The 72,089-nt window shown below is 41.5% G+C and overlaps 2 protein-coding genes across 5 annotated transcripts in view; both read right to left on the bottom strand.

Annotated features, from left to right (window-relative positions):
* MAL2 (mal, T cell differentiation protein 2) overlaps positions 1 to 1,758 on the bottom strand; it is an 11,436-nt gene extending 9,678 nt beyond the window's left edge. The window contains exon 1 of the mRNA XM_072329087.1: positions 1,483 to 1,758. Within this exon, the coding sequence (XP_072185188.1) occupies positions 1,483 to 1,617 (135 nt within the window). The 5' untranslated portion in view covers positions 1,618 to 1,758. The remainder of the gene's footprint in view (positions 1 to 1,482) is intronic.
* A 15,859-nt stretch (positions 1,759 to 17,617) lies between these two features.
* Positions 17,618 to 38,139, bottom strand: COLEC10 (collectin subfamily member 10). Of its 4 annotated transcripts, none has more exons than XM_072328628.1 (7): positions 37,455 to 38,082; positions 26,786 to 26,857; positions 25,766 to 25,796; positions 24,837 to 24,908; positions 22,811 to 22,864; positions 20,910 to 21,005; positions 17,618 to 19,508 (listed from the first exon to the last, which is right to left on the bottom strand). In XM_072328628.1, the coding sequence occupies exons 1-7, from the start codon at positions 37,515 to 37,517 to the stop codon at positions 19,117 to 19,119; spliced, it is 780 nt and encodes a 259-aa protein (XP_072184729.1). In that variant the 5' UTR covers positions 37,518 to 38,082; the 3' UTR covers positions 17,618 to 19,116. The 4 variants fall into 4 exon arrangements, with proteins under 4 accessions (XP_072184729.1, XP_072184727.1, XP_072184728.1 ...); XM_072328626.1 differs by having other exon boundaries at positions 24,837 to 24,980; XM_072328627.1 differs by lacking the exon at positions 25,766 to 25,796 and having other exon boundaries at positions 37,455 to 38,139.
* Positions 38,140 to 72,089: the final 33,950 nt, after the last annotated feature.

A 72,089-nucleotide genomic window follows, 5' to 3' on the forward strand; every position in this document is an offset into this window, starting at 1 on the left:
AGCTGTGGGTGCTCCATCCCCGGAGGTGCTCAAGGCCAGGTTGGATGGGGCCCTGGGCAGCCTGATCCAGTCGGTGGCAGCCCTGCCCACAGCACAGGGTAAAAACAAGATGATCTATAAGGTACCTTCCAACACAAGCCATTCTACGGCTCTGTGATCTTCAAAGAGCCCAACTGCTGTTCTCACTAACTGTAGGCATTAGGCAGTGGCTTGACAAAGCCTCTCTTAAAGTGGTCTTGAAAATGGGATTGATAATCTCAAGTAATTTCCACGCTGTTGCTGAAAATTTTACCATATATATGCACACACTGAAGTTAGCATGACAGAGATACGCATCATGTTTGGATTCAATCTCATACAGTTTAGTTTTGTAGTTGTTATCAGATGAGACAAAGGAGATGAAACGGCATCATCTCTTTTAATGTATTGGCAATAAAATACTGAAAGAGAATACATTAAGTAATAAAGTGTAGGAGAAAACTAGGCTGCAGAGCAAGATGACTTATAAATAACAGTATGTTGACTAGAAAAATACTCAGCTTTCCAGAATTATTGTAACTAGGGGAAATTTCAGCAGCACCAGTTTTCTTTTCAGCATATAAATCTTAGAGAATGAGTAGTGAGGATATCGTGCTATGATGGTCTGAATTTATACTCAAAGGTTTGCCTGACTGGCCTAGCGAAAGGTACCATCTCTCCTTCAAATCCTGCCTCTTTATGATACCTGAATGAAAAAGTAATTAGCATCTTACGTATATTAATTTATTATGGAAAGGTTGAACATCATAACCCAACCTGTTGCTGGATAGCTACGACTGATGTCAAAGCAAGCTACTTCATTTTTGCTCATGTCCTACAGATTTAAAACTACCAAGTCAGAGGCTGAGCTGCCAGATTCAGAGAACTTTCACCGAATGAAGGTTGGAAGGGAGACATCTTCCAAAAGATGTCTGCAATAACATTAGTTGTAATCAGCGACAAAATTAGTTGGGTCCTCTCTAGCGTTACGTTGCAGCTGCATGAATGTAAAACGCATGGCTAGCCTCAGCTCGGAACTCCCAGCAGTTTCAGGCCTTCAGGTGGCTCGTGGGGTTCCATTTTCAGCCGCTGTGTGGAACCAACCTTCCTCCAGTTGCACAAGGCTGCAGGTGCAGCTGTGTTAACACACTAAATGCACTTGGAGGAGTTCGCACAGAACCCGTAACACCAACTTTTCAGGGTAGGCCTTTGGGTGCGAGGCTTTCCGTGAAGCCGGCGGGACGGGGTGAGCCCCGCGCACACACAGCCGCTCCGGGCACGGCTCCGGGCACGGCTCCATCTTTCCCCACACGGCCGCTCACAAAATGGCAGGTGAGGCGCAGCGCGGCTCTACGCGCGGTGGAGCCGCAGCCAGGGGGGCGAGAGTGCGGCAGGTGGAGGGCGGCGGAGCGCAGGGAAACGCGAGACAAGGGGAGCCCGGGGCAGCCCGGCCCGTGCACTCACGATCTCCAGGAAGATGAAGGCTCCAGAATAGGTGCGCAGGATCTCCAAGCCGGAGGGCAGCGTGACCCGGGGTGGCGGGAAGTAGGCAGCGGGGTTGGGAGGCGGCGGCATGGACGAGGATCCTCTGGGCATCATGTCGCTGCTGCTGCCGAGCGCGGCGGGAACGCGGAGCCGCGGGCAGGTGGGCGAGGAGGAGGAGGAGGAGGAGGGCGGCGGGAGGAGGGAACAGGTGCGGGCGGGCCTCCGCGCACCGCCCCGGCAGCCTCCCTCTCCTGCCCTCCCTGCGCCGGGTGCGCCCCGCCCCGAGGCTGGAGGGGCTGCCCCGCTGCGGGCTGTGCTGGGGAGCGGCGCTGCTGGGGGCGTTGGGAGGCACGCGGCGTGTCCTGAGGGACGGCTTAGGATGGAATCACAGCAACACAGCTCGTCTTCTCCGGAGCGAAAAGACCTGATTGCTCAGTGTCTCCTCACAGAGCGGGTTCTCCGGCCCTTTGGTCATCTTTGTCCTTTGGACCTTCTCCAGTCCATTCTCATCTTTTTTGATTAGTGGAACCAGAAGTGGACACAGGACTCCGTGTGCCAACTGACAAGCACTGGGTAGAGTGAGCTGATCACATCTCTATCTCTGCTAGTTATTCCCCCACAGATGGAGCTTAGTAGCTGATTTGTCTTCATTGCTGCAACAGCAGCACTGCTCATTCATGTTCAGCTTGTTGTCTGCTAGTGCTCCAAGGTCCTTTAGAGCAAAGCTGCTCTTCAGCAGATCTGAGCCTGTACTGAACTCTGCTTATGCCATTCCAGGTGCAACAGCTTGTTAAGCGTCCTACAGTTCTTGTTACCCACTCTCCCAGTCTGTCCAGGTCTCTTTGTAATGGGGCTCTCTCTTCTGATGTGTCCATCTCACTACTTAGCATCATCAGCAGACATGGTGAGGGTGCTGTCAATCCCAGCATCCAGATCATTTATGAAGATGTTGAAAGGTGTGGGGCCCAGTACTGATTCCTGGCAGATCCCACTTGTGACGGGCTGCCAGAGTAAGTAAAAACACTCCTCTGAGTGCAGCCTGTTAACCAGTTTCACACCACACCTTGCAGACCACACATCCAATCTGTACCTTGCTAGTCTGTCTAGGAGAGGGGCTGTTGAAAATGAAGTACCTTGCTGATGTCCAGGGAAACAATATCCACTGCTCACCCCCTGTGCTTAGAAGATGTCATTTTGTTCCAGAAGGTGATAAGGTTAGTCAGGTACAATTTGCTTTTCTTAAGTCCATGCTGGGTTTTCCTGGTTGCCTGCTTCTTTTGGTTTGTAGTTGTTTCTAGGAGGACTTGTTCCATTGCTTTTCCAGAGACTGAAGACTTAAGGTGTCCCCTATGATGTACTATTTCAGCCAATGTTACTACATGCAGTATTTCTGGATGTTCATCTTCAGTGTCTTCATCTGTGATATAAAAGACTATGTTTTAAGGTTACTTGCAAGTGTAGCTGCTCTGGAGGTTGAACCAGCAAGGGTGTTGCATTCCTTTATTGTTAGATGCATGCTGTTTCTCAGAGTTCTGCTTTGTGCAGAACACCTTAACTTGAGATGCCTGTCCTCCCACCTCAATCCAAAATCTAGGTAGGGAAGCAGTCAACTCCTGTAAACACAACTCATCTGTGCTTACTGCACATCTAGGTAGGACGCTTCTAAGAAGCAGTAATACTAGCTCAGCTTTGAGGAGGAAGAAGCATCAATTTCTATTTTATCATGTGCTCTCTCCTCATTGCTGCACTCCTTGTAGCTGGATGCCTCACTCCTAAATGTACAAGATGTAGATCCCCATTCAGAGCCAGAGATGTTTGGCCTTCTCTTTTCTGAGCAATCTAATCCATCGGTTACGAGATGAGAGAATTGATACTTCTTGTACCTTCTCTAGATAGATTTGAGAAATGAACATTGTGTTCCATTCATTTATCTTCAAGGAAGGATTCTAGGCTCTGGAGGTGCATGCCTACATAGGTCTTGACTTGGTTGTGTTTTGAAAGGCAATAGGATTCAACCAGAGCCTAATTAACGAGGTGTAGGTGGTTCTTTCTTGGGTTTGCATTCTGGAGAACATATGTCCAGTTAACTTCACAGTCTGCCTGTAAATCTGCTGAGATTGCCCTGCACAGGATGAAATGCGAGTGGGTAGAAATCTAGGTTGATGAGTTTATGATTTGGAACAAGAAATGTGATTATACTTATCATATAAAGAGCAAGTACAAATAACACTGGGTCATAAACATTTCTATCCTTGTTATCCAGCCATACAATCAGCACGGACTCCAGCAGCAAGGACTTTTTTGATGATTACATACCATGTACAGTACTTTTTTTTTTCTACCTTGTGAATACTGCTTGTTTTAATCTGCACTTTCCTTCTAACACTAACACTCTTCACTTTTAGTAGACTACCGTAGGAATGTCTAAATATCACTGTTAGATCCCTGGAGATGTTAAAGGCCAGGTTGGATGAGGCAACATAGTCAAGTATGAGCTATGGAAGTTGGTGTCCCCTGCCTGCTGCAGGGTGGTTGGAACTTGATGATCCTTGAGGTTCCTTCCATCCCAAGCTATTCTATGATTCTATGATTCTATGACAGCAGATTTATAGCAATTCTTTTGCAGAAATACAAATCTTTTAAATGAAATGACTGCTGCTATAAGTCCATCAGAGTCAACAAGCAGATGGAAGTATATTAATTCACTCTACATAAGAATGTCTGTTTATACCACAAAAGGGGCTAAAAACCTCTCTTAGAATACTACATGAATATAGGCTGAGCTTTCCCCTTGGTGTTCTTGAACTGCATACTGTAGCCTAATGTAAAGTTGGGATAGTCATAGATCCGCAGATCACTTTCTGCCATTTTAAGATGAGAGGAGATATGGTGAAATAAATTACAATTCCAGCATTTAAAAAAAAAACAACAAGTATGTGTAGGTCACTGCACATGGCAAGTCAGTAATTACTGCAGTGAAAACACCAGGAATGGGACTTCTCTACAAGTTCGTAGGTTGTTGATAGCAAGTCATTTTTCAAAATGAAGAGAGAGCCTTGGTATTAATTTAGCTGAACTTCCTGCAAAGTATATGGCTGAGGAAGTTAAACAAATAATCTACAAGATGCAGCAAGTACCAAAGAGTGAATTAATCACCTGAGGATTTAAATTCCAAATATATTAGCATAATATGTGCATACACTTAATATATATTGAAATAGAAATATGTGGATACAAATGTCCTAATTGTCTTCCTCTGTGAAGCGACAACCATTAGACACAATGCACAATAATCTGAAACTCTGTAATAAGCTACTATCTACCACATGATATCGGTAGGGATTAGAAGAGAGAAAAACATAGACATACATCATAGTGGATATGAAAATTAATTATGTTGCAGTTCTGTGTATGAAGGTTCAAGCTGTCTTTTGTGATACCCTATTTTCTGACACATAGAGCTGACTGAACAGATCTCCTAAGACAGAGCAGAGCTGAGCAAGGTTTTGCCAACAGTATCAGGATGTGACCCTTCCAGTTACTTTATTGATCCAGAGGAAGTTGCCTACTGAAGCCTTTTGTGTTTCTTTTAGATTCACAAAGTTACTATTTTTTAATCCCATAGTTAGGTACGTTTCAGAAAACAAGAAGCTGATTATATAAAATGCAGACTGTTTTGTTTATGGATTAATTCATTTAACATGCTCCTGGAAATTGCATGTGGGATTCTGATCTCACAGTGGTGGAAACTTGGAATTGTTACCCTTTAGCCAGTGTAATTTTACTGACATAAAGCTGGCATGCATTAGATGAATGATAGGGAAACCTTTTAATGTCTTTTGCGTAATGTATTTGCCCAGTGGTAACAGAACTTTAGGGTCATGTTCAGACCAGTGCATATTAAGAACTGTTGTACAAATACCACATTGTTGAGGTTTCTTGAAAGGCAGCCTAGCAGTTTTGTTTCTGTTTATGTTTTTTAACATGCTTGGTCAGGGTTTTGATTATGTGCTGGCACCTTTTGTATCATCTAGATAAAGGAAAAATAACTATTGAGATAACTTGCCTGATCCACTGAAACTGTGCTTAAGATGCCTGCTGCAAAGAGGAGATCACCTGGATGTAGGGATAGAGTCCACCTTCAGCAACTTTGCTTATGATACAAAGCTGGAAGGATTGGCTGACACACGTGAAGGTTGTGTTACTGTGCAACAAGACCTGGACAGGCTGGAGAGCTGGTCAGAGAAAAACCTGAAGAGATTTAACAAGAGCACATGTAGAGCCTTGTACCTGGGGAGGAATAACTGTATGCATATGTACAGGTCAGGGGAGGAGGAGAGAATCTCTGTGGAGAAGGACCTGGAGGTCCTGGTGGACAACAGGTTGGCCATGAGCCAGCAGTGTATCCTGGTGGCCAAGAAGACTAATGGTATCCTGGGGTACATTGAAAAGAGCACGGCCAGTGGGTCAAGGGAGGTGATTCTCCCCCTCTACTCTGTACTGGTGAGGCCACATATAGAATACTGTGTCCAGTTCTGGGCTCTCCAGTTCAAAAAAGACAGGGATCTTGGAGTCCAGTGGAGGGCCATAAAGATGACAAAGGGCCTAGAGCATCTCCTGTATGAGGAAAGGCTGAGTAACCTGGGTCTGTTCAGCCTGAGGAAAAGAAGACTGAGAGGGGATCAAAACAGTGTTGATAAATATCTAAAGGAAGGTGGGAGGCAAATGGATGAGGCCAGGCTCTTCTCAGTGGTGTGTAGTGATGGGACAAGGAGCAATGGCCTAAACTGGAACACAGAAAGTTTATTACAATAAGGGTGATGGAGCAGGATACTGCTGGAACAGGTTACCCATATAACTGGGTAACCTGGAATACTGGAAGATAACTGGAACAGATTACCCATAGAAACTGTGGGAGTTTCCTTCTATGGAGATACTGAAGACCTGTCTGAACACCTACCCGTGTAACCTATTGTAAGGAACCTGCTTTAGCAGGGAGATTGGACTCAATGATCTCTTGAGGTCCCTTCTTCCCTGTGATTCTGTGAGATGTGTATGTGTCACCTGTTTGGTCCATCAGTCCCAGGGATGGCTGGTTACTAGAGCAGACTGAAGTGGTCTCAGGACTGCTCTCAGCAGTGATTCTGGTTCATAAGCTTGCAGTAGTACTCTGGTTATGACACTTCCCACAGAAGTGTCTTCTGTGCCCAGAGCTGAGAGGGGGAAGGCGCTGATCTGCCTACTTTAGCTGTCCATGGTCTCAGGATTTTTAAAGGAAGGAATCCTTGGCTGGCAGTTAAAGCAGTCTGAGGGTCCTTTCACACAGCTTAGAGGCTGATATGGAGAGGGAGACCCTCTCTGGCAGAATATGTCATATTACTTGGAAAGGAATTGGGTCTCTTACCTGCTTCTGTAACGTCATTTCTGTTTTTCCAATGATTCCAGCACTCCATCTGTTTGAATCTGTGGCACTGCAGTTCTCTAGTAGCACATGCAGTCAAATGGCCAATTCTTCTTTCATTTACACTGAGGAATTCCTCTTAGAAGTGTGTGAAGGTGCAGCCGAAGTAAAAACAAGAAGTGCCATCACCGGTAGAAGGGAGGATTGTGAACACACATGGTGCAGGAGGCTGGGTGGGTGGAGACTGAAATAGCACAGTGGAGCAATTCCCACTAAGTGGCAAAACACGTCAGAAGTCAGCCTGCTGCTCTTGGCATAGATTAGCAAGCAGGGAAAATAAATTGGGTGGATGTCCCCAGTCAGGACATGAAAGTCTCAGAGGTGCTAATCAGCACATGTCGTGCTTGTAGATGAGGGATGAGTAAATGACACTAATTGTTTAAAACAGTATTGTCCAGGAAAACCAGTAGAGGAACTACACACCATCAACACTTCCTGTTCTCTCGGTCACCTTCCAGCTCCATGGTGAAGAGCAGTCCATCTAGTTGCAAAAGAACCCAGGCCTGGCAGCAAAGGTGGGAAGACATCATCAAAGTGTTGCCAACGCAGGATGCCACATGGCATTGTGCCGATAGGGCTGCTGATTGCGTGTGGCTGCTCACTTGTCATCAGTCAGAGTGTGACTTATGACCGCCCTGTAATCATAATGCAATGACTTCTGCTTTTATCTCTCTGGTCAGAAGTATGTATCTGGTGTTTTGATGAACTGTCCGTTCATCACATGGACAGACCCACAGTCCTTTTACTGACGGTGCTTCATCTCAAAACTGTTTTTAACCCCAGCATCCAGGAATCTTACACCTCTGATGCATATGAACTCCCTTGTGATAGTTCATGCTGCATGTAAGCTGACACAGTCTCTTTTTTTCCTAGTTGCATTTTGTTTGCTTTAGACTGTTTGTTTTATTGAGCAAATTCCTGGCTAAAAATCCAATATAAGGCAAAGGATAATTAGGCAAAATACAAAGGTGACTTCATTTTGTGATGAATGAGTTCAGAAAAGAGAAGCAGGGAGACACATTAAAATATGCTTCTATACAAATAACTCTGTAATGTTTTGAAATAATGTAAAAACACTTGCAAAAAGAGCAAACCTTTTGATTTCAAAACACTGAGTTTAGTCAATTGTAATTAAAAAGGACTAATCTCAGTGTAAGAATTTACATGCACACATCATTAGGCCTTATCTGATGAATGTTAGTAGGATGGTAAACATAACTATTTGAATGTAATTATGGGTATCATTAAGTGAATCATAAGTGACCTCTGTATATTTGTAGTTAGATTCAGTTTGGTTAAAATAGGAGGATCGTACTCTATTGGCATCTGTTGCTCCTCAAAGTACCTACAGGAGTTCTAAGGCTGAGAGGGACTTCTTCAAGCACTGAATAATAGACAGACCCACAATCCTTTTACTGATGGTGCATCATCTCAAAACTGTTTTTAACCCCAGCATCCAGGAATCTTACACCTCTGATGCATACAAACTCCCTTGTGATAGTTCATACTGCATGTAAGCCAGTGTAACTGGGCTACTGCCAAATGGAGTGATCCTGTTCCCCCAGCCATGGTTTCTCTCTGCCTCTGTTGCATCAGAGCTAGTGTCAGTGAGGGTACAGAGTGGGCCAGAACAAGGCAAAACTGTACATCAGCTGTGTCATCACAGTGATCTGTTTATACTGAAATAATAATGATTTCAGGGTGAAAATCAAATTGTACACAACCAATTGAGATTTCTTACGTATAGATGATTTTAGTTAAATTAGTGTCAGAAATTTATTTTAGTGCACCAAATTTACAGTGTTTTATCTCCTGGAAAACTCCAAAGGTCTCAGTAGAGAGAAATGGGATGTAATACGTCAGCATGTGTCTCTATTTTTGTGATCAGAGTAAGCATAAGATGTTCTGTCACCTTGAATTTTATTAGCTTGTCGGTCCACTGACATGATAAACTTCCATTAAGCACCATTTGCAGACTGATCCCTCTTACAAAACATGAACCCTATTTCTAGGAGTTTTATGTGTCAGATTGCTCACTAATGTGCTTACATCTTCTGAAAACAAGCCCTGGTATTGATGGCAAGCTCCAAATAGTAACTGTTCCTTATTCAACCAAGTTAGCATAACATGTAAGAGCAATAACTTTATTTCTAGTCACACCGTGAGTTTAGGAAAATCTGTGATTACTCCCATGTGCATAAGGATTCCATTCTGTGGAATATGCTTGAGGAATCTTGGCTGCAAATGCAATGAACTGAGAAGTACTTATAAACAGAGAATTACTGTGAGTATATATCTTTAGACCTATCTTGACTACTCAGCTCCTACTGAACTCTCAAGTATTATTCCTACTGAGCTTAGCAGCAAATTCCTACTCAACCTAGCCTCTGGTTACCTCTTACGCAATGTTTTGGTAAGTTGGAGCATTTGATCAAGTAGGTCTTGATTCATAGAAAACAAGTAGGTTTGAGATTTTTTTCTTCTTTTCTTTGATAAATCCTAAACAAGCTATGCTGCTTTCCAGTTAGCCCTGTGTCTTTCAGGAAGAAGTATTATGCACTGTATGCATGTGATTTTTAGATCAAAAGCAGTCTATCATTCTACTAGCATCCTTTAACTCAGGATTCATAAAGCAAAAGGATGTGGTTTGTGCTGTCCTCACACTAAGCCACACTGCTATGATGTGGTTTAGGCTATGAAAAATAAGTTAAAAAACAAGTATCTCACTTTATGATTTTTAATGAGACAATCACAGAAGCTACTAACCCAGATAATACTGATGAATATTTTAGTTCATTCGCAGATGCTAGTAAAAGTCTTGTGTTCACCAGTGTTTTTTTGTGCTATCTTTCCACTTCTTGTGCATGCTCCTCCTTTGTAGTGAGTGTTGTCATCCTTTGCAGTGAATCATAGAATGGGTTGGGTTGGAAGGGACCTGTAAACCCATTCAGTTTCACCACCCCAGCCTTGAGTAGGGTTGCCACCCATCAGATCAAGTTGGTCAAGGCCTTGGGCAGCCTGGTCTTGAACATCTCCAGGAATAGGATATCCAGAACTTCATTGGGCATCCTGTTCTACTGCCTTACCACCCTCTGAGTGAAGAATTTCATTTTATCATCTAACCTCTTTTAGTTTAAAACCATTCTCCCTAGTCCAATCACTACATGCCCATGTAGAAAGTTACTGTCATGTTTATAAGCTTTCTTTAAATACTGGAAGGCCTCAATGAACTCTCCCTGGTGACTCCTTTTCTAGGCTGAAAAAGCCCAGCTCTGTCAGCCTTCCCTTGTAGGAGGAGTGGTCCAGACCTCTGATCATCTTTGTGGTCCTCTGGACCCACTCCAACTGCTCCATGTCTTTTCTGTGTTGGGAGTTCCAGAGCAGAATGAAGTATTCCAGATGGGACCTCATGAGGGCAGAGTGGATTTGTCACCTCTTAGACTGGAGTTGAACATTGTCCTTGGAGATCTGGAATGAGAGAGGAGGGAAAGACAAAATGAATGAGCTACCAGAAAAACTTTGTAGCTTATTTACAAGACAACTGAAAACCAAAACCAAATGAACTTAAAAGTGCAATCTCCCTGGACATCTCTCATTCAAAACAAAAATATTCCTCTACTCTGGAATCGGATTCAGGATGGGATCTCGTGATCACTTATCTTTCTGAATGTCTAAAATATGTAGCAGTGCATTTCAAATACTTGCCTTTCCATTTTCTTCCTAGCAGTAGTTTTGTGGAGCTGTTTAAATAGCTTACATTTTAATCTGCAGGTATTTAGTGGAAGGAGGAATCAATGGTAAAAAAACACACCAGCTCATTAGTTTTACATAATAGCAAAATAATAAGTAGGTCAGTATCCTGTGCATTGTTTTACCAGTAGAACAGACTAATTGTCCTGAAGTTAATGTTTATATGGTGCTTTGAAGATGCAATCTGTTTTACTGAACTAATGCAGTGTTCATACACTTCTACATTTAGCTATACTCCCAAGGAAATTATTAACCTAGCATGAAATCCTTGAAGTTTGTGATGCACAGTGAAAAATAAAAGAGATGGACTTGACTGACCAAATGTTTCTGTATCTCTGAACTAGAAAATGGCAAAGAGATGGCTACATTTGAAGAATGACTTTTTTCCTGCTGAAGTAGGTAACTGGAAATATCATTTGTATCTGATTGTCAACTACAATGGAAGTTTACAGTGTCTGAGCCGGGTGGGGGCATTTACCTTGCAGATAATGAAAGTTAGGGTGAAAAAATACCTGGACCAAACTGCAGTTTTTCTCCAATGTTGTTTGACTCTGAAATGAGTCAGATATAATTCCAGGCTGGTTGACTAACATGATCGATGGAACATAGCTTGAAGAAACCGTGTGTGCCATGATTCCAAGTATGTTTGACATGATGACTGAAAAATCTTGATGTTTATCTTTACCCTCAGAGTCTGTGTTTTCCTTTCTGTCAACACCTGGCAGGTTAAGTTGCTAGAGCAAGCCCATTCAGGACTGCTGCTGTATCAGCCTGTCCTGGCTTCCCTTCAGAGACTTCATAGAGTTCATAGAATCATTAAGGTAGGAAAAGATCTTAAAGATCACAATGTCCAACTGTCAACCCATCACCACCATGCCCATAGCATAAAGCAGTGCAGAGCAGGTGTTGCTTGCAATCGGAATCTTTGCCACAGAAAGAGAAGCTTATCTTCCCAGCTTCTTGTGTCAGTAAGCAGTGTGGGTGATGTCTTGCAAACACTTGCGTGTTCTGTAGCAAACACAAAGCAAACAGACATTTTTGGATCTACAGCAGACATAAAATCCTCTCCAGTCTCCCTCACACACACTCAGCTGAGTGCATGACTTCTGCCTCAAGTCTTTCCAGCCCTACTGAAGCAGCTGTCATCAGCTGGTGGTCAGTGGAATTCAAATCTATCCACATTTGGAGGACCTTACCTTGAACATAAACAACCTTTTTCTTCCCAGTACTTTTTTACGTGACCCAGTCTGGCTCTTTGGAAAATCTCTTCTTTCAGATTTTTGTCAGTATAAGGTTGTGCTGTGATCCTACAAATCTTTCTCTTTCTTCCTCCCCTATAAGTAGTCTCCTGGAAGGTCCAACACAGGGCTGGGCTTCTAAGGTACCTTCATATATTTCTAGATCTCTTCTCACTAAACTCTGCTTTCTGTTTTGTTTTGTTTTGTTTTGTTTTGTTTTTTGCTGAGTCACACAGGTGACACAGCTCTCATTTCCAGCTTTCCAGGAAAGCTTCATCTCCATTGGAGTAGAAACTGGCTGATACTGTTATCCATGCACAGAGAAAATTCCCTGACTGCAGTGACCAAAATGGGATGAGTACAGGGGCTGCTAATAGAATACGCAATCTAACATCTCTGCCATCTTAATCTTCTCCTGACTGCCTGTCTGATCATCACTGCTTGTCCTTCTACCCTCCACTTATTTCAGTGTCCTATTTTTATAAATCAGATCCCTGTATATTAGGAGGAACCACAGCCTGAATCTTCTGACATAAATGAGTTATATGTAATTAGAACAACTCGGAAGGATAAGCAAGGATACCTACCTTACTCCATAACCTTCCATCTTTCTTGTTCCTCTGCTTTGTGAACATCTGTGGCAACTTGTATAGCTTTGAGTAAAGATGTTCTGCTTCTAGTACTAGTAGTAATTGGTTAGCTATTATACTGTTCTTATTTTCTGTTTGAGGAGATCTTCTAGTGGCACGTCATGGTAGGGCATGTCCGCTCAATATCACCTGTCACACACTGTCCTGTCCAGGGATAAAACCATATGCAAGACAGTCATATGCATGCATTGCATAAATTTTAATATGTCCAGTGGTATATGCCTACACAAGTTCCTATCTGAGAAAATAGGAATGAAAAAGTGTGCCTTTCACAAGGAAACTCTTTTAATTGTCCTTGTTTTTGTAGAAAACATTATTATATTTCTTCAGGCCCCCAAAAAGTTCTGTCAATTACAAATGTGAACTTACAATCAGCTCTGGGATTCCTGAGTTACTGAATTTAGATTTCTCTTTGGATCTGCTGACAGCCTTTTAGTTTTTCTCAGACGAGCTTTTTAGCATTTTCAAGACTTAAAAACTGGCTCACAGTGAGAATCAAATTCCACAGTTCACATGCTAAGCATCCGCCAACTCCATATTCATATTTTTCTGCAATGTTTTATGTAATCTCCTGACTAAGTGTTGATCATTGTTCCTCCTTCCACCCTCCGCATGGTGCAGTGTCCCACGTGCTGCTGGAATGCTGTGTGGCAACTGATACAAAGGCTTCTATTGTATGAAGCCGGGGAAACTAGCATCTCTTGCTGGACAGTACGCTGCTGAGAGGTTATTAAGATAGCTTGAAACATCTACTAAAGAGAAGAAAATGAACAGAGGATTCATGACTGAAACAAATTTCCAAAGAGACATTAGTTATATTTATTATACTCTTAAGGATTGAACTATGTCTGAAACATTAAGACCAATGCAATAATTGGTATCTGGCTACTTTTACAAAGTTATGTCTGTTTTCTAAAACACATAAGTAAAAATTAATACAGCAATTATCTGGGTGGAGAGGGACGATGCATAGTGAAATGAAATGACAATGCACGGGAGGGTCACAGCTCTGCAGATGGGCCCGCGCTGTTCTGCATCATGCTAATAGGGTGCTACGGCCCCTTTACTGCCCCATCGTCAGGAGATCCACTCTTGTTTAGGCAAAGGACCCATGGGATTTAAGTGTAATTATGACACAGAGGATGTAACAGGTCTTACAGGTAAGAATTCAGAAATAAGTATGGTTGCACACACTTCCCAGCCAGGGAAATCTCTGTGAGGTTAACCCTGAGTTTTGGTAGGCTCCTACTGTGCTTTGGTAGGCTACTACTGTGCTTTGGCAGGTCACTGCTGTTTCTGCAAAACAGGGTGATGCAAGTTCCTGGCCGCACCCACATCATGAAAATCCAGTGAAACTTTTCCTCTGTGTTGAAACATTGACGTGGAGAAACCTTTCCAGGCCTAGGAGGGTGGGGTGTGGGCTGCGCTGTGTGCCACAGGTAGGCCAAGTTCACAGAATTCTTTTACCATTCGCTGTTCTCCCCTCCCACAAGTACAAACCAACCCAGTTTACACTGCTGCTTTGATCTTCCTCGTTCTTTCTTATGCATGTTGAGTAGATTAAGTGCGACTTCAACAAAGGAAAAAAGAAATGGCAATCCATGTCTTTTGTATAAGTGTGCAAATACATTACACCAAGACTATTACAGAACAACGCATTCCAACATAACCAGAAGCTGATCGCTCTCCCTGTGACACATTTGCCATTTTCATCATCGCACAGTGTCAAATTACTTCTCTTTACGACTGTTTCATGTGGTTAAACTACAACTAAAATGTACCATTGAAGAATGTATATGAAACTAAGTAGAGATGCCTGTATATTCCTGTGGCTGCGGTCAAGAACGTGGAACCCCATTGCTTTTGGTATTAAGTACTTTTTTTTTATTTTAAAGCGCATGACTACATTAAAGGCAGTGAAAGAAGTGAATCTGCTTCATACCCAGGTGAGATTGCTTGGAATGCTTGAAATAAATATAATCCTAATGAGATATATCTATTTTGTAATCTTTTTAATTGGAATTATTGTTCAAAATATTATACTTACTATGAGTATCTGCAGGAGGTAAATGCTTGCATAGAGGTGACAATCTGCAGAATGTAGGAGATCAGGAAGCCCCAGTTCTCTCAGAGCAGGACGGAAAGAAACTGAAGTTTTCCTGGTATGTTGTACCAAGATTTTATGCAGCTGACTTGTTTGTCTACAAGCAGATGTATCAGGAAGTTGGTGTGGCTGAACAGGGGCTGTTCCTGGTGTATTTCCAAAGCAAAAAGATAGAAAAGGGGAGGTGGAACCAGGGATGGGCAGCAGTGGAATAATTTTGAAATGCTACTTTAGTATATAGGGCAGCATTAGGAAATTCAAAGCTTAAATGAAGTTGAGACTTGCATAGGTGAGGACAACTACCACTGTATCAATCAGAAAAGGCTGGGCAAAGAAAATGTAGCTGAATGAAGTAGGTGATGCAGTGACAACAGACACCTGAAAATGAAGCATTCTACAGTCTCTCTGCCTTCCTTATCAACACGTAATCCCATTCTTCTGTGCTTAGGGAAAATGTTCAGAGAATGATTAGCAATAGCTGATGGCTGAGTAAGGGATTTCCTGTGAGTGTTTAATCAGAAAACTCCATGGGACCGGACAGAACGTGTCCAAGGTCCTGAGGAAACTGGTTGCAAAGCCACTATAACTTGAAAAGTTTATGGTGAGCATAGAAGTTCCCTAATGCCTGGAATAGGCAAATGTTGCTTCCTTCCTCACAAACACTGAAAGATAACCTGGAGACCTTTAAAATCATCAGCGTCACATTGGTCCCTATGGAACTTTGAGTAGTTCTCTTGGAGCATATAAATGAGAAGAAGCTGACTGGGAACAACCAGCATGGATTTTCTAAGGGTAAATTATGTCTGACCAGCCAGGTTGCTTTCTGCAATAAAGTGACTGGATCTGTGGATGAGGGGAAGCAGTGGATGTCAGTTGTCTCAACTTTAGCAAGGGTTTTGATACTGTCTCCAACAATATATCCGATTTCAAACACTGAGGTCTATACACTAGAACTGTCATGTTTAACATCTCTCAGTTAGGAGGAGGAGGTGACAAAGTCCAGTTTCATCAGGTTTCACATGCCACCAAATTGGATGGAACAGCCAAAACACTCACTGGCAGGGCTGCCATGCAGAAGAAGCCAGGTTGGCTGGAGGGTTGGACTGATGGGAACCTTATGGAACCCAGCAAGGACAAATGCAAAGTTTCCTATGGCTAGGAAGGCAGAACTCTAGGCTGATACAAGCTGGTGATGACTGTCTTTACTGAGAAGTCCCTTGGGAAATCTGGCAGACAGCAATGCCTATGACACAGAATGAGGCCTTCCAGCAGATAAGGCCCACAGCACTCATGAATGTGCTAGCAGGCCACTGCCAGAAGATCGAAGAAGGGATTTTCCTCCCAGTCATCACTTATAATACCACATGTAGCCCTCGTGTCCTTTTAAGCATCCCCATTCAGAAGAGGCGTGGGACACTGTGGCATTTTCTGCTGAGGATAGTGAGGAGAAGGTAAGAGAAGTGGCTGAATCAGCCTATAGAAGTAGCTTTACATGAACCTGGTTGTTGCCTGCTGGGACCTATAGGAGAGTCTGAGAAATGAAGCAAGGCTCTGCACAGTGTCTGGTGTAAGTACAAATAACAGAGGGTATCAACTGAAACAAGAAAGGTTCAGACTGGGTATGAGGAAAAGAAAAACATGGGAAAATATATAATATTGGGATTCGGTAAAATGGTTTAGGTACCCTGCTCCAACACACCACAAATCCTGAATAGTCAGACACCATTTCCTGTGCTCCTGGATCCATCCACTTCATGTAGAAACCTAAGAACCTTTACCCACCACAGTGAATTTCCATTGGCTAGCAATGAAGCCTGTGATATAGCCCAAATTCTTAATTATAACAGGCATATTTTTCTTGCAAAACACAGCTATAATCCTTGAGTTAGTGCAAGATTAAGCTTGTGTCTGCTTGGTACAGTGCTATACGGACTTACCTGCCAGGTTTCCTGTATGGTGCAGTGTCTTATTTGGCTTGGCCTATGAGCTAGACTTCTTGGCAAAATTAGCTGCGACCCAGTGCTGCAGGAATGGTTTGCACAAGCACATGATCTTGTGTATGCCTTGCTAGTTTGAAAATCTGTGCTGTTTTCCTCTGCTGTCCCTCTTCTGTAGTTAGCAAAGGAACAGCCAGCCAGGATCTACTTGCCCAGTGAAGGGCTAGAAGGGTTGTTTTTTGTTTATTTTTTCTATTTAAGAAAGAGTGAACATGGTGTGGTGGGTGAGGTGGAGGCTGAAGGCTGCAAGCGGTTACAGCCTTTCCACTGCAGAAACCCAACCCAAGCTCCTTACTCACTTCCCTCAGCCACGTGACACTCATTCCTTCACATGTGTGCAGCATGGTCCTGGGTTTCTTGTAACTCACTGTCTGCTAGAAGGGTAGATGGAATCCAGCTGCTTTTATTGCTGTGATTGTAGCTTCAGTCTAGACACATGCTCTTTGATTCCGTATGTGAAGGACTGAATCTGGTTGAATCTTAGAAACTTGATCCAGAGCATTTCTGCTTCTGTACCTTCTCCTAGCTTTAAAGGTTCCTCCTGAAGAACAGGAAAATGGCCTTCTAATGATGATTGTCAGCATAAAAAAATGTCTGGCTTTTGTCAGACAGTGATTCTAATATGATCAATATGAATGCAGAACCCCACTCTCTTCCCTCCCCCCCAATCTGGCAAACATATTTTGGTAACTATTGGGGTCACAGGTAAGGATGGGTAGGGTGGGAAGGTGAGCATTAGTGTGATTGTGCCTACCCACTGGAATGTTAGTGTGCCATTTCCTCCTGACTAGTAAGAACTGATGTACTGTGAGTGTCTGGACCTGACCTTGCAAAAGGCACTGCTTTTCCTCAAGAAATTTTTTCCATTAATTTTTTATCATTATTCATTAATAATTCTAAAGGCCAAATAATTTAACAAGTTTATTACAGTAGATTCTAAAAAGCATGATTCTGCTTGATGTTGGAGAGTATAAATTCTCAGGAAGGGAACTATTCAGGAGGACGTACATTATGCTAAGCAAAGCTGTTTGCCGAAAGTATGCTCATAGCATAGTTGGGGAGCAATGAAAATATATGTGGTTCCACACCTGCATTCTTGGGACTGAATAGTTTCCTGGAGGGTGTGTAGCAACACAGGTAATTTACTGCTGGTAGCAACAAATGGTTTTCTGGAAGAACAAGTAGCCGATAAACTGGCTTTGAAAAGTAGCTCTGAGTCACAGAGTCTCCTGGGATGGTCCAGTGTTGGCCATTGCTCAGAGATGAGCTTGAAGGCAAACTACCAGTTGGAAAATGGTATGCAGGATTTTACTCTTGAAGAGCAGGCTGACTAAGTGTGACAGCTGTCTCATTCTCTTTGCAATGCTGTACACAGCTGCAGAAGGGAGACTTATAGTTGACTCTCTGCATTGCTCACTGATGGGACTGCCTTCATGTCCAGCTGTTCATATCTAGAGGAACATTTTGCACGCAATGCTGAGTGTGACCTGCAGTGTGCACTGACTGCACTATGACTAGCAGTGTTCTCAGCTCCCAGATAGCATTTTTTCCTTTTTAGTCCCAAGTGGGGGAAAAAATCTGCAGACTTTCTTGTAGAGAATGTGGACTCTTTACTAGCACCTCCTGCTGTGAGGAAAGACGAGTCTTTTAAGCAACATGAGGAAAGACTAAGAACAAAACCAGGCTTTCTTCTGAAGGTAAAACAGATGCTGTGTCTCAGGAGCATCCTGAACTTCAGAACAGTCCTGGCAGTGGTGTCATAGAAGCCACGTGAATGTGAGATCTTCCACTGTATGCAGGACTGTGTTCCTTTGGTACTAGCAGTGATATGAAAATCTGATCCATTATGGACATGCTGACATGGATAACTGAGGAGCCAGGCTCTGACAGCAAATTCTGCACCATCTGTTTACAGCCTACAGCAATGACTTTGCTTCCTTTGTTCTGTTTTCATTATGCTGAACTTTTCTAGGTTCTTGCACAGCTTTTTGGAGGCATCAGAGGCTAGAACTGTTTCTTCTGTTCTTAGGTTGCAGGCAAGCTGTGCAGACCTGCAGAAGTGCCATTGCTTTGTTCCTCACACCTCAGCCAACCAAACAGATGATTGAGTGAGAAGCAGAGATAAGTGAGTCCTCCACTGCATTTAGTGAAATCATGTTTGCCTCTATGTGTTCTAAATCTTCTCAACCACTCTCAGTTATACATAAAAATGAAATAAAAACCACAGTTGGCTGGATGCCCCCTGCAGACCTGATCTGGCTTTACGGTCACTGCCATGTCACGTTAGTTACTCTGGGTTAACCCAGTGATTTCTGGATTGAGCCCTATCCTTGTTTGTCTGCATTCCCAACAGTGGATGAATGAGGAGGTTTATTGTGTGTACAGCAGGTGCCAGACATCTTTTGTGGTACATTTATTTTCTCTTCTTGAGGAACTCACAGATGAAGTAGATAGTGACTTGACACTCAGAGTCATTCCACTCTCCTGTGCTGAGCATTTCCACGCAGTCCTCGTGGCCTGTGGAGTCATGAGGCTCCCCATCCTTCCAGTTACTGTAGTTCTGCAGTGGGCTGCTGTCTGCATATACAAACTGCCCTTCCTTTTCCATGTCATTTATCCCAATGAATGCTCGGAAAAGGCCACTTGAGGAGATGTAGTCAGCAAGAAGGGCGTTGGTCACCTCACCTTTAGGCATGGCCAGTGTTCCTCCTCTGTCCCTGCAGTGCATCAGGGCTTCTCTGTAATTCTTCTCTTCTTTGACAATGTAGTAGAATTTTTCATCTGTCTCCCTGATGCCTGCTATAACTTTAAAGGGGAAGAAAAAAATGTTAATGGTATTTCAGCAGCTATTGAAGGTTCTCCTGTTCCACTATGACAACAAGATTGTTTTTACATTAGTGTTAATGAAAGGAAGATAAGGAAATTTTTCCCACCACTGAATTTAGGGTGAACAATAAAGACATGATCAGAGACTGATGCTACCAATAGGAATTACAAGAACCTTACGCACATCCAGACCTGTCTGGTGTGTATCCCCTGTGACTGTTTTGTACTGGACATCCTTGAAGTTACTAAATCAAGGCATGCTGAATGGAAAAGTAGCAGTGAATAACTCCGGATCACTCTGGTTGCTTTGTATACTATTGCCATATTGTGTTCTAGATTGCGAGAGTGCTGTGGGATAAGAATGCAGGGGAATAGCTCGGGCCTTTTCTATGTAGAGGAAAGTCAAAGAAACTGCTAAAAAAAAAGTAATTTTAAATAGAGCCTGATGTTCACAGCTGATGTAGCCACTAAGGGACATTGAATAGGAAGGAAATTGTGGCTGCTCAGCAGCTTTAAAAGGCAAATTTCTCAGGCAGCAGATATCCTAGTGAATTAAGCAGTGCCAAGAAGCATTCCTGGGAAGCTGGTTCTAGTTTGTCCCTGCTCTTGGATTGATGGAGTGGTCCTGGTCGCAGCTTTGGCCTCAGGCAAATAACAATCCCTGAATTCTGAAGCTACTCCAGAAACAGTCAAGGAGTTAGCAGAGGACCACTCAGTTCTCTAGGATTTAGCAATACAGATGAGAGTGTGGTAATTTCCCATGGTGCCAGAGAATGGCCTCAGACACATTTAATTTGCAGATCAGACTGAGTCCTAGAAGTGCGTCCTTTCAGGTGGGGCATTTTGCACTGACTGCACTACCTAGAGGCATGACTTGTTATAACCCATGTCTTTGGGGTGTTAGTAACTCCCTTATTACAGAGAAAGATGCTTTCAGTGAAAGGACGCATGAGAGGAGCACCATGAATGAATGCAGCTCTTCTGTACAGCAGCAACAGCAAGATGAAGAGGTTCCTAGTGCTTTTTCTGGCTCTATGGAGTAGACTGGCACAACCTTTTCCCTTTTGTTGTGTGAATGGCCACTGAGTCTGAGGGTGAGCAGGCTGGCAGTGCAGAGGCAGTTAGCAAGCTGTGCCTTGTTCTTTCATAATTATTTCTGTTGTGCTATTGATCATTGCTGTACTGTAGTTGCTTTCACCAGCTGCTTATATTCTTACAGGTGCCAGACTGCCTCTTTTCTGCATGTTTTTGGAGTGCCTCACACAGTGGGGCCCTCTGTCTTGGCCTGTATGCTGCTGTAGAACAGCAGTAGTGGGAGAATAGCTGTGATAAATGTTGTAAGAGCCAAATAAATCACATCAAATACATAATGATCCTTACCATTCTTTACAAACTTGATGGATGTGTTAAGCCGAGCAACATTGATATTCAGTTGTCCAACAACTCTGCGGTACCTTCCACAGTCACAGACTGTGCCTGTTACAATACAAATTTATTTCAGAAATTTATCTCAGAAATTTATCTCAGAAATTTACATATATTTTTGCAGATGAAAGGGTTTGCCTTTCATCTTCCTTCCACCTGTATCAGTGTACCATTCACACACTCTCTGCCCTTCTTATCATCATGTCCATCTGACTGTGGATGTGTGGTTTACCATGATGATGTCACAGTGTTACATCTAAATGATAAAGGTATCATAGAATCACAGAATGGCCTGGGTTGAAAAGGACCACAATGATCATCTACTTCCAACCTCCCTGCTATGTGCAGGGTCGTCGTCACCAACCACCCAACCACCAAAACCACCAAATCAGACTGCCCAGAGCAACATCCAGCCTGGCCTTGAATGCTTCCAGGGATGGGGCAACCACAACCTCCTTGGGCAACCTGTTCAGTGCATCACCACCCTCTGATTGAAAAACTTCCTCCTAATGTCTAGCCTAAACCTACCCTGTCTCCATTTAAAACCATTCTCCCTTGTCCTATCACTATTCACCCTTGTAAGTAGTCATTCCTGTTCCTGTTTATATGCTCCCTTCAAGTATTGGAAGGCCACAATGAGGTCTCCTTGGAGCCTTCTCTTTTTCAAGCTAAACAGGCCCAGTTCCCTCAACCTTTCCTCATAGGAGAGGTGCTCCAGCCCTCTGATCATCTTAGTGGCCCTCCTCTGGACCCGCTCCAAGAGCTCCACATCCTTCCTGTACTGGGGGCCCCAGGCCTGGACGTAGTACTGCAAATGGGGCCTCATAAGAGTTGAGTAGAGGGGGACAATCACCTCCCTCTCCTTGCCAACCACTCCTCTTTTAAAGCAGCCCAGAACACAGCTGGCCTTCCGGGCTGCAGGCACACACTCCTGGTTCCTGTCCAGCTTCTCATCCACCAGGACCCCCTAAGTCCTTCTCTATCCCTCAGCACCTTTGTATCCACAGACAACACAGATTCCCTAGACTTCTGACAGATACAACATCACCACTGTTTTCTCAGTGAAAGAGTATTCAAAGTATACATTGAGGTGGGACTGGAAAAACCTTGGTGGATAGACCACGTTAGCTGCATGCAGCTGTGGTGCTGCAGAAATAGTTGATGTCAATTCAAGTAATCAGTAGCTGTAAAGCGCTGAAATCTTGGTTGTATTTCTGGTTGTTATACTGAAATTTGACTTTATATAGGTTTTGTTTCTTCCTTTCTAATTCTCAGGAAGAAAACAGGTTGCTGATGGTTTCTCACTAAAAACCAATCTGATGAACCATATGGAATACCTTAGAAACGAACACAATTGAACACTGAAGGTGGAAAAACACCCATAGTTATTAGGACTGAGAGGAACCTTCTGGGTGACCAAATCCAAATTCTGCTCCTGTAAGCCGATGTGTTGCATTCATTTGACAACAAATCATGCTCTTTGTAAAATTATGTATACTTTTGTCTTGGTGCTTCTAGGAGAAGACTATTAAAGGAGCTCGTTCCTTTGGTATTCAGAAACTTTCTTCCAGTTTTCAATGTTAAACTTCTCCTGACCTGTCATGCATTAATTCTTATGTTATCAACCACTGCCCATTAATTTATACAGTTTCTCCCTACTCTGTGTATCATCGCCATCAGTCATAGCCTTCATTTTGCTAAACAAAACTTTTCTTGCTTTTCCTGTTTATTTCACCCGTTCTCAAGTTTGTCTATTGGCCTCAACATTTTGTAAAACTCTAGGCAAACCAACAGTGAAAATGAAAACCCAGCATGAGCAAACTCAAGCATTCTTCAGAGAAAGGTGCCCAGCATACCTGCTTTTCCTTTTTTTCCAGACACCCCTGATATGCCTTTGGCTCCTTTGTCACCTGGATAAAGAGGAAAATATATTCTTAGACGCTGCATATGTGAGGGGAGCACATCTGAAAAACCCGTTTCATAATATATTAGTAGTGTGCTTCTAATAGGAAGGCCTAATGTACTGTACTGGCCAATGTGCCAAGTCAAACAAGCCATGATTAATGCCGGTGAATGAAAATAAGAACCCTTTAATAACTAACTCACTGATAACACAGGCATGTTGTGTGCTGCTGGTTCCTGGTACTGCTTTAAATATAAACTGCACCATGATCCCGAAGGGCTGCAAGCACTCAGGAATCTGCAGCAGGTGAAACCTGTCCGCTTGCTGCCTTGCAGGACCTTCCTGAGTTTGTCAGATCCATGTCAGGACAAGGCAACAGATGAGGCCGGTGGGCTCAGAATTCATGCATACAGCAGGATGTGTTTGTGGGCAGCAGTTTGCACCTGCACAAAATGAGGTCACTAGGGAGCAGTGTTTCATTTCAGATATGGTTTATGGAAAGATGATTTATTTTCCTCTTGCTTTCCTCTAGTTTTGTACAATGGTAGAATTGCTTCTCCAAATGCCGTGCTAATATCTAAATACAGGTGACCGGCCTGTTTTTTAATGATCTCAGCTATAATTTGACGGCTGTCAGAAGTCTCAGCTGTGTAACTCAGGAGCAGATGGACTTTGTCTGAAATAATGTCAGTTCTTCTTTTATAAATTAAAACCTTCAGGGGCTAATTAATGTTAATACACGCTCTCCCTCATTGAAAGCTACGTTTTGATGTGATTATTCTTTTATATGGTCCTAGCTTTTAAAGAAAGAAGTCAGTAGCTGATTGGCATTTCAGTTAGCATTGTTTGGCACCCTGCTGAAATTTCAGGGTTGCTTCCTGAAGAACTTGAGTGTTTAATGGTAAGTTTGAAAGAGTGACTTGGTGGCCTTTGCTTTTGCACATGAAAAAGGAAGTGAGAGAAAAAGAGCCACGCAGAAAGGACCAATCATTGCACAGTCAGGTTGACAGACAGCTTGATTTAAAGGCCTAGAGCATTGGTTTACTTTCAGATAAATAATCTGTGGGATTCTTATATTCTAGTTTCCCTCGGTGATTGAAAACATTTTAAGAGATATAGATATCTGTGTGTTCAGTTGTCTAGATGTTTTGAAAATGAATCCCCCAGGCCAAATTCTTTTGTTCTTCTCTGATAGTGGGTTGGCTGGAGGCTGTCAGAGGCTTACTAAAAGGACCTGGTGTAAGAAGCTCACAGGGCAGGTTGTTCCACCCACTTACCCACATGGCTGGATCAATTGCTTGGTTAGAGACCACAGAGTTCCCCTTAGGATAGTGGATCCCTGGCGAGTTGCTAAGGCAGATATCACTGTGGCAGAAGTACTATTTCTTCTTCTTCGGCTCTAAAAGGAATGCCTAATCTCTTCAGGATGCTAGAGCAATAATTTCATGGAATGATTACCCAAGTAGAATTGGAGTTCACCTTCATTTGCTTGGAGTAGTTGTTCTTTGTTATGTAAGTTCTCTCTTTAAACTCTTTAAAGCTTCTCCTTACCTGCACACTTCTTGCTTGCATCTCCCACACAGTGCAGGTGTGGCATTCTGAGCAGCAGCAGAGTATTGGCTTAGGCCTCTGAGATGCACTGGATGCAGAGGCACAAATCTGGCTTTCTCTTTTTGAGGTATCAGAGGATTTGTGCTATTTATTTCACCAGGCCCAGACTTCCTCCTTTCTCTTTTATCATCTCCAAGGACTGATTTCTTAACTTATCAAGCAAACTATTTTTAGCCAAGTAAGTGATATATTTCAGGTGGGAAACATAAATATTTCAGTTAGCTCTAATCACTGATCTTTCTATATAATTTCCTTTGGCAAGCACCAGCTGCAGCCAGTATTTGATGATACTCCATACCTGGAACTCACACAAAACACATATTTACCTAGAAGAAAAAACACAAGAAAATTCCCAGGCCAGAGCTTACCTTTTCCTCCAATTGGACCAATTTTCCCAAGCATTCCCTGGTCACCGACATCCCCCACAGTTCCTTTGTTTCCTGAGAGAAGAAATATGAGGAAGAGTATGGATGACTTCTGTCGTTCCTTCCCCAAGATGCAACCTGTTTTTCCTGAGCATGGCAAGTCCCAGTGTAAGACAGACACAACAAATATGCTCATGTGAGTATGTAAATGAACACATTGCAAGCTTTACAGCTTTAGCTTTTGTTTAGACTTACTTGTACCCATCTGGGCTGCTGAGGCTCTTCTGTAAGCCACAGGGCTGCTGGCAGCCCCACTCTTCTGGCAGGGAACAGCAAAGTGACTCCAGTGCCAGAAAACAGCACTTACTTAAACCAGGTCGCTGTGGCTGCATGCAGCTCAGATCACAGCTGCTTGGGGACCAGCAGGACTCTGCAAGTCAGCTTAATAAAAATGCCTGTTCATTTGCCAGAAACTTCATATTTTCATATAGAAAATACAAACTAAAACTGCTAGTAGGTATTCAGATATTGATTTTACTTCACAACTGAACTATACCATCAGCAAGTTGCCTCGGAAGCATGTCTCTTTGCTGTTTCATTTTACTTTATTACTATTTCTCTACTGAAGAGAAAAGCTTTTGCTTTGTTCTGGAGGTGGAGTTCTCATGGCTTTGCTGGGAATCCTTCTGGAAGCACAAGTGCACGTAAGGAGCTGCTGCTTGCACTGTGCTTGCTTCCCAATCATTGGAGCACGAAAATACTGGGTGCCTTTCTGACCAGTTAGCAGTGTAAGTTCTGAAGTAGCTGGGTGATTGTAAGAGCCCAGCTTAGGAAATCTCAGTTTTCACACTGAAGATAACAACACAAGGTGCTTCTTAAGTGTGTGTTGTTTTTTGTTTTTTTTTTTTTAACTTGATCTACTTGAATCTTACCTGATCTATTTAAAGTAAGATGCAAAGTCCTCTGAATGCATTTAAAAATAATAAAAAATTAAAAAGTTATTATGACAGTAATAACAGGACAATTTTAAAGATTCTATATAAGTAAAAACCTTTATGATTACTCTTAGAATATTAGACCACTGTCAAGGAAGAAAGAACGTGGATGTGCATTATCCACACTATTGGCACCTTTGGAGCTAATACATGCAAACAAGGCTGATGCTGTCTAGTCTGTGGTGCAGAGTGCTGTGCTCAGGTAACTGGGAAGGTACAGGATTTGTTTAATAGAGCTGAGACCTGAGGCATCTTATGCTCCTTGCTCTCAGCTCTGATGCTCCCACTTGATCATCGGAATTGTGTTTCTCAGTGTATGCCTCAGTTTGCTTTTCTGTAAAAGAGGGACAGCTGAGACTGAGTTTTGCTGAGCATCATGATTCAAAACTCAGTTACACCCAAAAGATCTTTTCACTAACATAACAGTAATCTTTTCAATTCTATGTATGATCTGGGAGGGTATTCTGGATCTCAGTCATGATTGCCACTTGAGAGAGCAGCAGTCAATGTGCTGGCTTATTATGTGACTATTTACATTTATTGTCAGATTCTCATTATGTATTGGCAGGAATTGCACCAAGCTTTCAGAACATGGTTAGGTTCACCGATTAATGTTTGACAGGCATTGTGAAATCCACTGGAGCAAAAGGAATGAAAAGCATTGAACAGCACTGATAATAAATGCAGTTGTACGTATTTCTTTACTATGAGAGTGGTGAGGTGCTGGCACAGGCTGCCCAGAGAGGCTGTGGATGCCCCGTCTCTGGAGGTGTTTAAGGCCAGGTTGGATGAGGCCCAGGGCAGCCTGGTCTGGTATTAAATGTGGAGGTTGGTGGCCCTGCCTGTGGTGGGGGGTTGGAGATTCACGATCCTTGAGGTCCATTCCAACCCGGGCCATTCTGGCATTCTGTATTGATATTCATATACCAGTAATAGCCAACAAACCATCATAAATACCTTTAGGTCCTTTTGGTCCAACTTTTCCTTGTTTGCCCACTTCTCCTCTATCTCCTTTTTCACCATCATCCCCTTTCCAAAAAAAAAAAAAAAGCAACAAAAACAAAACATAAAGTAAAACATTGTGATACATTTTACATAGTATAGTAAATGCAGCTGTATATCCTCAGGAAGTCAAGTTTACGGTTGCCTTTATTCACCACTGATTTCTTTTTGTTTCACATTGAAGGTGCTGTAGCCCTGGGATGCATTTCCAAAGAAGAGCTGACAAATCTGACCATTAGGAAAAGCTGAAATTTTTCCCTTTTGGAGAAACTGTCATGGTGTAAGAATTCTATAGCATCAATGCCAACTCTTATCCTTTAAGGCCTAGTAGCTGTAAAGCAGGTAAATAAACAGGTGTTTGCCTATTGGGAAATCTGGGAGAAATGCCAACAGAAGCAATTGGAATTTATTAACTGTTCCTCGTAATTCTTTAGTTCAAGGTATTCAGATGTTATAGAAACAGGAAGAACATAAATATATCTCAGTAGTTCTTAACACAAACCATAGCATTTAGTACAGCAGAAGTCTTGCCTTCAGTTTTTTGGCAGGTGGCATATGTTAATATAGCAAACATGTTTTGCGGTTACTCCAGTATTTTATTTTGAATTAGTCACTTGCAGAGTATTTATAGGAGAAAAATTCACTGTGTTACATAGTGCAGAGATTTCCCATAATGAGATCAAGGTCCTATTACACAGGTTACTGTATATACTTATAGAAGTTATTGAGCATCTTACAGTCTAGAAGAGCAAGACTGCAATTAGGAGTGAGAAATAAATATCATCTACTTTAACACTGCATATAATTTTTTTCCTTGGGTTTATGCAGGAAAACAGAAAATCAGCTGGGGATGATTTTTGTATCTTTGTATTTTTAGTTTTGATCCCAAGATCCTCTTTTCTGCATTACATGACAAGACCAATGACCTGTCTCATTGAGGACAGAGTCTCCAACCCTAGCATCAAGCTTTCATGGAACTGAGTGTGTTGAGGGTTACCATTCCCCATGAGCAGAGACATTAGGGTTTACCTGGCTGAAGGACTGCATCCAGTCAACATGTGAAGAGACACTGCTTATTCTACCCCGCAAAGACTAGTTTTCTGCCTTGTAGCCCCGTTTGTATTTTTTGTCTCTATAGCATCCTGTGACAAAAAGGGGAGGGGCAGAAAGCAGTTTCCCATGGTTGCTTTCACATTCATTAATTACTTCATTGGGTATCCTCTTCATTCTTGTTTTGTGAAAAACATCACCCACTCATTCTTCATTTACCTTGTGCTACTTTCATAGCCAACAGGCAGATTATCATGGGCTGCTCCATGGGGTGATGAGAGATGAGAGACAGTGGGTGTTAACTGCAGCACGTAAAACAATACTAGGTCCACTGCATGTTGAATATAGGGACTGAACTGAGTTTGTCCCTGTATGCCACAAAAAGCTTTAGTGTTGAGACCCTTTGGTGGAGATCAGGCTCACCCCATTAGTCAATGTGTCCTTGGGGGTGGTGGGCAGTGATCCAAACTGAAGGTGATGAAGGGCTGAACTGGAGAAGGAAGTGCTCCTTAGAGGAAGGGACAAGGAAGACACACAGCATGTTGTGTGTGCTGGTACATTTGGCTGCTTTGTTTTCAACACCAGCTGCCACAGGACAAAATTGGAAGGGAAAAGGTTATGAACAGCCAACAGGAGAATTTTTAAATGTCTTTTTATTATCACTGATTCTTCAAAGATATTTGAGAAATCCATATATATTTCCACAAGCCAAGCTTCTTGAAGCTGTGATGCAGCTCTAGGTCTGAGCCTCAAGCTGATGGACAGATGCCTGCTTGTACTGAGTTCTTGCCTAGAGGTCATCAAACAGCAGAGCCAGAGAATTTGCAGTTTAATTTTGCTGTTGACCTCAGTGCAAACATCATTTACAACTGAGAAACTGAGCAATTGTCCTTTCCAAACCCAGCCATGAAGCCCTAGAGAAAACTGTAAGAGTCACTTCTCAGTAGGAGAGAAATTCAGAAAAGATTCCCAGAGGCTGACAAAGACCTTGTAAAACATGGTTCCAGGAAAAGGTTAAGAGCTGGTGTGATCATAGTCTGCAAACTCAAGCAGGGGAGGAAATGTGTGATAATAGAAAGGAATCAGGGTGTGATTCAAAGACTGGAAAGGCTGGATGAGTTCTGACTAGAAGGGTAACACAAGGTTATTTAGGAAGTGGGCCGTGCCCTCCAACAGGGGAGGAACACCTAAGAGGCTTCACTTCCAGTCCTTAACTATGCAATGAATTCCCTTATGTACATACAGTATGCTGCACTTCTGGCTCTGGTGTAGAAACAGCCAAGAGAGTTTCTTTGGCCTGGATCGTGTAGGGAGCAAACTAGATCCTTGTGAACCTTCTGAATTCCTCCTATCACCCTGGCAGTCCTCATCACCTGTCAGCCCAACCAGTTACCTCCTGTGTGTCTGATGGGTAAAGGGCTCTGCTGAGACTGATGTTTTCTGCAGAAAGAAGGCCTCTGTGCAAGAAAGATGCTTTTATTTCTTTAATAATTTATTAAGAAACATTGCTTAGACAGTTAATCTTACAGCCCTGGAAAGAAAGTCAATATACCCGCACAGAAGCTGTGATTACTTTCCAAATGTGTTTTCTTTCAATCTCAGCTACAATACAGAGCCAAGAAAAGCTGCAGTGGCTTTTTTTTTTCCTAAGAGACATTGGAGCAAGTTTTGCACACATGAAGCTGCCAGAGATGAAACTCAGTTCTTGCTTGTCAATCATTAGACTGAAAGCTGGCAGGTTAAAGGGGTAAAAGGTGTGGGAAAGTTTGCTCTGAACATTTTGAGAAATCACCAGGTCCCAGTTTTTGCTCAAGCCATGAGAAAATCTAAGGGACAGGGAAGAAGGATCTACCACCTGTTTCATCCTGTTGTAAGGTGGTGTACCATATATATATATATACCTTAGCTCCCATACACTGGAAATGGAAATAATACTAATTTGCCTGTCTGTGAAAGAAGGAGAATCCTGCTTTTCCCTCAGTATCACGTCTGGGTAAGGGTAGACAAGAGTAGAAGCCAAGAGTATTAATTAGGGGTACCATATCACTTTGTGCTTAATAATGAATTAAGTCCAATGCTTGACAGTATGGTGTTAAGATTATCAATCCATTGTGCCCAGCTGCAGTTATGTGATGTCAAATTTTGGCAAGAAATATGAATTCTTGGGTAATGCTCCCCCCTTGTGGTTTTGCTACGATTTGCAAAGAGGTAGGAGCGACTGTGAAAGGTTGGTTGACCTTGTTTTGAACAGGGTAGAGTTGGATTTCTCTCTAATTTATAATAAGCATCTTTCCCTTCTTTCTGGGACTTCATGTGGACAGCATTTCACTGTAATAGACACTTCAGAAATCTGAATCTGACTCCTGGCTGTGCTCTGGACAGTGTGTTTTAATTGCTGTACTGCTCTACTTTGCGCTCTGTGACTTGTCTTATAGGGAAAAAAAAGTTCTGATCCTGACCTCGTATGTTTGTAATCTGTGCCTGGAATTTAAATTCTCATTGTTTACATTTGGAGAAGTATCAGGCTACATTTTAACCCAATTGGAAAACTGTAACCTTAAAAATTTACTGCAAGGATTTCAGATAATGCATCACATTAGCATCTGAAGCATGGGTGGAGCACTTGTAGCAAATAGGTGAAGCAAGTTCATCACTCTACTTTGTTCATATTCCTACAAGCTGGTTAACTTCTATGTCACAGATTTTAAATATCATAGAATCATAGAATCCTTATAGTTGGAAAGGACCATTAAATGTCATCTAGTCCAGCTCTCCTGCAATGAACAGGGACATGCACAGCTAGATCAGGTTGCTCAGAGCCCCATCCAGCCTGACCATTCAAAGTGTCAAGGGATGGGTCTTCCACCACCTCTCTGGGCAACCTGTTCCAGTGCTTCACCACCCTCACTGTAAAAGACATTTTCTCTATATTTAACCTAAATCTACCCTCTTTAAGCTTGAAATCCTTGTTCTATGACCACAGACACTGCCAAACAGCCTATTGCCTTCTTTCCTGTAGCTCCTTTTTAGATACTGAAAGGCTGCTCTCAGGTGTCCCCGGAGCCTTCCCTTTTTCAGGCTAAACAGCCCCAGCTCTCTCAGCCTGTCCTCAGAGGAGACGTGTTCCATCCCTTGGATCATCTTTATCACCCTCTTCTGGATGTGTTCCAACATGTCTGTGGCTCTCCTGTACTGAGGACTCCATATCTGGATGCAGTACTCCAGGTGAGGCCTCACCAGAGCAGAGCAGAGGGACAGGATCACCTCCCTCGCCCTGCTGACCACGCTTCTTTTGATGCAGCCCAGGATACAGTTGGCTTCCTGGGCTGCAAGGGCACACTGCTGGCTCATGTCCAGCTTCCCATCCACCAGTATCCCCAGCTGCTTTTTGGCATGGCTGTGCTCTGTCCTCAAGTGAGCCATCTGTTGTCTGGTTTGTATTCACAAATGGAAGAAGCATTCAGGTTAAACAGTTCACTTACGTTTAGTGGCTTCCCAAGTCTTGTGATCAAGGGCTGACCCTACTTAGAGAATCAGGATGGATTATAGTGACCATACCTGTCTGTGGATGCAGCCCCGTGACAGCGTGACAGCAATTTTACAGGCTGTGTGGGGTTTAAAACTGGAACTCCTGAGCTGGTTTCAGGCTTGTTGTCTCCAGGAGCACTCAAAACCCTCCAGCTTGGTTTAATTGGGAGTTTTTCATGTGTGCTAACAAGTCATGGCATGAGTTAGCTACAGTTCCTCACTCTTGACCAAAAATACTCCATAGATGCTAGTGTTCTATAAGCCTCTCTTTTACAGTGAATCAATTGAAATGCATCCTGTGAAGCAGAAAGACCAAACAGGTTGTATGGGTCTGTCTCAGGTTTAGTGTCCTATTTTTTGCCACTATCTGAACTCGTTTAACACACATCTCAGCCCCTGGTGCCTACCTCCATGCTCCAGGGTACACCCACCCTGTTAAATATCAGAAAATCCTCTTTTGGTGGGCTAAAGCCCATGTTTAAAAAAGCAGAGAAGTGCTGGGTCATGGCTGATATGCTGCAGGGAGAGAGGGTGGTTAACCTTGTTTTTTTCTTTTTGGATGTGGCTACTTTACACTACTTACTTTGGATGCATTTAGCATTTCTAGGCATCGAGTCCCACCACAGAGGCTTTGTATGCAATCTGTCATGTGGCTGTACCCTGTGATCACATTACAAGCTCTGCTGTTGTCCATGGTTCATGCCTGGAGTCCTACTACAAGCACAAGGGACCCTCTCCATCTCTGCAGACACTGTGAGGAGATGAGGTGATGCCACTGCCCTGAATGTTAAAATAAAGGAGTAAGGACAAGTGTAATTCTGGAGCTTTGAAGCTTTTCCAGGAGTAACTGACTACTTTGGAAAAGCTCTGTACTCACTAAGCCTCTGCAGCACCTGCATGTGTACAATCCATTTGAGAGGTTTGGTCACCAGAGGGAGTCACAGACTCTAGGAAATAAACAAAACAGTTTGTCTTTCCATTGCATAAATGTGTCACAGCTACGTCAGTGGAAAGCCTCAAGATTTCCTCCAATTTCACTTTCAGTGTCCTTTAGATCTTTAGCAAATTTCCCGTAGCTATGGGGATTCCTGTTTCCAAGCTATATATGACAAGTGAGGGCAGGATTTCTTGTGCTGTCTTGGAACTAAATGGAGTTGATTTGACGCAATGTCCCTGCCTCATTCCTTTTTCCTCAGCACTGACCTGCATACTTCCCTCCCACTCTGTCTGATTTTGAGCACACACTTCACCCTGCATTTAATGAGTTACAGAAACGAGAAGGGAAACACTAATAATGCATATCATATCCATTTTTAGTGAGCTGAATTAGCTCAGTAAGAAGTCTGATGAAGAAACAGTTGAGACTGCACACGGGGAAGGCAGAGCCCTATGGTCAGAGTGATGGCCATCCCTTTTTGGAAAAGAACCTGACTGCATCATCCAGCTGTAGTCTGTAACTTCAGCTATAGCCACTCTTCCCATGCCCTGCAGGAGACATACAGTGCTCCACAGTTTGTACCAGGAGAAATATAAGTGTTTTGCTCACAGGTTCTTATCTTTTTTCACTCATCTCCACATTAGACAGCGGAGGCTCAGTCACCTTTCCTGGTGAAGTGGAAAGAATCTCAAGAATAAATTGGATTCTCTGCTCACTTTTCTGTTTTCTGCTTCTAAACATCCATTGACTTCTCCAGAAATAGGCCCTCATTCTATTGCATTTCATGAGTCAGAATCAAACTCTTAGTAGCTCTGCCAGCTTGTGCTATTTGAAACAGTGGGACTTTGTGCATGAACAGGATATATGTTATGTCCTTAATAACACAGTAAAAATTTGTATTATTTCTGATTCTCCTTTCAGTTTGTCCCAATTTAAGGTTCTAAGCTGGATCCCCCACTGTTATGATGTGATCTCAACGACCCATGGATTGTAATGGTCTGAATGAGGAATCAGACCTACACTGGTAAGAAATGCAAACCCAATACATTTTGAATTTGCATTTAAGTGCCTTCCTGCATGCTTTGCAGCTCAGGCTGAAAAACTTCAGAAACTTAGCATATGCTAAAATATATGAAGGTAAAAATGTGTGAAAAATAGAATTATGTGTCGATTATAAGGCGCTCATCAGATCAAACATGAGGCGCTAAGAGGGAAGCTTAGTTATAGGTTTGAGAAGCCTATAGGATGTGGTAAGGCGTTTCTTATTTTTGGAAGGAAATGTGGATAGCTGCATATCTGGTTTCTGAGAGAGTTTTAAGTTTTCCAGGAGTGGAATTGCGTAAGAACAATTAAAGCTAAGAGATGGACAGCTATGCAGGAGACCACAGTAAATGCTATTTTGAGGTGCTAGCCAATGTCATAGAGTTTATAAGCACCAGTTGTCAAAAATAATAGTAAGGAAACACTTTATATCTGAATTGCTATGGGAAACTCTCTGTATTCTTCAGTATTCGTCTCATTCCAGTTTTTCAGCTTGGATCTTACTCAAGGCCTTTGAAGTCCTGTGTCTGGATTTCAAAGGAAATGAGCTGGGACTTGGGACAGATAGCAAGATCTAGAGTCAGACTTCAGGAACACTGAGCTCCCACAAGTCCACATGAAATCAACTGCAGCCTTGTTCCACACTTCTGTAAAGCCATCCCTATTTTTCTTCTATCCCCGTTCCTACTTTTTATGACAGTTTAGAAGATGAAGTTTTGGACTCAGCATTTTTCCTTACTGATATTGTTGATGACTGATGTATTTGGGCCGAAGCATGGACCAACAACTGGTGCTTTTTGTCTCATAGCATTAACTGCTGCTTCTCTATAGTTCTCCTCAAGGCTGCAGCCACCAGCCTATTTCGAGGCTTGGAAGGCTACAGGACCACGACTAACCTTGCTAGTCCAAGCAATTGGCTTCCCTGCAAAATTCATTGCTTTGTTTATGCTGTATCTGGTTTTGTTTGGATCCAAGAAGTTAGTGAGTGCAGAATTTGATCTTTATTGTCCTAGTTAATCAACTGTGAATATACTTTTTAATTTATATATATATATATATATATATAATTATTATATAGTTATTATTATATAGTTTTTGAGAAGTGACCTTTGAGCATTACATAGAAAAGGAGACTGGAAGAGAAGTAGCAGCTTTTGCTTTTTTCTTATGCTTTTTTTTCTCCTCCTTTTTTTCTGGATTGAAAATATATAAATTTTCTTTCCACGATTCTTTCAAAACAGGTTTGATTTTCCTTTTCTTTCACCAGCGATGGAAAAGCAGCAGCTGGACTGCAAAGAGCGGAGTTTGTATCACACATCACCAGCAGAGGTCAGGCTGAAACTCCATTTCTGATTTTAAACAGTTTAACTCACACAGACTTTCATTATAGTAACTGAAAGTGCAAAAGACTTAAAGGACATCTACTGCCTTCCCCCTGTTCCTGGGAGATTGTATCCCTCCAGAGTATTTCTAGCTGTGTGATTTCTGGTTCTGCTGACACTCTTTAGGGGCGGGTGAGTGTGGCATAACTGGTGCGAAGACTTTCCTGATAATCAATCTGGAATTACCCTTTCTTTTCATCTCATCACTCATCACATACTTCCTGTGTGACACCCCAAGTGGGAGCATAAAAAAGGGTATACTTCTGAAGGGGAAGAATTTGGCTTACACAAATAAACCCGAACAAGTTTCAAGCAGCTTGTACAAGCAGCAGCTGATTTCCAGGACACCAAACAGGTGATCTTTAGGGTGAGAATGCAGAAATGTCAAGTGCTTGCTCTCGTAGCAGCTGTGAATGCCTGGATGATGAAGTGAGTAATGAAACCTTCAACGGTACAAGAAACGAAGGCTGATAAGTTCAGAATCTGTCTAAACATTCTCACTTCTCCCTTAGCCTTCTCTCCTCCCTTGAGCTGCTGTGTAGTACCGAGGCCAATCTCACTCATAGCCTAATCTAGCCTACTAAAGAGTTTGTGCCACCACAACCTTGTAAAGCTATTTAATGCTGTTCAGTTCTAGGTGCTTAGTCCTATTAGATACTAATGTCCACGTAGAAGAAAGAAGTTGCCACAACAGCAACCTGGCTTGTGGTGGTAGAAGAAGCTGACCTGTGCTCTATGGAAGCTCAGCACCTCCATCTTGTGAGAACACCCTTGTGTTCCACCATAGCTGAATACCCTGAGCAAATTAGAGGCATATGGTTAACAAACAAGCATAACAAATGGAGCACAGAAAATAAACCTTACTGCAATGGAAGTCAGAGGTTTGCCCATTGTCAGGGTTTAACTATTGTCTGAACAGCAAAGTGTTGCCTGTGGCTGTTATGTGGCCCTGGGCTTGGACCATGTGTTCTGAGTCCATAGGCACAAAGCGGTTAGAGGAAAACTGGATCAGAACAGGCTTTCTTCTGCCATAATAGGTCAATGTGTTTCATCATCATCTACAGGGAATGCCTGAAGAGCAGCAGGGTAGTCACACACCCAGCCTGCTCGACCTGTAGTTGCCCAGATAACTGGCAGTCAATCAGTCTGCTATTGAGTGGTGCCTAAAGCTAGCTGCCTGGGTTGAGCTCAGATCTGGTAGGAACTGAAATGAGGCTATAGGATCATATCACATTAACTGCAAGATATTTTTATGATCTGCAGTGGATTTGAGCCAGTAATTTAGAGTTGATTTGCTCAACACTTTTAACAGTCATGGATCTTGGCTGTGGTAATGCAATTTTAGAGTGATAGTGAGGACCCTGCCAATAGATGTTTGGCTTCTCTTGTATCTTGTTATCAGCCAGGAAGCAGTAGAACTGATAATGGCTAAATCCTGATTTTCTCAGTATCACACTTGAAGGAAATCATATCTAACCTTTAAATACTCCCTGTCACAGATAGACCAGAGAAACCAACTGGAATCCCAACTACTCTCATGTTGTCCAAAGACCAACTCACTAGCCATGTGACTTGTTAAACACAATTATGTCAAACTTTGTTCTTCAGCCTGACATTACTCATATATTAATTAAACAAACTTCTACTTGCTCCCTTCGGGATCATTACATCTCTCTGCATTTATGCTGTGGCAGCACAAGCTAAAGCTTGGATTGTAATCATAAAGAAATTAACTTGCTGATTAAAAATAGTCCTTTAAGCAACATGCATTTGAATAATCCATCGTAAAAACAAATTAGTGTGGAGCAATACTTTTGACTTGATAATCTTTTTTTCTGCTTAAAATTTAAATCAGTTGCATTTTTTTCCCTCCTACTTTGGTGCCTATGGAAAAATACAATGAATTGCTAAAAAGAAAGCAATAGTTCAAACTGCAATAGCTGTACTGTTGAATATAGATTTTAGATCTGTCGCTGCAAGATAGATTTGTATGTCATAGTCCTAATTTTCAGCTGTGGTGCCTTCAGGCAACTCCACTGACATTAGATATGTTACACAAAATGCAAGTTAATGCAGAAAATTTGCTTTTGTATCTTTGCAAAGAATTCTGAAGATAAAAGAAATGCACACGCCAGAGCTGATCAAGTTCTTCTTGAGGTCTGTAGTGACGGTCCTGCTTAATTCCACAGGAGCTGCTGGATCAGGTCTGAATGAATGCAGCAGAATTTTTTTTAGGTACGTATTTGGAAATAATGTCATTACAGTCATTTAAAATACTGCACTTCTCTCTCCAACTATATGCAGAATAAGCTATTGACAGCTCAAAACAGGTGCTTACTTTCAGACAAAGATCCTCAATTTATGGGTACTAACAGTACTGGTTGTGTGAGGAATACAAGAAGTAAGAGAAGATTTATATGGCTGGCAAGAATTGCAAAAAGACACATTTAATCCATATGAAAATATGTGAGAAGATGTAACTGAAACTAAAGAAGGAAACAAATTCAAATCTCCTTGCTCTGCCATTTTCCCCCATTACAGTTTCACTTTTCTAGATGCGTTTACAGATAGCAGTAACTGAGATCTTTCCTCCACATCCCATGCCGCAAGCCCTCCACATCTCTCTTTTCAAAAGAACAGCCTCAATCAGTATTGGTCTCAGCATTAGTAACCTGGTTTTTCTCACCTTTTGGTCCAGGTAAAATGGTGTGTGTCGAGCAGACATCTGTTGTAGGTCGATTGTCAACATCAAAACCAAAAATCTGAACTTGGAAGATGAAAAGCACAACTAAGGTCCCATATTTCCTCAGCTGTTGTTCTTTCTTTCTGCTCATCCTTGCAGCTTCTCAGGAAATGCCTTTCGTTGTTACAGTCTTAACAAATGCAGCTGAATCAGAAATAAATGCTCTGCTAACTGAAGCAGTGCAAAGATTGAGAGCTACATGCAAGAACAGCTAAATAAAGAGAAGAAAGGAGCTTGACGATGCTGTAGTTATTTCTGTCCTGCACATTATCCAGGATATTTATTTTACACTGACAGCTGTTTATTCCAATTTATCTCTTATCTGTGAGAAGTTTAGCTGTTTTTGCCTTGGAAAATTTCTTCAATATATGGGGATAATCTCTTTTATCATTCTTTTTTTCTTTTTTTTCCCCTTTTGGCACTGATTCTTCACACCCAGCTTTTCACTCAAGAGACAAAAGACTGTGGTATTTTATCCAAGTGGATGCTAATTAGTTATAGAACACTTGTAGCTGGTTTTTTGCTATAAAAATAATTCAGATTCCTTATGAGTGAAGAGACTTCCATGAGAGCTTTCTGCCAAGGAGATCTCTAGGGATGACAGACTAGCTTCTAGTCTGCTGTGGGTGGATGTCTCTGGTGCAGTTGGCTTTTGTATGCCATCTACCAGAAGCTCCCATATGAGGGATGAAAGTTTGATATGAACAATGGATTTTTGAGCCAGAAACCCCCAAATGATGGTTTTATGATTACCAGTTTTTCCAGTGTTTTCTCCAAGTTCAAATTCTGTTATTAGACACAGTACAGAAGGACAAACTACAGGGTTAAATCCAGAATAGGATGAGATTGAATGACTGCAGAATGTCCTCCCATACCATCTTTCTCCTCTACTTACAAACTGGGAGAGTCCATATATCAGGATTGTGGCTTAGCACGTGCCTCAAGGCCATACTGTCTTTGCTTTTTTTTCCCCTGGGTTGCCATGGAAGGTGTCACTGTTTCAAATCTGCATAAGTTAGCTGTCAATTTTTCAGCAGGATGCTGGGTCTTTGGAAGTAGATGTAGGAGCCCCCATGCATAGAGGAATGGGTAGAATGCAGCACCTATACGTATCATTTTGGAAGGAAATGTCACAGCTATCCTTCTGTGTGCAATCTTCTCCTAGAGCAATCTCCAGCTTTCTCCTAGGAAGAGTACAGTAACAAGGAAGCATGAAAGAGAAGATGACTTTTTATAATCTGCCCAGGAATTTCATTAACTTCTGGTTTCTTACACAATGAAGCAGAGCAGCTCTTTAGTACTGCCTGAGTACTATTAGCATGAGTGTGTATTTGCTTTCCATTCCGGATAAAAAAATGTATTTCCTGTAATAACAGCTTTTGAGATGCCTTCCTCATTATTTTAGACAATAGTAGTTCCTTAGTTTTGCACGTTAGTCTTTCAGTAGACAGAAAAAGTAGCAATGCTGATGTGAAAGCAGATAACATTTCTTAAAGGTATCGCATAAAGGCTTTGATTACAAGCTTTTAAGTGGGATGAAATATTGGCCAAAGCCCAAGGAAGGGTCAAGAAACTCCCCTCCCTCTTTCTTTCTATCCTGGTCACAGACTGTTTCACTTTTCAAAACCCTTTCCTCTTTTGTTAAACTGTATGCAGTACTTTTCATAAATAAAGAGTGGTTTCATCCCTAAAGAATGTAATCTAACTAACACCTTCAAGTGTGGCCTTGATAACAGATACACCATAGCTAAAGAAGTGAATGCTGGGATTAGAGATGGATAGAGCTGTACCAAGAATAAACTTGTTCCTCTGTGATTTGCGCTGGGCACTGTGCCTCTGACTTGTACACTGTAAATCTGCTTTATTTATCTTTTTCTTCTCTTCACTTTCCATTTTGTGAGCAGAAGGTCAATGTAAGAGCAAGAATAGAGAGCGTAGGAGTGGGAAGCTAGTGTACTTAGCTTTGGAGGAGGCATTTGGGGAAATGTTGCCAAAATGACGTGAATGATGCTATCTGTTCCACAACACTGAGAGACTCGCAGAGAATTTTTTGTTATATATCAGAGATAAAAAGGGGTATATTTAAGTAAGGGAGGAAACCAGTCATTTAACAAGTTAAGTTACTGAACGGGACAAAGCAGATAGCCTTTTTTTGATACTACTACTGTTAAGAATCATTTTCAAATATCCTCATTCCACATTAGAAATGAAATCAAATCCCTACAGGTGTTTTTTTCCCTCCATGAAAGTCACAAAAACCATAAACACATGGCAAGAAATAAAGTTTAATGTATACAAGAGCTACTTAAAATGGAGGAGATTGAGATTCAATTTTTTTCTCTCCCTAATTCAAACCAGTCTTTTGCACCACAGCCTTAAGGATATATAGCCTTATTACTGGGCTATTTCATAATCAGTTATGTCTTCCTGTATGTTGGACCAGAAATCCTATCCTGAGGCTAGAAAATCGGCCTTAACAGGAAATCCATCACAACATAATGCTAGCACAAAAGCTTGGATTTTGGCAAATCGATATTTATCAAACCAGTTTCATCGAAAAATCCTCAAGGAGCCTCAGCGCTGATGGAGATTTAATGAGGCACACTGCCTATTGTGCATGTTAATTCTGATTGAACCAGGCTTTGGGAAGTGTCTGTAGGCAAGAGAGAAAAACAAACTAGGCAGTGTTGTCCAGACATAAAAGACATAAAACAAACACTTCCTAAGGCATGAATGTTTTACAAGAGCCTTCAGAAGACAGAAATGAAAATCTTGAATGATTCTGTTGCTTTTAGTTGCACAGCAGTCAAGTAACCTTTATGTACCACTCCTTGGATCTCAGGTACTTCTGTGGTAGGTTGTGTTGCCTTCACTTGGATATTCAGATGTTAGTAGTTAAATTACAGTAGATAGAAGGAGTACAGACAACATTCTAAAATGGTGTTCATCAAAAGGTGTCCAAATCTACAGCCAATTTTAATAATTCCTAATGCCCCAGACCCTATGTCACTGAACTCCATGTTAATACATGCTGCCTGTTACCATGGGTTGATCCAGACAGAAGCACTGGAAGTCTGCTGGCACCCTTTCTACCCCCAATTTAGTATTAAGGAGAACTGTTCCTCACTATACTGAATAAGCCTGCGGGCATCTGTAGAAAAAGAAAAAAAAAAAAAAAAGGATAACTTTTTGGTTTTCTGTTCTCCTTCTATGATAAACTGATCATGATGATTTGGACTGTATCAGGAAATCATGGTAGATGCATCAATCATGGTGGCAAAGATTAGAGAAAATGAAAGAGGAAAAGTGGTACTGTGTAGACTGCCAAATGTAGGGAGGAAAGTAAACCTAAGGCTATTTTATAAAATACCTGTTTTGGTTTTGACACCATGCACTGTCTGCTCGATCCTGTAAGTGCAGGCTTCACCACTGTTATTCTTCCATGTAAGATATAAGAAATAACTGGACCTTAATGTGTTCTCAAATAGCAAACAAAAAGAACTGAACAAAGACAGTAATTCTCCAAAATCTCCTTGCTTCTATATCCAGTCAACAGAGCTGAAAGGACGGTGAGAAGCTGAGGCAATTTTTCTTGAATATTTGAGGTACTTCGTTAGCACCAGCAATGTAGAAATAGATGTACCACTGTTTTCCTGCAAGTGAGTTTGACTCTGTTGGGCTTGGTACCTTGAGGGATGGTCATGAGTGTTCTCAGGTGTGCCTCAGGGATGGCTCTTCAGGAGAAACTTGGGTGTGACAATGTCTTTTTGGGGTGCTCCCACCTCTCCTTTACTCCTCCTATCTCCTTCTGCCTTTATCTTTTTACCTTTTAAACAGCAAAGCTGACCAGATTCCAGCTGGAAGAGCCTGTCTGCTGTGAGCCAGGAGGGGTTTAGAGACAGCTGGTGCCCAGGGAGCGAGATGGCTGCTAAGTACCAAAATCTCAGATGGATCTTGGTCAGACCATAGATTCAGAGAGCTTCTGGGCTTCTTGTGAAGTGCCAAACAGACACTGTACCTTGTTTTCTAAACATCCCTCAATTACATGCAACTTCTGCTTACTCAGATAGTACTGCATTATGTCTTCATGCTTCCAATTTTTGCTCTTTGCAAAAATTTACTGGCTCGTGTTTTAAACACATGAGAATACTTCTCTGACAGTCTGCTGGCTTTAATTTTACTGAAGATGCCTTTGATTTTACTCATAGGGCATCAGACTTCCTGAGAAGCCTGAGACAGATACCTATTGTTATTTTCCATACAATCACTCAGAGAAGTTGTCCAAAAAAGTAAGGCATTCAGATACGTATTTAGAGATGCGATAGAAAGTGAAATACTCAGTGTGGTTTGTAATTGTGTTTATCTAAGTGCAGCCTTTTCCTGTGTCAGAACAGATTTTTGCAAACAAGAGGGTAATGATTCAGTTCCAGGGGAAGACTGACAAAATAAACCCCGGCTTCTGCTGACCTGATGTAGTGCTGAACAGTGCCCTACCCTGGGAAAATATTTCCTGCTTCATTTTCATAAATATTTATGTAATTCCTTCTGGGAAGCATGTCTTCTTCAGAAAACTGAGCACGCTGCTCCCTGACATGAATTTAACTGTTTGTTTACACATGAGAGATTGTGGTCATTTACCCGGCCTTGGATTTTTACGCTCTTATCTCAGGCATTTCTGTCTTTTAAAACTCTCCTGCACTCCTTCTAGAGATCACAGAATGCCTTGTGTCGTAGTGCTTAGTTCTGGCTCTGAATTTCAAATATCCTCAGCGCTCACTGTAGGATTGGTATTTTGGGCTGAAGAAAAGAAAGCCAAACGTGATGTTCAGCCTGGAATCATATTTATGTCCTACCCAGCTGTGGCCTTCCCATGCTGCTCTGAGACTGCTCTGTAAAAGAATTAATTAATGCAAGCAATTAAACAGGGAATTGCATGACTAATGGAAGCATTTATATTTAGAAACAGACCTAAACACATTTATATGAACTGAAATAGAACTGGCATGTGGTCTTTCGCGTTTGCTTTCTAAGCTTCTAGCTTAGCAGCAAAATTGTGCATGAGTTGCTGCAAGAAAATAGGAATATTCCCCATCATGACAAAATAAAAGGGTTGGTGTTGTTCTCTTCCAGATTTTAAGAGAATGGAAGAGTGACTGACCTTGAAGCACACACAGCTGAAGCCCTGTGTTAAGTCCTGTGCTCATGCAAAGCTGAACCTTGCTTTCCAGCTCACTTTCAACCTGTCACAGGTTACCCTAAAATCTACCGGCACCCATGACAGGGGTATAGACGGCCTGCAGGGCCGCTATCCCAAAAGGAAAAGAAAGTGCTGAACTCTTTAGGGTGCTGTAGAGAAAGCTGTGTGATGGTAGGAGACATTCACAGGAGAAGGCAAACATCAAGCTTGTACCCACATGAGTAAATGGTACCCAGGTCCTGTGCTGACCTGTGCATTTCGTATGAAACCTGTTTGTCTTGAACACTGACAAAACAAAACACAAGCTTATCAGTCCTATGGGGGTCTCAGTTCTTAGTCTTCTGCTCCTGGCATTCAGCTCTGGTGGTTTGCATTACTCATTTGACCTTCTAATTGAACACACATATTTATAGATCATATAGATTTACAGAGTGTTTCTTCTCCCCCACCCCCCATTTCACTTCAGACTCTGCCACATACTTTCCAAACACAGCCAGAGCCAAGCAGCTTTTTCCACTCTCCTCAGCACTTCACAAAAAAAGAGACAAATGAAACCAGGAAACCAGGGAGCAGCTACCTGCCCAGAAGGATTCATGAGCTCCTCTGGCGAAGGCAAAGGCAAGGCTACAAGGAAGACAGCAGGAGAGGGCCATAATAAAAAAGGATCCACAGAAGGACAGAGGAAGCTTGAAGACCTCCTTCTTAGCCCATGGGCATGTAATATGTTCACAGTTTGAAACAGGCATTCCTGACCTTTTTTCTGCTGTCCTGCTGAACACCTTCAGTGGTGACAGAGACTGCTTATTGCTTCAGGGGGGCTGCCTTACTGCTCGAAGAGCCCCTGCCCTGCTCACTGCCTGAAGCCTGCTACCAAATGTGTGCGGACGTCTGCTGTCCTGCTCAATGAACTCTCTCCTACCTTCTGTACTGCTTCCCTGGTGTCTGGGGATGCACAGTGTTGTGTAATATATATCGTAATGTTGGTTTCATGTCTGTGTGGGTGTGTTTCTGGCAAGAAAAAGAAAATTTTGAACCTTGTTCTCCCAACTTCCTACTTATTGTCTTGGCTGCCAGTCTGTGAAGGGTTGGAGGGTGATGGAGGTGCAGTATTTTCTGCTTGACATCCTAACAAACCCAGAGGAAAAAAACCCATCACCCGGTCCATACTGAGAAAGCAGTACTGTAAAACTTGATAATGAATTCGACATTTTACAACTCCAGGTTTTGTGTAAGGAAGAGACATTAAAAAGGAAAATAATTTTCTGCTCAGTTCTGATTATTGCTAGCACCTCTGGAGCATCTGACTGTTGAGCTGTGAGAGATGGAAGACTGCATTCCGGTCCCCACTCTGTATGCAAGTCTCTGATCTGTAGATGCTTGTTTACCCATACAGTGTGAAGACATTAGCACTGGGTTTTAGTTTAAAAATAGTTTAGCATATAAAGCACATCACTAGCCTAGACTGGCTAAAAGGGCTGCTGTGACTTCTACCATTTGGAGTAAAACGTGTCACTTGGAACTGCTGCTCAGCCATCCCTGGCAAGGATAAATTTGAGCTATAGGGCTTATAGAAAGATTTCTGAGTAGCAATTGTTCTGCCATTGATGGGAACATGTCGTGAACCACTGAGTTTCCAGCATTCTTCTCCAAGGCAGGATTCCCCCTAACTTCAAGTTTGCATTTATCTCATCCCCATGTAGAAAGTGACATATGCTTGGGTGCTTTGCTTTTTAATCTGTCTTCTCTCTGGCCATAGCAATGTAGATACAGAAGAAAGGCTCATAAATCAGCTCACTATTTCTCATCACCAAAACCTGGTGCGTGGCTTTGTTTAATATGTGGGCTTTTATGACAGTCTTCAAAGGAATTTATGAGTTTAGAAATAACATTAAATCAGTTCCAAGGGCAATGTTGGACTTTGTCAGTACACTATCAGTAAAGCATTGTGTAGCACTGTCATTTCTCCAAGCGTTTCGGAGTTTCCAACTTTCATCTAATGTTCACAGTCACTTTCAGTCGAAGGGATAGGAAACTGTCACGCTCTGCTAGATGTTTGCAGTTTGGTCAGAGCAGCATGTGGTGGGGTGAAACAGTTGATCCTGGCAGGGTTTTGTCCTGTGCTGTAGTAAAGAGGTCTTACCCTTAGGCCATCACCAGGCAGAAGCAATTCAGAATAAAGCTGAACTTGTGAAGAGCTGAGTTAATGGTAAAAAGCTGCCGTTAAGGTTAACTGGTCCCTGCTTTTATAGTGCAGAAGAGATTTGCCATGCAAGCATCCACAGTGCCACATCATATATCAGATATGTTTTCTTTCCAAAGACCAACAGCCTAATCATATTAACAAGGACCATGAAAAGGGAAGGCAGATCTTGATCGCACAGTCCACTATTAAGAAATCTCCCACTGCTCTTCTTTTTCTTCTCTTCCCTCTTCTTGTGCAGTTCATGCCCTGATCTCTTGGTGACCAAAATGACTTCAGGCAATGGAGGAGGCTTCTTGGCTGAACTCAGAGGCACTTCCAGCTTCATGGAGCTGACACGATCCATTAACTGTTGAATCTGTGCAGAGACTCCAGCCATGCTGCAACATTCCTGTTGCTGGGCTTGGCTTCCTGCCTTGCTTGCTCACAGTCAGTGCAGGCACACAGTTGCTCAGCTCCCTGCTCCAATGCCCGTGACATAGGATGGCATAGTTCCTGCTCAGAGGAGTGGGAAGCCAACTTAATGAGGGTACAGGTGAGCACTGTGAGCGGATTTAGATTGGCATCCTGTTGGATGCTTCTATGCCAGCTCTCCAGCTGAAGCTGGCCTCTTTTCTGCAATAACATTTTTGTTTTTGTTTTTGTTTTAAATTCTAGACTTAATTGATCTGGAAAGGAATTAATGCCTGTTAGCACTAGGAAGTTATTCACAGACAGCATGTGCTTTCCTTTAAGGAGGATCTGTGGTGAGGAATGAGTCACGCACTGTGAGTCTTCCCTGTGTGTGGATGCCAGGGCCTTGGTGCCACTCTGCTGACTCCATCAGCTGCGATGACCATCCCTGCTGTCATCCCATGCCATGTGAATGCGTTCAGCGAGTGTATTTTCATGTTGTGGTGGGGAGAGTGATGGAGGCACATCCTAAATTCTGAGCCACTGTCTTCCTAGGAGACAAGAGTTGATGTTTATTGACTAGAAGGCCCTAAACGTCATGGTAAAAGTATGATGGCCTCATATCTCCAAATATTTGTATGAACCAGCAATTCAAAAGTAACAACAGCATGCAATAATGGAGCAAGGAAAAAATGGAATAAAGCGATCTTGAAATGAACACAGGGATGGGAATACGAGAAGTTATTATTTGTCTCTTATTCTAATTGCATGGGGTTAAAACCAGACTAGAAACATCTGCTACTTTGATTTTATTGCTCAGCCTTTCCTCCTAAGAGGAACACTTCAAGAGAGCAGGATCTGACCCAAAGAAATCCATAAAACTGTATTCATTACTTAGGTTTTCTTTTTGTGCTGATTTAAAGGTTTGGCCATTTTGATTTCCTTTGGATTAGCTGAGCTCAAGGGAACTCTGAAGGAATGTGCCATTGCTATATGTTAGTGGTTTTTTTTACGTGATGCAATGGATTAAAACTTTAATGCAGGCAGTCATTAATTGTCAAAACCAAAGATACCTCTAAACTTCTGTCTATGATTATCCCTATTGGGCTGTATTTGGAACACGTTATGGTTTCTATCATTAAGAAGTCCTCCTTTTAATGCCCCATAACGGGTAAAAGATAGCCACAAAAATGATGCATATGGACAAAATATAAAGTGAAATTACAGGTTTCCATCCTGAAATGAAACTACTGATGATGCATACACCAGACAGGAATGACACAGAACAGAACTGTTAGTAAACATAGGGTAAACTATAAATATGCTTAAGACAGACATCACGCATTCTTACAAGTGACAAACTCTACACTAGAAGAAAGAAAAAAGATCAGAACTCTAGACAGACGGCATTACTAAAAGTTGTATAGCTGCATGATTCACTCCCCAAAGAAATCAATGTCAGGATGACATTTTTCTTCAGGCAGTACTGGCAACTGCTCGTAATTTGGGTAAACTTTCTCTGCCCTACAAAAACAAACCATCAAACCAAAAGGTAACCACTGAAACAGCTACCACTCAACCAAAAAAAAATATAGCATTTTAAACAGAGCACAACATAAAACTGCATGAGTCAATCTACCGTAAACTTTCGGCAAATAGGATGTGTCATAGAGATCAACTTCGGTGTTTCCAGAGAGCGGAGACTTATGCAGCAGGCTTTTTAGAAACAGACTTCGCTCCAAATAGTAATTCCCTATTTTCAATAAACTCTGACTGGCTGCAACTAGTTATTTCTCCTGATACAGACAGCCAAAATACCGGACTTGTAAATAGAAGCCTATGGAGTTAGATTAATTACAGGGATTACATATAGCATTCTGAGCTTTTAAAACAAGAAGGGATCATTATGATGATCCCTGCTGGCCTCCTACGTAACAGAAGCCTTGCAATGTCACTGAGTGATTCCTGCTCACAGCTGCAGGTGGTGCTGGGAAGTTACACGTACAAAAATGTATATTTTTTACTGAACTACTTCCAGTGAGTGAAAATGCACTGACTAACTTGATCTGGGGGCCAGTTATGCTAATTTTATAACCTGCTAGTTCTTTCATTATGCATTCCGCTATGTATTTATTTCAGCATACTTAATACATACGGCTGTATAAATAAAACAGGACATTAAAGGATGCGTAACTTCCTATCAATTTTAGGCACAAATGCCAAGCAGTTCTGCATCTTGTGTCCTAAAAGCTGACCGGTGGCACAGTTTATGACAGAGAGCAGCCTTCATCCTGAAGTACTGCAGTTGTCTCCGGTGACCTTTCTTGGCACAGAGCAATGCATGATTCTTGGCTTACTTCTTTACACTAGATAAAAATCCTGAGGTCCAATGATTTTATCTTGTTACAGCATGTAGTGGTCTCGAGAGACTACGCAGCTATTTAAGTTGATGGTTCTGGTATTACCACTGTTTTTCATGGAAGGAGGTGGCTGAGGTGCTGGCTGGGTGTTCTTAGTGATCTTGATTGGTCTTTTTTGATGTTCCATTTTCTTAGTCAAGAAAAACTCAATTATTTGGAACAAAACCTCAACATTTTGCCTGAATATCCTTTTTGATGAGACATCCAGTTTGACAAAGGAAAAAGCCATTTCCTCATCGTGCATGAGAAGATGATTTGGTTTGAAAAACAGCCAATGCACTGGTTAAAGAGAGAGCTAGGATAATTCTGTGTGAGTCAGTTTGGGTCCAGAAAAGCTGAAGAGTTCAACCTCAGTGCCACAATATTGTTTAAGCAATTACTCCCAAGAAAAGTGAGTTTTGTCTGTATTTTAACTTTCCCTGCAGTATCTCATATCTCTGGAGAGTGGATAATTAATTATAACAGATTTCTGTAAAGCATTTGACTTTGTACCTCTACCTGGGGGAAGCATAAATTCCATGATGAATGACAACAGTAAAGCCAGATAGCTTTTTAGTCCCACTCTTTACACTGCAGAGGGACATGACGTGAGTTCTGAGAAAGATGTGTGGTGAAACTGGAAAAAAGATGAGAGCAACAGAGAGTATCCCAAGCTACCTTTCTGTGGAGATCAGATAGAGAGAAAAATGTGGGGCAGCTACAGAACTAGAGTGAGCTGCTCCAGTGGGTCTTTGAATGAAAAAGTAAAACTCCAGAGAAGGAGTTCTGGAGGTTCACATTCAGAAAGACAGCGAAGAGTTCAAGATCTGTGATGGAGAAACAAAAAAAACCAACATCAGTGTTTCTCAGCTTTGTACTAAATCCTTGTGAATTATATAACGTGCAAAACGGAATGTGTAAATGCATGCAGCCCAGTTCCCTTCTTCACCTGGGTTGCTGCTACAGGAAGGCATAAACTCACCGTGTGAAAAGGTATTGTCATGATGTATATACAGGTATATAAAGAATGTAAGAGTGGACATACCAAAGATCCTTCCATTCCAAGTGATTGCCTTTCACTACTTTGGAAAGCAGAAATAAAATAATACAGGCTGTATTCAAAAAAGAAATTATATGCAAAGACAGTGAGACTGAAGCAGAAGACAACTCAGCAGTTCAGTTCTGTGCCCATTAATGCTTGCAGTCTGTCATGGCTCATCAACCTCTATTATGTTTGGTGCTGAAGTTTCTGAAGTTTGCAGAAGGAGAAATCACAAAGAAGGGCTTGTTACATTTAATGTTTACGAACAGTTCATCTATTGTCAACATACCCACAAGGAAGTAATAGAATTTATTCCACCCCTTGAAAACTACCTGTTGTGTTGTTCAGTTCAGTGAATCATGCTGCAGAACTGTAAAATAGGCCATCGTTCTCAGTATTTGGTCAGTTCCACAGAATTTTACTAATTTGATCTGATTTTTCTGGAGACAGAAAAACTGATTAGAAAGAAAAACAGTCGAAATGTCAATCCTCAACTACAGAATACATCTGACAGAAGATCAAAAGTTTGGTAGTTTCTTCAGTTTAAAAGCGGTAGATGTACTTGCTCACCTAAGGGATTTTCAGCTCCGTTGACAGTTCCTTACTGCCTCTTAGAGTTGGTGTCTGTGTGAGAACATGCTGAAAGCTACCAATAATTCAAATACGTCCTTAAAAGTCAGTAGCTGATATGGCTTTATACACGAGGCTCTGGGCATCCTGATCTTGTGGCTGGTGACGCTGCCTGTGGCAGGGGGGCTGAAATGAGATGATCTTTATGGTCCTTTTCAACCCAGGCCATTCTATGATTCTATAATAATTTTGTAGATTGTTGTCTTCTACATAATTCCTCAACTCCTTGTCTAAGAACTCTCTCCTCTTTAACTTCCTAACAGAATCTAACACCATCTGCATCAGAGATCGAAACTGCATGATGCTGCTGATAGTCATGTGGGAACTATTAGCATAACCTCTGCTGTTCTGTCCTTTATTTTTGTAATACCCACTGACTGGAAAAATGAATAAACGTGTGACGGTAAACTGGCATTTGGAAAATCCAAAACTTTCACAGAGTAGTCATACGGGTGATCACTTGTTCTCCTTTTCTAAACTTTGTAGTGGTCTGTGAGACAAAAAAGACCTTCTTCTGGCAACCCCCAAAGATGAACAAGTTAGAAAAACAGCTGTACTTGGGTACTTTATTTCCTGACATCAAAGCTTCTTGAGAGAGAAATGTGCTATTATGACGGCATTATTCTTTGTTTCTGTAAAAGATGTGGCAGGTGTTCAGCACTCATTTGCACATTTAACATTCTGATTCATTCAGGAAAGCTGGATACCAGAGTTGCCTGGGGTTCCTGTCATCCTGAAGTCAGAGGTAACATTTTTATTGGGATAATCTGGACCAGCAGTGGCTGCCCCATATGTGGGTGTTCACTGGTGGGAAGAATAAAACGCAGGAGGAAATTTTCATTGAACCCAATGCACTGAAGTAGGCTGTACCTGACACTGCTTTAATCATTGAGGTGGCAGCTGTGCTACCTGCTCATCTGGAAGCCCTGACCCATTTTGGTACAAAAGGTTCTTGTTACTGGATCCTGAGAAGTTCTAACATCTTTTTTGCTTCCAACAGGTCTTTGAAATAGTTATGTGAAGGGTGTGCACACACAAATGTCGCAGAAGAAAAAAAAAGGGGAACTCTAGACGTAAAAAAAATAGAAGTTCATTATTTTGTTTCACAGGACTGTTTTTCCTGAGATCTTAAGCTTCCCAGAAATTCAGTGGAGCTAAGGAAAGCTATGACAGCTTGGCAGCACCACAGCCAGTGTGTCTGTAGTTCCACAGCTGCCAGTGCAGCGGCACAGGGTGAGCCAATGTCTGATGGGATGCTGGAACAGCTGTGGGGAGATCCAGCTCCTTCCTCAGCCCTGCTCCAGGATCCCTCTTCCACCATCTCTCTCCACACAGTGTGTGTGGCTGGTAGTGTTGGCTTCCTCCATCAGCTGGATTCTGAGGAGCAATCACAAAGCAGTCAGAACTGAAATCCCACTGATATAGAAGTGGTGGGTGAACGTAGGCTTTCTTTAAAATACAAATTAGCAAAACACACTTGGAAATAACACTTCCTTTATTTTTTTTCTTCCTATGAGTGGAAAATCAAGTGCTTTGAATTTGGGAAATGCCAGATATTTGTCTGTCTAGCCAGCTTAAATTTAGTGTTGTGTTTGTGTGTTCTGGTATGATCTTCAGTTGCCTTCACTGTGGATTCTGTCTTCCCAGGGGCCCTGATTAAGTCCAGTCTGGTTACAAAATCAACACTTTGAAACTAGGAAGTATGAAACTTGGGCTTTCCCAAGTCTCCTTCATTCTGCAACTTCTCAGTTTTCCTCCTAGCTTCAGTAAAAAAAAAAGTCACAATTGAGGCAACTGGGTCAAATGCAAACATACAATTTCCTGATTTCTGAAGGTTTCATTTTGCAAATGTTGAAGTCTATTAATGCTCGTTTTCTTTATTTGTAAGCAATGAACAACATAGAAAAATTCTCTTATATTTTAATTATCTTAAAGGATCAGCAGTGTGAATGGGTTGTGGGTTACCAATACAACATTACTGCACTAGTGTACCAGTACATCCATTCATATGCACCCACTGTCACTTTACAAGTAACCGAGACAAAGGCTGTTAACAAACTTCAAGTCATTTGAATGAGAAAAGCCAATAATTTTTGGGTTATGTGTGGAAATTCAGCCTTTGAACTTAACAGAGAAGCAGAATTGTAAGAAAACTGGCAGGCATTTTAAAATCAGTGGGAAGAGAACCCCTCCAGAACCCAGAACAACTTATGAAGAAGTTTTAGAAATCAACTTCAGACAAAACAAAATCCAAATGTTATAGACACTTCTAAATTATTATTATTATGAGCCTTGCAGCAGGCTGCCGAGCTGAGGCTTGGCACCTTGCTTCTGCTCTGGTTACTGACCAGCTGCAGATCCAGACATTCAGCATTTTGTTTATTTACTGGGTTGGCTTTTATTGCTGGATACCAGAAAACCCTTTCCTTCATGTGAATGTCTAAGGTAAATCTAATAATAACAATATCCTACAAGTTCTCAGCTCTAATTCATTTTCTTTTTTTGCAAAGAATCCTTTGCTGACTTTTTTTGTACTGCAGTGCCAGCGGAGGTGCAGAAATGCAGTTGAATTGTTAAGACAGAGCCTTTCCCAATTGACTCTTCTCCATTGTAACATAATGACTAAATAGGACAAAGTTTTCTGCATCAACAGTACTTCACTGCATCTGAGTGTTGACCCCTTACAAAAAGTAAAAGCTTTCTGCTGTAAGTGCCCAAAGGCATGTGAATTCCTGTTGTTTGTATCTATAAACTAAGACTAGTCTAAAGTGACTTGAGTTTTGAGAAAATATTACTGTGAGATATTTGTTTATCCAAAACAGAATGGCACTTGATATCATTTTTGGACTAAATGTGACAAAGCACCATTTTGGGTATCAAAGAAACAGCCTAGCACCCTCATGAGGAAACTTGTTAGGAGTGATTTGTATCATCAGCTGATTGTTTCCTACTTTGGATTTGTTTCAGCAAAATGAGTGCAGCACTTTGTTGTTTTGGGGATGCATCCAGTCTCAGGACACACAAAGCATGCAGTCTATTGTATTTCTATAGGGTAAAAAGGATGAGGCTTGACCCAGATTCTTGCCTTATGCTTCAAAGCATCTCTTGTAGGAGAAGTAGCACTGCTTCCAGTCTCTATAATAGGCATCACATGCATTTTCTGAAGAGAAAGTCCCTGGGGAAGGGCAGGTGGGAAGCCTGCAATATCTCCTTCTACGTAATTTGGGGAAATAACACCTTTTAATAGTCCAGCTTCACAGCTGTCTGATTTGACAGACTGTCAAGGATGGGTTGATGTGCTCAACCTTGAACACTCAGCTCTTCCTTGTCAGTTTTATTATGTTTTGCTGTTACTTTCAGGTTTCCCTTGGCTAAAACAAAATGAGCTGAAAAAATTGATTAGATATTAAGGTGGCTTTTACTGTTAAAGAGAACTCCTATAAAAGTTCCTCAGTGACTCCACTTCCTTGAACACCTGTCAGCAGACTGCCCGGTGGAATGAGAGGCCAGTAGGAAATGAGCAGGTTTAGGCAGATTTCATGACAAGAAGGTCTAAGTTAGCAAATTAAAACCATTCCTCATATCTTTGCCCCAGACGTGCATGTTCTTTCACTTGCAATCCACAGAGAGAGGTGTGTGATACAGAAAGGGGAATTTGGCTCCAAGGTAAATTTCTCAAGAAATCTTTCCTGAAAATTAAGATCTCTGTGGTATTTTTTAAAATTATATTCAATAAAGGCTGCAGTTTTTCTTTTCGTATTGATACTCTTCCAGCGTCTCAAGCTTAGAAGTAAAACAAAAAAATGACTCAGCTCTGATTCAGTCCCAACACAACACCTGGCTCTAAGAGCATCCACTGCTTGTCCTGATTCTTCAAACCATGCGTCCAGCAGCTTCACCTGCACAGCTACCTCCTTGATTTGCAGCCTTGTGGATCTTGGTTGGTTGGTTGGTTTGTGCTTTCATGTTATTCTGTGTCTGTTTGTGTATTTTTTGTCCCCATGTGTGAAAATATTATGGGTTCTTTTGGAAATTTATTCAAAGTGATTTTCCAGTCACTACAGCTAACTTGTGGTAATTTTAGCCTTGCAGGCCAAACATATGAAAAAGATTGTTCCAGTAAGGTCTCCATAAGTTGATCAAAGTCTGCTGAAATTGAGCATGTAGAGCTGTTTGGTTAGTGACTGAGCTGGAGAAAACTCTCAAAGAAGATTGCCATTCCAATATACGAAGAACTATAACATCTCTTTTTGGGAAGAAAATAAAAAGTAAGTTTCAGAATGCCATGTTATGTAGCAATTTTTTTTCCATTACATATAGCTATTTTACACTAAAAATGGGCCCCTTAGGAATAACTTATGGAATTAGATTGAAGCACCAGGACTGACAGATGCAACGTGAAAAGGAGGGCTGAGGAGAGAAAGTCTTATGCAGTCACTTCACTACATTTCACTCAGGTTGTAAATATTAAAACCACCTGAGTGGTTAATCAAAGTGTGGTGTAGCATTTTCATTGGCTAGAAGTGTTATTGTTTGGCTATTTCTATAGATAAAATGAACCACATGGGGATTAAAAAAAACCACCCAAATTATTGTCAAGATATAGTTGGAATGGATGCTGCTTAAAGCGGGATTTTTATTTTGGATATGACTGTTGTTTATGAATGCCGACAGCTCAATTCAATAGGAGAGGAGAAAAAAGTCGGTAGGCTTGCTTGTCCAAAACCTCCCTCTTTGATTCCCACAAGCATATGCAGTTGGCCTACAGCTAAGTCTGTTGGGCATGGCAGTTTCTTGGAATATTTGATGTGGGTTTGTGGTAACTGCAGTAGAAAATTTAATTAAGAGGCATAAACTCTACAAATGGGTTCAACATGCCTACCGATCTCTCTTTCATTGGCTTCTCTTCACTTTTCCACCAAATTCTCTGTTTCTTCCAAGGATTATAATTAAAACATTAAAATATTAGGAATTATTTGTTGCTATCTGTTTTGTACTGCATATCTTCGTTTCATCTTGAAGCAGTATCGTGCATCTGTTAGGCCCAAGTATTTATAGAACGTCTTAGAATTTATTTTGTAGCTGCTGTAGAAAGAATCAGTATTTTGTTACATTAGATATAGAGTTAATATTGCAACTATTCCCTTAATAATGAAAAGTTTCTGCTCTTCCTTTAAAATACTGTAGCACTCTAGAATTTGTTTCAGTAAGTCGCTCTGTGTCTCAGAAGTGAACAGTTTCAGCCTTAACTTTATATCGGCCGCTACCTGTGTCACTGGATCATACAGATGCAGTTCTCTTAGCTTTGTTTAGAGAAATACTTTTGACAAAATAGTTCCCATTTTGTGTGCATGTTAATGAGAGAAGGAGCGATTTCTACTGCTGAAAGGCTGGATTAGAGTTCAAGCCTCAGAAGAAGGGTTGGTTATCTACAGAAAGGTCATTCCGTGTCTCTCACAAATTAGTCTGCTTCCAATAACTGTAATATATATTACGTTTTTCACTTACATCTGTGTAAGCAAATAGGAGGAAGATGCATAAGACTTATTGTGTTATGAAACCAGTCTCCATTAGAGAGTAGAAGACCCCCATAAGGGAGAGTATAGCAATTTTTGACAGTTAAACTCATCTTCTTTCACCAGAGAATTTGTGCAGAGTGTATTTCTGCTGTTAGAATACATTGTTATTGCAAATGATAAATCCCTGAGAGGAAAGTTTGTCATGGAAACACTGACTGCTCCTTAAATGACTATGAAACAGGAATGCTAGGCGATGCTTATGAAAAACAGGGGCATATTTTAAAATTACATCTACCATTCCTACCTTTATATGGACAAGAGGAAATTAATGGTTCAGCTTCAACCCAGGGGCAAAGCCAGCCATGCTGACTGTATCGCACCAATCACAAACTTGGTCCAAGTGTTTAGTTATATTCAGCTTTCGAAACATCTAACTAGTATCAGGCAGTCAGGGAAATCATGGAAAGAAAAACAGTGCCATAGGATGTGGCACTTGTGATTCAGCAGATGACATTCTTCACCCTGAGTCAATCGTGAAACAACAGCCAGCTTCCCCTGCTGGGCTGCTCTCCTGCAGGTGAGTCCCGGCACTGAGGCTCTGAGTGCTGACTTCTGCGTGCCTTGGAATGTTGGATGACATTTGTCACAAGAATAGCAGCACCTGTCTTGGTTTTGGTTCTATTACAAACCGGGTAATCACCTTAACATCTTGCCTGCTCTAATTAAACCATTGGTTGTTTCTTCTGTGCTTCCTTCCTCTTGCTCTGTGTCATGCTGCTGGAACAGTTGCAATAGCTGCTGCATTTCTAGGGGTGATGAGTTCTGTTGATGCCTGATGGGATCTGGCTGGATTTCAGTGAATGCTGAAATGCTTGTGGCACTACTGAAACAAAACAAACAAACAAAAAAATGATCTGCCTTTCATATTCTGAAAGCAGTGGGGTTTGTGTCAAAATAGAGATACCACTTGCCTGAGGTGCACTGGAGACAAGTGCTGTGCCAGTAAATAATACATAGCACCACAGGCAACGAAGAGCACAAAGTACAATAGACAGAAGATTCCATTCCCGTATACTTGGCAGGAGCCAGTTGTTATATTTTATTTCGAGCATATACTTGAAGCACGACCAGCTAATTGTTAGGCGTGTGTATCTACCTCAGGAACACCTGGCACATGGTCACAAAGAATGAGCACTTCACTCCTTTGCAGCTTATTTTCTAAATAAAGAAGCTTTTTGTAAATATGGAAAAATAAGCATTGCGATTAATGTTAAGGACCAAAGTTTGCCAGGCAATAAAAGCCCAAATGAACATAGTTCTGCTGAACTGAAGTTGAATTTTTATCTAGAAGGCTGTAATAATAACTGATTTATTTTCAGTGGAAACTATTTAATCAAATGTAAGTTTTGGAATGACTCCGAGGCTCGGAAAATATACAACAAATATCTGTTTTCTGTTGATTTTTATGGTGACATAGTGGAAAATCTGATACAACTTCAACCATAGCCTTGCTATCAAGTGCTGCTATAATTCCAAATTAATACAACTCGTTATCTGCTTGCTCAGCTGCTTGCTTTGCGTTCGCTATGGTGTGGAAGAATGTTGATTCTTTGGTAACTGTATTAATTTTCCTGCCTGAGAATGTGGTTTTTTTTTTGTTTTTTTTTTTTGTTTGTTTGTTTGTTTTTTGTTTGTTTGTTTGTTTGAAATTATTCTTCTAAACAAAACATGTAGCAGAAAACATTATTTTACTCACTGTTAGAAACTTGATCTTGGTAAGTACCGAGGCTTTTTGCTTGGTTCTGTTGATCTGAAAGAACTGAGAGCACTCTGACTCACAAGACACGCTGGCACCTGGCAGAGCGATGCCCTTCGTCAATCTATGTGGTGCTTGGTGGTTTCAGTTGGCAAAAATTTATGCAAACTGTTGCCTTTTATTGTATTATACATTCCAGGCTAAATGGCTTTGCAAGCCTTGAAGCTTGCTTTGAGCTTCAAATTCAAGTGTTTCTGAAGCATTAATGTAAAAATTCCTCAAGGTATCCCATGTCTTGACTTTCACAAAGAAAGCAAACCAACTGTAAATTTCCTAAAATTTCACTGAAAGCAAACTATGCAGCATCATTACGTTTGCAGTTCAGAGCAGATTCACGAGCTATGTCAGTATTAATGGATCTTTTGATATATATGCTGTGAGTTAAGAATCTCTTTCTAGATCCCAAACACAGCACACTTCATTTAAACCCCTCAGGGATTAAAGCAGAATCAATACGGTCACAGAAACTGTTTCACTCAGTTCTGTTAGTAAAGGGCCAGCCTGCCTCTAGCTTTTGCCAAAACTCCCACTAAAGTCAACAGCACTCAGCAAGCATATCATCTTACTGCAGTTCCTCAGTTACTTTTTGATCATTTAAAGATTCTTAATGCTGGTACGTGTGGATTTATGCGCGTCCTTTTAACCACTTCATCCAAACTGTCAACTTATCCTTTCACAACTATGAGGCTGCTGTCTTGGTACTCCTTTTGTGCAAAGATTGTAAGTGATGCAGATGAAACTGTATCTCAGGGTAAGAACTTAAGCCTAAAGAATGTCTTAAGAACTGCCACGTTTAAAAATGGGCCATGAGTTCTCATTTCAGGTGTGTTTTTCTGGATCTGAGGGCGGTCTGCATTGCAGAGCTCATTTCAGTTATCTTTTTATAGTTTATTATAAACCCAAATATACATTATATCCTCACATTCTGCATGATGGTGCTCTCAGCTTGAGATATTGATCCATATTGCTAGAGGGGCTAATCTAAGCTTCGGTTAGCACAGATCATTAGTTATTAACAGGGCTCAAGCTGCCCCCTTTTCCTTGCTGCAATTTCTTTGCTGTCTTCCCAAAACTTCTCTTTTGCACAAAAAGGCATGGAAGTTCCCTCTCAACTTGCACAGGAGCATTTCAGACCTACAAGTCATATATCCGAAGTCTGAGAGCATGTACTGCAGGCCCACAGGGCTTCACATGGTGCACAGATGACTTCAATCCAAAGAAAGCAATTCAGGTGTCACTTCAACCTCCAAACAGTCCAATGACTTCTGCCAGGTACTTCCTGAAGGGAGGTTGTAGTGAGCTGGGGGTCAGCCTCTTCTCTCGTGTCGTTAGTGATAGGACCAGAGGGAATGGTTTTCAATGAAGATTCGGGCTGGACATTAGGAAGTATTACTTCTCAGAAAGGGTGGTCAGGCACTGGAATGGACTGCCCAGGGAGGTGGTGGAGTCACCGACCCTGGGGGTGCTCAAGGAATGTTTGGATGTTGTGTTGAGGGACATGGTTTAGTGGGAGCTATTGCTAATAGGTGGATGGTTGGACTGGATGACCTTTTAGGTCTTTTCCAACCTTGGTGATTCTATGGTTCGATGATTATAAGATTCAAAGGGTGACCACTACTGTTAGCATGAGGCTAACCTGAGCTTAGATAACATAATAACAAAGTCACGTTATTCTCCCATGTTCTTCAAAGTGTTAATGAAATGTCAGTGAGACTTCATCCTTTTGTTCTCTTCAGCACCTGCAAAAAAAAGACCACAGCTCTTTCTGTGCTGAATCAAAACTCAAAGTTTTCAGCAGCAACCTCCAAGTGAGGAACAAACACGGGGAATGGTGCATGCCAGGACCTCATCCACAGCTTGCATATTAAACAGTTTCTAAATGAAAAGGTGGCTCACTGTGCTATAAAATAAAGTCATCATTTTGAGACCTACAGCCCACCGGAACGAGGGGACAGGATGGAGTGTGCCTTTTCCAGTACGCTCCACCCACTGACCTAGAGCACGAAACCCACAGACTTCTTGGAACTGCAAACAGTGTTTGAATTCAGACTAAAACTGGAAAACAGAAACAGGCCCTTTTTTTCTTCTTCTTCTTCTTTTTTTATTTTTTTTTCAGTTTTTTATTTTTTGAGTCACATCAGTCAATGCTGTTTACAAAACTGGTTTATGGAGACCACAGGTGGACACTCTGACTCATTACACATGAATACTAAATATATCCAAGACGATCTTGGAAAATCCCATAAAGAAAGAGGGAATAGCCGTCTGATTTTTATATTTATATCCTTGGGTTTTGGATGCCAGTAACGGAAATTATATTGTTTTCACAAAAAGCAGGTGAGGGACAGTAAGGGACTGAATGATTGCCAGGCTGCATGCGGCCCTAAGCGAGTCACAGAGGAAGGTTTGTCATGCTGTAGTAGTTTGCCATTCACACTTGCGGCAGGCTGTGGTGAGGTTAGCAATGCATTCCGCAATTGTCAGGACTTAAGCACATGTTGTGTCCTTTAGCCAGAGTGAAAAGCACACCTGCCCGTGGAGCTGGCATAAAATTCCGTACTGCCCTCGTCCTACTGAGTCCTACATGGAGAATTTGAGTGGTACTTTCAGCCTCATATCCTGCCACACATTTCAGTCTCTCTGATCTTGAAAACCAGGGAGGTCCAAGGTCTGTAATATATGCAGGGAAACAGACAATGGATCCCTTTCTGTTTGTCATCACTGACTTCTGTTTTGATGGATGTTTTAGTACTGAGGCTTCTCTTATTCTCGCTGCTGCTGGAGGAGAGCTATTGCTAGACTTCCTACCATCCGTAGGCTGGCTTTGAGAAACGCAACGGGGTGAAACTGAAACAAGCCTGGAAGCTTACTCTCTAAGTATGCTGAGAAACAGTGTATGTAAGGAGGAAGTGACAAGATCAAATTTGTTATCCTAATCTAGCCAGTTTTCTGAATGACCACTAAAGTAAATGAACTAGAAGCCAAAATGACTTTTTGCTTTATTTATTTATTTATTTATTTATTTTTAATTTATTTTACTTCTAGATCACCTAAAAGTATATTGTAGGTTTATGATATTACCAAGATCCTGAGCCAGATTCCTTATAGACAGTGAAGAGCAATTCCTCACTATTCCAGTCTTTGAAACAGCCCCAAGAAAGAATTTCTGTTGCTACAGCCTTGTTGAAAGTAGCAACGAGTAGGTGGCCACAAGCATGGACATAATAAGAAAATACCTATGCAGACTCAAATTAGCTAATCCTGATTTTTATATTCAAAGCTGTATAGCAGATAAGTATCAGTGGTCTTCCTACTGAGATCTGCCAATTTGGCTCAGCTAGCTGATCCTTTAGCAACTTGGGCACTGCTTCAGGGAGTCACTCTACTGGTGTCCTGAATGACTAAAATTTAGGAGGTGGAGATGGAAATACCCAGCTAGCCTATCTGGATTGCTGCAGCCATTCCTAATGAGCTCTGCATTTGTTCTCTGACTGTAATGCCCCTTGAAGCCTGCAACTACAGTACTTGTACTGAAAGTTTCTGCTTCTTGACTTCTTTTCAAAGGGGTTCATTCTTCAGCATTTTATGCTTGTTTTTCATCCACTGGTACTATCTACTTCAATAGGCTTAAAATAAAATATTTTTTGAAATACTCAGGATGTTGTTGTTGTCTGTTGAATTTAATTCATCACCAGACACAAACAGCACAGCACAAATGGAAAAGTTTATTGCAAAACCAGAGGAATGGCAAAGTAGTACCCTTATTTTTTTTTCCCTAGAAGAATAAGCTTCTTTGTTTCAGCCTTAGGGCCAGCAATTTCTAGCAGCCCGCTGTCTGCAGATCTTATTTCTGCACTGATCATCGTAGTCACTTGAAATTATTTAATAAGTATCTTATTACCAAGGTCACATGAAATTAGTTAACAAAAACTTAAAAGTGATTTTGCCAGTTAATCTCTCATTGAAACACTCTTTTGGCTTGAAAGAACCTGTTGAGTTGTAAGAATGAGTAGCATTTGGCATTTTCCCAATAATAAGATAGCAGTAACAGGGAAGAATGCTTGGCTATGTTGTAAATTAACAATGCATCCATGAATTCTGTATGTTTATATTCTTAGGCAATTAGTAATAATTTAGATCTGTGGCTAGTTTTAAGTTACTCTGTGCAGGAAAATCACATAGGTGGTCTGCAGCCTTCTGTTAAGCCTTTCTAATAGCTCCCCAACAAAAGTGAGGGGAAATGTAAGTTTTTATATGGAGGAAGGTGGAAAGAAAGCTTTCAGGGGGCAAGGGATAATTTTGTCAGCCCATGTTTCATTTAAAGCTTTTCAATGTGTCTTCATTTCAATCCAGCTCCATTCTGGGCAAACTTTGGTCCATATCACAAATAAGCAGCACTACCAAAGATTCACTCGCTTTCTTGAGGGACTTTCAATGACCAAAAAAGTTTGAGTGTTTTGATACCAAACACCTGAAAGCTAAGCTCTGTTTCAGAAGAAGAGTTCCCTAACTGCTATACTGCCAACTGTAGGTCTCCTCGCAGCAGTCTCTCTGGTCTCATGGACCTCAAATTTAGGAGCTCTTCTTCATTGCAAATAGGTTTGTTACTGAATATGTTCTTAGACATCAAAATGAAAAAACAAAACAGGACAATATTACAAGACTTGTAAGTTCATCTAAGTGAGTAAGAAACACCGTATTTCAGTAAAAAAGAGCTGAGGCTTTTTCAAGAGGTTATTGTGTCTGTTCATGTCTTATAGGCTCTTTCATTGCCCTGACTACTTTGCATCTTTCAAATGAGACCACACTGTGTGTCAGCTAAGTTATTGGGGGGAAAAAAAAGTAGATTCTTTAGCAGTCGGTGTAAAGTTGGACTCTACAAAGTGTTTTAAACAAAGTTGAGACACCACAAAACTTCAGGTCAGTACGAATTGTTCTCTGTGCTGCTTCCACTAAGGAAAAACACACAAAGTATTTCCTTTGCTGAACACAAACATTCTTCTCACATTTGCTGCAAGAGTTTTGGGTTTATATCAAAGGCTTTACTTTTTAAACCTTGCTAGACACATTGTACGCGAGCCTAAGTATGTGTTTATGATTTTAAAATAAATATATTACTTTAAATTTCACCACAACTGTGTTCTAAAACTGTGTTTTATTCATTTAAATCCATTCTAATGAAGTTAGCTGGAAGTCTTTCTTGATCATACAAGAATCTGAACAGAGTTCTCCTTTGCCTAATTAATTAAATCGGGTAGGGTAATGTTTGAATTTGTTTGCCACTAGCAAGGTAAGAGTTTTTTGATAAGTCAACACCTCCTTAACTCGAACAAATTTGTATTGAGATGTTGCAGATCCAAACCTTTGAGTCCTCGTCTTATAACATAGCAACTGTATCACCAGAAGGGAAAGGAGAAAATGCTGCTAACAGTTTTTCTGACAAAAGGAGAGCCTGAGAGCATCTCAGGATCTATCAGTATCTGTTGACTCTATTATGACCAACAACATAGACAAAAGAGGACTTGTAGTATACCTCCTGCTTGCCTGCTCCTGTGAGCAACATTTTAACCACAGAAATAGAGAGGAAAGGGAAAGGACGTTCTTGGGTATGAGAACCCAATTGTTCACAGCAGAACATTTCAGGTAATTCTCTTAAAAGCTCATGTGAGTTTGTGGATCAAACTACCAGAAACCAGAAACCATTTCCTCTGATTTAAGAGATGCATTTCTCCCAGGAGGAAACTCCAGCCACAAGGAAGTCCCTGGCTGCCCTCCTGCAGGGCACTCATTATAAACAACAAATGCATCAAGGAGTTGCTGCTGTGAAAATCCCCGTGCAACTTCTGAGATGAATAATCTTCCCAAGAAGTGCTTCATGACCATGGGAGTGTGGCATGGTGCCACTGTTTGAATGAAGGGCAGGGCAGTGTACGACTTTAGGCAGGCAGCCACACTTCAGACACCAGCATGGCTTAGGCCGTACTACACAGAGGCAGAGTACGGCTGAGCAAAGCAGAGCCTCTGTGGTCCTGCAGTGCAGGTGGCTGCTAGGCTGGTCCTCATCATTGTCTCCAGGGGCAAAATGTGTTCAGCCACACCAAGAATATAGAGCAAGCTGGTAGCTGCTGCCCTGCTGTTTTGTATGAGGCTGTAGCTAAACAGAGGCTTGAATGACACCCTTCTTTCTTCCTCTCTCTACTGGTCCCAAGCCATCAAGTGGGAAAAGGAGCTGCTACTGAAAAGCAAAGAGAGCGTGTATGGAACTCATGAGTGCTGAATTCCAAAAATTCCTTTCTCTCAAATCCAAGCTCCAGAGCTAATGATGAAGCTAGCATAGCAGAGGGGCCAAAACCAGAGGCTGAAGACCAGGAAACAAACTAATCAGACCAGCAGTGTATGTTGTATCCTGCTGTCTCCATGAGGTGGCTATTAAATATCACTAGACTCAAATCCCCAGGGCCTGATTAACCTTTTCCAGAATATACAGGTATCTCATAAGTGAAATATGATCACATAATGCTTTTCATTCTCACAGAATTCAACACTGGTTTCCTCTGTGTATTATACAACACAAGTTATTTACTCAAGATTATTGGTTACATTAGGGAAATACTACACCTTTCTTATAATCTATTTCAAAGTGATGGGTTTGTTGTTTTTTGGTTTTTTTTTTTGTTTTGTTTTGTTTTTTTTGTATTTTTGCATGAGCTGTAGTCCACAATGAATAACAGCTTATAAATCTCATCCATTTCTTTTTACTTCCTTATATTTTAAATAAAATGCAATAGAAATTCAATACGCTGATCCATATTGCATTCTCACTTCAACCCACCCAACTTTCCAGAGCTGTCAGATCTCATTTGCAATCTTCCCTTCAACCGCCATCACAAAATTATGTCAATATTCCACACCACCTGCTGCCTCCTCTTGCCACTTTACCTAAAGAACAGAGAAAAACCATATGAAGTACTAACCAAAGCATGAACCATTGTAACAACTGTTGGGCCTGGAAACAGTGCAATTTGCAAAACATGTTCTCCTTATTATAATTTATGTGAATGGCCTGAATGCGAAAAGGCTAGGCGTGCTCAGTGATCTCATATACAAGTTATTACCTCTAAAATATAAATATTACTTTGGAAATGGGTTGTTTCCCTTGGGTACTGGAAAAAACAGAATCATAAATAAGACTGAATCCAAGACCATGTTTACAATTTTCCCATAAGAAATGCATTAGAAAATTGTAAAAGCTGAGAACTTCTATCTGCACTGATATCTGAGCTGATTAAAAAACAAACAAACTGGAAAAAAAAAAACACCTAAATTCTTACAATGGAACAAGATGCACCATTTTTATTTCATTTTCTCTCTAGTTCCCTGGAATGTAGTTCTCAGATGTTTCACAATTAAAAGTCTTCAACTAAAAGATTAAAGCTCCATTGAGTTTCTTTACTGGAAAATCCTGTCATTAGTCAAATCTTTGCTTATAAAAGGAGAAGGTTGTTGTGGTTCCAGTGCAAATTCCACTGTTTAATGAAACTGAATACTCAGTTACTGCAAAGTTTAACCTTGGGGTACCTTGAGCAATGTGAGCGATGCTTTTCTTGTAGATCATAGAATCATAGAATGGCTTGGATTGGAAGGGATCCTAAGGACCATCGAGTTCTAACCACCCTGCCATAGGCAGGGCCACCAACCTCCAGATCTGGTACTAGACAAGGTTGCTCAGGGCCCCATCCAGCTTTGTCTTGAACACTTGAGGGCTGGAGCATTCACAGCCTCTCTGAGCAGCCTGTCCCAGCACCTCACCACTCTCATTGTAAAGAACTTCCCTCTGACATCCAATCCCCTTTTAAATACTAGAAGGCTACAATGAAGTCTCCTTGTAGTCTTCTCTCTTCCAGGCTGGAACAAGCCCAGCTCCCTCAGCCTGTCTTCACAGAGGAGGTGCTCCTGCCCTTTGATCATCTTTGTGGCTCTCATTTGGACCCTTTCCAGCAGCTCCACATCTTTCCTATATTGGGTGCCCCAGGCCTGGATGGGGCCTCACACGGGCAGAGTAAACAGGGACAATCAGCTACATGTCCCTGCTGTCTACTGCTCTTCTGATGGAGCCCAGGATACCATTAGCCTTTCAAGCTGCAAGAGCACACTGCTGGTTCGTGTTCAGTTTTTTATCCACCAGTACCCCTAGGTCCTTCTCCACAGGGTTACTCTCAAGGAGTTCTCCCAGTCTGTGTACATACCTGGGATAATTCCTAATCAAGATGATGAATTCTCCAAGAGAAATATTTGATATGGTCCACTCTTAGTATCTTTAATATCAAACTCACTGTAGAATGATAAATCTCTGGCAAATGTAGGAAACCAGAAAAAGCTTACCATGATCACTTGTCCACTTCATAATTGTGGCAACAACTTGCAGTGACTACAGTGAGACTGCCAGCCATTCTTGTAAAAAACCACCACCACAGAGGGCAATTAAAACGACTTGTTTATTTTCTGGCAGTCTGAAATACATACTGGGCCACTGAGGGAGAGCCAAAGGCTGTTTTAATCTCCAAGAATTAGCAATAACATGCTGTGGCAGGATTTTAGAGATCGGACTGAATCCACATTAATTTTATTACACTCACAAAACATCGAGACCACATACACTCTAAGATTTTCTTGTGCACTTATAAATGCCACATGGATTCTGGCACTAAACATCAGATTTTATTTTATTTATTGTTATTATTTTATTTCATTTTATATTTTTCCTTCCTGAGCCAGCAAGCCTTTCCTTTCCCCCTCCCCAAGCCTGCCCTCTAAATTTCCTGCGACCGAAGAACGCATTTCCTTCTATAGCCCATCTCCAACTATTTGGTAGAAACAGCTCTAAAATATCACAAAGCAGGCGGATGGACTGTTCTTGGTGTGACTCCCAGGAATGAAGCTTTGCTTGCCAGTGGCTTTAGTTTGATTGGAAGAGACAGCTGCTATCCTACAGCCAAGTGGGAAGATTAAATGTTTTGGAGACTGTGAGTTCACTTAGGAGAGAAGGGGTAGAGAAGGCCATGTCTTGGCACAAGGAATCTCTTTTGTGTTGGGATAGCAAGTGTCTGGACTAGGCTGTGCTGGGAGGTAGAGAAATTACTAAAACAAATGGTCCTTGAAACATAATTTGGAGCACAGACTACAGCATGGCTGTGGTGCACTTGAGATAAATCCTAGAAATGGTTGGAAAGGAACTCTGACTGCAGCAAAAGGCCGTGCCTTACTTTAAATTGCTTGGAAAAGATGAAAAGGCCCAGTAGAAAAATGGACTGGGTGTTGAGAATGGCAGACTACATGACAGATGGGAAATACTGTACCTGGTACTGCTCATGGGACAGGAAGAGAATTTGCCACTCAGAGAGAAAAGACCCAGCTACCCTTGAACTTGCTTCCTGATTCCCCAGCAGGGATTGGTGTGATCAGGTGAAAGATCAACATTCCAGATGTGCATCTGAGTTTCGTTCAGCTCACGTGCATTCTGCTGAACAAAGGGTTCCTCAGACAATGCTTCCTTGCCTTCTCAAAGCAACTCAGAGGATTAAAGTCAATGTAAATTGAGTTCATAGGGATTACTCCCTGTGCGTATTCCCCCATGTTTCTTCAGTTGGCATGATCACCTCCCTGCTTTTTTGCAGAGAGCAGACTCCAAACTGCGCTTGGAACTCCTTCATAATCTGAGCTTTATTACTCCCCCCATATCTAATCAAGCCTTTCAAACCTGTTCTACACCTCCTTACCTCCTGTCAGATTTGCTAGGCAAGCACTGACAGGGAGACCGGAAAAGAAGCTCTACTGGGAGGGATTTTTGTTTTCTGTTTCCCAAACAAGGCCTCTGGCTAGTATTAGGAGAAAGAGATTTTCCTGGTTTGCTGGCAAAAACAAGGGACAGGTTTAAATAGCTCCTGGGTGGATCCCCTTTTGAAACCAACATCCTGAGCTGAAGTTCTCTTGCAGATTTTGTGCTCACCTGATGTACCCCTAAAACAAAGCACATCCTTGCCTCCAAGCATGAGAGCTTACAGGAGATGGGTGAAACTGCATTCAGAGAAGGAACACAGACTTACTGGGAGGAAACAGCAATACATCCATATGAGTGGTAAACAAAAAGCCCTCTCCTGGTAACTCTGCCAAGAGTTTGTTAATTTGGTTTCCTGTCTGCCAGTGTAAACACCAACTTGCAAATGTCCTTTAACCACATGACTTCATCCTTCCACATCTGCTAACCCTCTCCCTCAGGATGGTGGCAGTGTGTATAATAGGCTTAAAGTCTTCAGGTGTGCTTGCGCAGCCATTCCCTAACCCCTTCGGAAATGTTGCCCGGTTCTTTCCTCAGACTTTCAAACCTACTGCAGCCCTTGTGCTTTCAGCGTCAGTTGATGGGGAGCTGATGTCGACTGAGTTTGTTCAGCCTGTGGCTGTTCCCTGGAAAGGACCCTGAAAAGTTAGTGGATACATCTTGCTGCCAGCAGATAAAATCAGCCTAATCAGACAAAGGATTATCTACCTTCTCCATATAGAACCCTAGTGACAGTGAAGTCATAGCTTCTCCACACAGTCTCTTCTGGTATTTAACTGTCTTTCAAGCATAATGTATTTTCTAGAGTCCACCCATATCACTCCTGTCATTTAACTTGATTTCTTCTTTTGTACTCAGTGTGGGTAGAGAACAGCTGGTTTTGAGGCTACTTTTCACTTTTTTTGAAGACTTCTTTCCTTTTTCTCTTTAGATACAGTCATCCCATTGCTTTCAGTCCTTTCTTACCATAAAGCTTTTGTTCGTTTGCCCATTTCTGCTTTCAGTAGATATATAGCTACAAAAATGCTCAAAATATCCCTTGAGGGACTCTGAATAAAAATCTTGTAATCTCAGTAATCATCACCTCCTTTATCCATACTAATAAGGAAGGATGAGGTATGGGTAAAAAAAATAAGCCCAAGGCACAGATATTACAAAACACACAAAAAGGAGATGGTAAGTCTCTGTTTTGTATCGTCTCACAGCATGGCAGGTGTTTTAGCAATTTTCATCTCTGAAAATCCAGTAAACAGATTTCCACAGAGAAGAGGGCAGCAACTCTAAGCTATTTGGCAAGGAATATTTCTAGTTAAGACACTGAAGATGCACGATGTAAACAAGTAAATGCATTTCAAGCCCAAATATATAAAATATGCCATGCTGCACTTTCCACATCTGTGGAAAAAAAGAAAGAACATTTACCATCAGGATGAGTAAATCAAGATGGCAGAGTAGTTTTTGGCAAACATTATTTAACCTGCATTATTGCTTATATGCATTTTCAATGTAGTATAAGAAATGCAAACTGGTCATATTTCAGTGTAACCATCCATCATTAAAGAAATGTTTATAATTTCAACCCAGAGTTCAAGGGTAACAAGATAGCCTTGCTAGTAAGCTGCATGTATAAGTCACAAGCCTTATACACCATTATACAGACAAAAGAAGATACAGATCTGTGAAAATTTCCCTTTGAACCTTCAAGACCATCCAGTTGAACTTTCCACCTACCACCAGTATTTCCCCATTAGACCATGTCACTCAGTACAACATCTAAATGTTTCTTGAACAGTGCCAGTGACTCCACCACCTCCTTGGGCAGCCTATTTTAGCACCTGACCACTGTTTTGGAGAAGAAATTTTTCCTAATATCCAACCTGAATCTCCTCTGATGCAAGTTGAGGCCATGGTAAACTTGCTTAGTCAGTGTGGATTTTCTTCTTGGGTAGACAAACAATACAAGAACTTACACTGTTTTGGTCTGTACAGCAACATTAAGAGTCCCTTCCTCTGTCCTGTTCTTTCTGTTGTTGTTGTTGTTGCTTTTTCATGGCTTTTTTTTACTTCCTGATGCCAACACATTGGTAAGGGACACAGTGATATGTATTATAATAGTTTTCTGGGCATGACTTTGTATAGATTGACTCCTGAAGCCCACACAACTTATTTGCAATATATCTTTATATAGATATACCTTTATTTTGACATTTTAAAATTACTTGGCATAATGTACAATACTGGCACAAGGAAGAGACGGTGACAAATACCTGGACAGGCCTGAATTCTGACTTTCTGTAGGACACCGAAGAGTAGCAAAACCCAGTCTCTGCTCAGAGGGAAGTATCTTCTTAAATGAGAAAAGTGACAGAAGATTTTCCTCCCTGTGATCAACTAGAAACCAGAATTGCTCTGCTGCCATTCAGTCCTTTACAGTGTTACAACCTGTCCCAAAATAAAGTGCACTGAAAGATGTTGAATATTTATATTTGGTATCTAAGACATTTTTTAGCCTTTCTTTCAGGTCTGACCAAACTCAAACTTTTCAGTTCTATTTTGAGAAAAGGAATATCATAGCATTAACAATGCACTGAGGGTGAAGTTCCTCTTTTGGTGCATTAACGTCATGGGTTTACCACCCCACATTGGAACAGAAGCTTATTTTACAGAAAGTTGTCATGACTGCAGCCATAACTATTAAGAAACACCATTGTGGAGACAAAGACATTTTTTTGAAAGTCTGCATTAGAAGGAAAAAAAAGCAACGTATCCTTTGAGTAACTTTTGTTGGGTTATCCATCTGTAACATTAAGAGATTTCTTTGGTCAGTAAAGTCATAAAACAGCGACATAGAGATAGACAGATGTCCTGTCATGAGAAGTGAAGGAGAAACAAACACTTAAGAATGAGAGATTTAACCTTCACAGTCTGCCATTGGAAGATCAAAATTATCTTGAAATTTTCAACCAGTGCTTTGCTGTTACAGTTAAACACAGCTTGTTGGCAGTAACTAGGTGAAATTCAATGGCTTGTGTTATGCAGGAGATGAAGCTACATGACCTAATGATCTATTCTGGCATATGAATTGTTTAGATATAACTAGTTATTTTATGCATTTTTCCCATTTCTGCATGCCTAAGTAGTTAGTCATGGCAGAATTTGGTTATTTCTAGTAAAGAAGTGCTAGATAAATCTGGGTGATGTTTTCTTAAAGTTCTCAGTGGTCTACACATCTTGATGTGGTTTCTTTCATGGTTTTGCACATGAAGGACTTTGCAGTATGTGGGAGATGACTGAGCTCATGGTCTGAGGTTATACTGTATTATACCCAGTTCTTACAAAAAAAATAGAAGGCTTCTTTGAATAGGCTGCATAAATCCATTTCCAGGGAGGTCGCTGCATAGTGTCTTCTCTTTTAATGTCATGTGATTCACTGTGAAATTTCAACTGGTCATGGAAACAATAATGGTCAAATTGTCAACTGGGCAGTGGGTGCACATGGGAGGCAGAGGCCAGAGGCTGCTCTGATCTCGTGTGTGATCTGAATCTGCCTTGGACCTTACATAGGTGTCATGGTTTTGTAATTTTGCTATCAGTATTCGACATCATAACATCATGTAAAGTATGGATAATTTACCGCATGTTCAGCTCACAGAAGAAGACTATGTATCCCAGAGGACATCACGGTCAGGGATAAGTCACGGGACAAGGACACTATATAATCTCACTCCTGGGCTGGAATCGCTCTCTTGGATCCTCGGAGCGTGGGGAGCACTCCAGCCGTTTCGCATAGAGCTTACCATAGGCCTCTCGGTTTTTGGACTCACTCTCCTATTTTGCTTGATTCATTAGCCTTAATTTCAATTATATTGTATTATATTGTGTTATCCTGTATTTCGATATAGTATTTAATAAATAAGTGTGCCTCCTTAGATCGTTGCCGCTGTTTTCTTTTCCCTTTCCCTTTTTTCCCTTCCCTTTTTGGGCCAGTGGCCCTGCGGGCCAGCTGCCCCCCTGTCACGGGCACAGGTAGATTTTTGGTTAACCCGCAACAGTAGGTTATGTGTGTGGAGTATGATGGATATGTTTCATACTGCTCAACAGCTACCATGGACATGTTGGATTTGCTTGCGGTCATTTTATACCTATGCCTGTTGCTTTATGCATGTAAAGGAGATTACATATTTGAAAGGGAAAAAGGGTTCTAGTAATTCGAGTGCACAGTCATGAACTGACATACTCTCAAAACTAGAAGAGGTCCTCCTGCACGTCCTACTCAGTGGTATCCACAGATGCTGCTTTCTCCAGCAGGGAAGGCACTGTGCATGAATCAGTTCCTCTGGAGAACAAAGGAGTCTTCGTCATGGGAACAGGTTTTTTGGTTTCAAGCATGGAAAAGTGAACAAGCACCCAGCTGTGTCCCAGCCCACTTCAGCTTCCAAAGCTGTCTGGAAAACAGTGATCCCAAACTTGTCTCTTAGATCACCCACTGTCTTTTTACATTATTACCTTCAGTATTGCCAGTATGGACTGCATTTTCATTGCTTTTAGATTATTTATTATGAAACGAGTTCTGCTTGTTGCGTGCTTGCTGTTCAGTGCAATACATAAAACAGAGCAGATTAGCATGGAGCAGCCAAAAAATATTATTTTTGTATTTTTAATATATTATGAGAACACATTCATCCACAAAACCGTAAGAGGGCAGCATTCTCTCTATGATTCGTATTGTCTCTCTGCTGAAATATTAAGAGAGACTTTCTTTAGCATTCATCTCATAAACCACAGAGATGTGTTATATATAATTCACAGCCTGGTTTGCTATTCTTTGTAATCAATAGGAATGTTTCTCTTGATTTAAATAGGTGTTGGATGGAGGCTGTAGTTGTTCAAAATGACATCAGGAAGAACTGTCTGCGTGATTTAAATCAGAAGATACTGAAAATAAGCAGTCAGGAAATAATTTTGGTGGTGGTTAACCATTGGAACAAAATACCAAGAATTCTGGTGTATTCTCCATTTCTTGATGTCTTTGAATACAGACTAGATGTCTCTTTGGAAAAAGTGGACAAAAGCTGCTGAGTTCAATACTGAGGTGGCAGGATGGTATTCTGCAAACTCCTTAAAACGGAAATTGATGCTGTATGTATGTAAGCAAGATGAATCACATGCTTTTTTACACTGTTAGTAATTAAGCAGTGGAATAACAATCAGATGGGATGTATTTCCCCATGATCTTCTCTATGTACAATCTGTTTTGCACAGGCCATCAGATTTGCTAAGCAAGATGATCCGCCTGGCTCTGGAGTCCATTAATGTGGTAGTTCCTTCTAGCTGTTTGAAACCAAAATGATAGCTTCAGTGCAAAATATTACCGCTGTCACCTGATGCAACTGATGTGAACTGAGCAATGCTGTTGTAGTAATAATTGATTGATTGGGTTTTTTAAAAACTTTTTTTGCAAAAGTAGAACAGCTTAAAATGGAAGAAGAGACATTCTGAAGAGAGGAAACAGCATTGTTTACTTCTAAACCGGGCCTTCAAAAACCA

Source organism: Excalfactoria chinensis, chromosome 2 (assembly GCF_039878825.1).
Source record: "Excalfactoria chinensis isolate bCotChi1 chromosome 2, bCotChi1.hap2, whole genome shotgun sequence".
Taxonomy (NCBI): domain Eukaryota; kingdom Metazoa; phylum Chordata; class Aves; order Galliformes; family Phasianidae; genus Excalfactoria; species Excalfactoria chinensis.

Bases quoted from the DNA above. Each gene is read 5' to 3' on its own strand.
- COLEC10 (XM_072328626.1), bottom strand. From the start codon at position 37,517: ATGTTGACAATCGACCTACAACAGATGTCTGCTCGACACACACCATTT. The intron at 26,858-37,454 runs GTGAGAAAAACC...TTTTTTGGAAAG, and splicing joins CATTTTACCTGGACCAAAAG to GGGATGATGGTGAAAAAGGA. The intron at 21,006-22,810 runs GTATGCTGGGCA...GTATTGTAACAG, and splicing joins TGGAAAAAAAGGAAAAGCAG to GCACAGTCTGTGACTGTGGA.